The sequence below is a fragment of the Mya arenaria genome, chromosome 10, assembly GCF_026914265.1.
Source record: "Mya arenaria isolate MELC-2E11 chromosome 10, ASM2691426v1".
Classification (NCBI taxonomy): domain Eukaryota; kingdom Metazoa; phylum Mollusca; class Bivalvia; order Myida; family Myidae; genus Mya; species Mya arenaria.
This window is the reverse complement of record NC_069131.1, coordinates 60,687,303-60,759,391: the sequence shown is the minus strand read 5'-3', so window position 1 is coordinate 60,759,391 and position 72,089 is coordinate 60,687,303. Positions and strand designations below refer to the sequence as shown.

General features: G+C 36.4%; 3 protein-coding genes across 4 annotated transcripts in view; all 3 read right to left on the bottom strand.

The window, feature by feature from the left end:
- The window catches only part of LOC128204880 (cadmium metallothionein-like), a 23,387-nt gene extending 3,637 nt beyond the window's left edge, over positions 1-19,750 (bottom strand). Inside the window, exons 1-5 of the mRNA XM_052906282.1 lie at positions 19,724-19,750; positions 14,145-14,313; positions 10,760-10,900; positions 3,236-3,340; positions 1,768-1,896 (exon numbers count right to left, since the gene is read on the bottom strand). Coding sequence (XP_052762242.1) covers positions 1,768-1,896; positions 3,236-3,340; positions 10,760-10,900; positions 14,145-14,313; positions 19,724-19,750 — 571 coding nt within the window. The remainder of the gene's footprint in view (positions 1-1,767; positions 1,897-3,235; positions 3,341-10,759; positions 10,901-14,144; positions 14,314-19,723) is intronic.
- An 8,099-nt stretch (positions 19,751-27,849) lies between these two features.
- On the bottom strand, positions 27,850-45,222 carry LOC128205421 (uncharacterized). Its single transcript, XM_052907025.1, has 7 exons — positions 45,070-45,222; positions 41,794-41,959; positions 37,908-38,048; positions 34,530-34,634; positions 33,083-33,211; positions 30,511-30,654; positions 27,850-29,590 (listed from the first exon to the last, which is right to left on the bottom strand). The coding sequence occupies exons 1-7, from the start codon at positions 45,085-45,087 to the stop codon at positions 29,586-29,588; spliced, it is 708 nt and encodes a 235-aa protein (XP_052762985.1). The 5' UTR covers positions 45,088-45,222; the 3' UTR covers positions 27,850-29,585.
- A 4,611-nt stretch (positions 45,223-49,833) lies between these two features.
- On the bottom strand, positions 49,834-71,625 carry LOC128204158 (uncharacterized). 2 transcript variants are annotated; one of them, XM_052905530.1, is made up of 6 exons: positions 71,471-71,625; positions 66,410-66,572; positions 64,664-64,804; positions 57,021-57,059; positions 53,666-53,755; positions 49,834-52,379 (listed from the first exon to the last, which is right to left on the bottom strand). In XM_052905530.1, the coding sequence occupies exons 1-6, from the start codon at positions 71,612-71,614 to the stop codon at positions 52,219-52,221; spliced, it is 738 nt and encodes a 245-aa protein (XP_052761490.1). In that variant the 5' UTR covers positions 71,615-71,625; the 3' UTR covers positions 49,834-52,218. The 2 variants fall into 2 exon arrangements, with proteins under 2 accessions (XP_052761490.1, XP_052761491.1); XM_052905531.1 differs by lacking the exon at positions 57,021-57,059.
- Between the last annotated feature and the right edge of the window lie 464 nt (positions 71,626-72,089).

The window sequence follows — 72,089 nt, the reverse complement described above, 5'->3', positions numbered from 1 at the left end:
TTAAGCCTCAATGTTATAGACCCGGCTAAACAACGCACGTACGACCAAATATCGCACTTTGGTTAAAGCAGGGATCTCTTCGCTCATCTCCGCATGCAACATACCACTTAAGCCTTACTATTATAGGCCCGGCTCAACAACGCACGTACGACCAAATATCGCACTTTGATTGTAGCAGAGATCTCCTCTCTCATCTCCGCCTGCAACATAACACTAAGGCTTTAATATTATAGGCCCGTCTTAAAAAAACGCACGTACGACCAAATTCCGAAATTTGGTTGAAGTAGAGATCTCCTAGCTCATATTCGCCTGCAAAACATAACACTTAAGCCTCAATGTTATATGCCCGTCTTAATAACGCACGTACGACGAAATATTGAACTTTGCTAGAAGCAAGAATCTCCTAGCTCATCTCCACCTGCAAGATAGCATTAAAGCCTTAATATCATAGGCCCGGCTAAAGAACGCACGTACGACCAAGTATCGCATATTGGTTGAACTAGGGATCTTCTAGATCATCTCCACCTGCAAGATAACACTTAAATCTTAATAGTATTGGCCCGGCTAAACAACGCACATACAACCAAGTATCGCATATTTGTTGAACTAGGGATCTCCTAGATCATCTCCACCTGTAAGATATCACTTAAGTCTTAATAGTATCGGCCATTTTTAACAACGCATCTGCAACACCTAAAGTCTTAATATTATTGACATGTCATATCCAGGGGCGTACCTAGGCATACGGCAGTACGCCGTGGCGTTCAAAACAATTATGGCGCCCATGAAATGGAAAGACATTATATCTCGAAATCAGGAATAACAACCGAAGGTTAAGGGTGTGTGGTTAATGTTTGGTGCAATATAAGTGAATGATGTCGTCTAGGATCTAGAGAACACTTTGCAAAAAAAATTCGTTAGAGTATTCCCCTCCCGCTCAAACCCCCACCCCATATAAAGTATCGAGAACCAACTAATAAAAGACCTTCACATATCGACACCTTGCTCAAACGTCAGGGCGTACAGTTCGAAATGCTTAAGGTACGCCCCTGTTATCAATGCACGTACGACCAAATATAGTAAGATGAGTACCATCTTTGTACGAAAATCTATAACAGCACTGATTTTATAGTACCAGATAATGAATGACTACACTTTCGATGAAAATCTATGACAGCACTGATTTCGAAGTACCAGATAATGAATGACTACACTTTTGATGAAAATCTATAACAGCACTTATTTCGAAGTACCAGAAAATGAAGGACTACACTTTGGATGAGAATCTATAACAGCACTGATTTCGAAGTACCAGATAATGAATGATTACACTTTGGATGAAAATCTATAGCAGCACTGATTCCGAAGTACCAGATAATTAATGACAACACTTTGGATGAAAATCTACAGCAGCACTTATTCCGAAGTACCAGATAATGAATGACTACACTTTGGATGAAAATCTATAGCAGCACTGATTACGAATAACCAGATAATGGATGACTACACTATGGATGAAAATCTATAGCAGCACTGATTCCGAAGTACCAGATAATAAATGATTACACTTTGGATGAAAATCTATAACAGCACTGATTTCGAAGTACCAGATAATGAATGACTACACTTTGGATGAAAGTATGACTACTCGTTCGATACTATACCTTTTAACTATATCTTTTTTTCAAGAATCACTTAGTTATAATACATAAGTGTATGTACCAGAAAAATGAATAAATACACTGTTGCAACGCTATTCTGACTTACAGCATTTCTCCTCAAAGGTGTCATACATCATGCCCGGATTACTACACTCGCAGGTCCCAGCGATACATTTAAGACCATCATGTACACAACAGCTGTCGGGATCGGCTTGGCATACCTCTCCATATCTGACTGTAAGACAAGACAAATACTGATTTTTCAAAATTAATTGTCATCAGTGAAAATGAGTCCTGGTGAGGTTAAAGCGAGATGTTCATGTTTGCAAGATATAGTGCCTTATACGCAGGAAATCGATTAGTGTTGTTTTTTTTTAATATTGTTTGGAAATTAACAAAAAATCAATTTTGAACAGTGTTTAAATTTTGAACATTTTAATCATTTCGCTTGTTCATATTGTTTTTCGGGGTTGATGTAAATATCTCCAAAGGTCTCATTTTCGCAGACACTTAGCCGATTGCTTACAAATATTTTTTAATTTAACTATATTGTTGAAATCATTCTTGTTAAGATTTGAGACAGCTGTTTCAGCTGTACTTGTTTATATTTAAAGATGTGAGCACATCATCAACTATTTAACTATTTCACATTTCAAAGTTAGCAATAATGTCGTTAATCACGTTGTTCACTTTAACAAGGTTCTGAACAATGGGCCATTGTCATAAATGTATTATGTAAGCGTACGTTACCTAAAAATGAAAAAAAAGAAAAATAATGCCATTCCTCAGTCATATTGCGTTTTTAGGCATTTTTTCTTTTATGAAGAAACATCAATTAAGGTACGCGTACAAAAAGGTCAACGTCGTGGTTTTAGTTTGTAAACCGATATCTCTCAAAGAACCCTTATGCAAGACACACTCTACTGCAAGACATTTTACCAACACTTTTCCATCACAAGCAACTTTTTTATATATTCGTCATGTTTAAAAAAAACAAATACAATAATTGAACTACAGGCCGCAAAGATACAATGCAATCTAACGCAGCAGTATATCAGGTGTAAGTTGCTGAAGAAAAGGCGCTGTGTTCCGGTACAACAGTAGAGCGTATTACACAACAACGACCTGAATCAATAAAGCGCGTTCCGGTTTAATAAAGATAAAGTTAACAAATGGAAATGGAGCGAGAAAGTTTAAGCCCCGCTTTTAGAAAATCTTGATATTTTAACACGATTATTTTCAGTGCAACGACCTGAAACCAAAAAGGCGCTTTCCACGAGGCATCAAGTCTAAACACGGGAGCATAAGAGGCGCTTTAAGCTAACTTACCGTTGCATAGAATTTGGTTGTTTTGGTGCTCCATATACAACCGCAAAAGCGAAGCTCACCATAACAGTATTACGAAGTTATTATTAACTATATTGTTTTGCACTATTATCGAGTACAGCAATTACTTTTCGTTTTATGCTATCTTAGGGGCGGACCAAGCAACCAGAATGGAAGCGATATGATATATCTCACCTTATAAAACGTGAACATGTCACTTTATATTAAAAAGGTGACATGACACTTACTGCACGATCCAGGTGTTGTCGTCTCCGGTGTCGGCGTCTGCGGTGTCGTCGTCTGCGGTGTCGTCGGCGTCGTATGTGCCGTTTCCGTAGTTAAGGGTCCATTATCTGGTATAGACAGAGAGGATTTACCGCGAGTCTTTCTTATCCTTTAAGACATACCATTCTTACAAGTTATTGGTTTTAAAGATACATGTAATACCAAATTTCTTAATTACAACTAGTTAAGACTAGAGAAATGAAACCATATCTAATAGTCAGAGCTGTTGGACCACTCTATATGTCATTCATCGCAGGTCTCGCGGCATTTTGGGTATACAATTACTCTTTTGGCGAATATCCCTTCAACCGGCGGGGGTAAAGATCCCCCTTTGGCTACACAATTTTGTTTAAGTCACACTTGGGGATGAGACGGGGTCAAGTCATAATGCAACCATTAAAGGGCGCGGGCTTATCATAATAAACACAACAAAAACAACAACAACAATAGCATTATTTTGACTTTAAAATATTCAATTATTTACTGCGTATTTTACTTTCACTTTTGGTTTATAGTTTCTGCAGTACTGATGTTGAAGGTTCATTGCTTTTGAACTTTAATTTGATTGGCTGTTCGTTTTAGGGGTATAAATAAAGAAAAAGTTCGCGGTTTTTCATTAGAACATTTTTTCTTCGAGTTGCAAGTTTGTATATTTTTTTGCCCTCCCTCCCTACCCTATAATATATTATTAAAAATTTGCATTTTTGCGTGCTTTAATAATTTGTATGTTTTGATGAAGTAGGTGTTTGTTTAAATTGGTAAATGTATGAATGATTGGTATGTCTTGACAAAATATGTATATAAATTATTATAGATAAGGATTGTTTAAGATATATACAGTACACTAATAATCAATATGTTTTGGTCAAAGGATTTTCATATAAATAACTTCAATGTATATTTATAATATATTTGTGATTCTATTACTAGTAATATTGCATAACTGTTTAATTGTTTGGCATAATTTATGATTGGATACATTTATGTATTATTTTGAATTTAAGGTGGTTTGCTTGTGTTGGAATTTTTAATCGCTTGTTGATTTGTCATTGATTGATGGATTTACCGTCAATTTATTTGCAACTCGATCAGGTTCGAATTATCAAACGCATTATTAACTATGACATTTTGTTGTTAATTTAGTGTTCGATAGGAAAATCGATATTTCAAGATCAGAGTTTTGTCAACTGGTTACAATTATTAGATTCATGAGCAGATTATTAATTACTCGACAGTCTTTCTTTCCGGTACTTATTTAACCATTGAGTGCAACGGAAATATCTCGTTATGCGCGTAGGTTTGTTCACAAAGCCGTCTGGCGACAAATCATAAAATTAAATTTACTGGTCAAAGATTATATTTACTGGCAAAAAACACAACACGGACTTAATCGGAGTTGACGTCTTCCTCGTTTTACTATATGATTATATGAATACACGGAAATATAAAAAAATTCAGTGGCGTGATATACGTTGGCATTGCAATCTAAGAGTAGTTAATTATAAATAGATTTTTAGAAAAGTCATTCCTAAAGGAACACATTAAAACAAAATATATGATATTGGTGTATATGCCGTTTAATGTCTCAATGGATATCACTTTCTATGTTATAAGCATTATCTGATGAGAGCACTACGAGTCTGCGTTGTTAACAGCAATCTCCTTCGCATTGATCTCCCTCGACGAAAGGAGCCACGTATGCAAACAGCTGTTGAAGTAGTTATTTGGTGTTTTTTAATTGTTTTTTAACATGTATTTATGCAGTAGTTTATTAACGTTCCAGTTCATAAAGGTAATAATCATTCGCCGCGTTACTCAGATGCTCATGGGAAGAGGATGGGGGATTTGGAAAGGACTTATTTCGCACATAATTAAAAAAGGGATACCCGATCTGTGCTGATTAATTCTTAATTATGAGTATTGTGTGTGTACAACGAGTTTCGAGTTTTATTTACGCTTTACACATATATATGTGAATAGAGGTAGATATACATATTATGATATTACATATTATAATATAAAGAAATTAATAAACTACTGAACCAGGCTTTCGGGGTTAAGAGCTATACACTTATTTTTGTAGTTATGAAAAGACATAATTGCTTAATCAAATTCTATTCATATTTAAAGAGATGCAATATACACATAATTTGCATTAAGTATAACAAATCTTTTATTACAGATGAAAAGATAAGTTAGGTTACATTGCCAGGGGGTACCTTAATAATTTAAGTATAACCGAGATGAATTTGCTGATGTTAATTAGCGTTTGACAATCATTCTCACACATTATCCTTTTAAAACAAAAAATGTTTCTTGCAATAACAAAGTGGGTACATTTCACCCTCCTCTCACATCCCTGAGTCCTGATTACTGCTTAATTTTTGAGCGAGTTATAAATACATCTTAAGTTTTCAAGCTAGTCCTGAATACTTGTTGATACATATAACAAAAGCAGTTGAAGATTTAAAGCAAACTGAGATGTTTATATATGGTAATTCATCGCCAAAAAAGGTAGTACACGAGAGTTTGTGTAATCATGAGGTTAATTTATGTTGATTTTGTTTTGATAATTGGAACTATTTTGTGTTAGAGTCTCTGAGGTGTGATGACAGCGTTATGGTACATTTTGTTAAAGATGCACTATCACTCCCAAATAAGATTTACCATATTTCATACAATTGTTTTAACTTACCATAAAAGATTAATTAATGTCGAAAACAATTGTTCTTATGAGGGATACTGCGTTTAATTTGAAAGAAAGATGCTGAAAACATTTCTGCCTTCTGAGACGATAGTAGATCACAGTAAATATTTTAGCATTCACCAATCATTTAATATTTTTGCGTTTTCAGCTATAAAATACACGGTTATAAACTTGTTATCAGTAATTAATATTTTCCATAATTGCATTATTTAGTAAGTAAGTGATGGTTTATCACTTTAAATTATGTATGTTATACATGTGTATGTATTGATTTTGAATAAGAGTGTCACTTTAAAATTGCGTTTCGCATGTAGTTTTTATGGCTCGTCCTTTTTAAAAAGCCATAAGTCATAGTTTTAGTTTAAGTCATAGCCATTCATGTCGTATTCTATATTTAGGATTTTTCTAGAAAAACTGTGAAATGAAACTAAAGATTAATGTAAATACAACTGTACATCTGGGGCCGTTTTCATGAAGCATCTTAAGTCATTTCCTAACTTTAGTCTATTTCTTAAAACTTTTCATATCAAATGACCAATGAGATACTTAAATTAGGGAAGTGACTTAAGTAAGGAAACGAATTAAGATGATTTACGAATCCCAGTCCTGCTTAAGATTCTTGGGTTTGCATAATGAGTTTTTTAGGTGTAAGTGAGGGCAAAAGGTTTGGAAATATGAACTATTCAGCAGAGGCCATTCCTAACAACATAAAAAAATTATGCATAATTTGATAACATTCAACTCTTCGTCTCAACTCAAGGTGTATGCCAAATGTGTTGAACATGCGTCCTATCATTTCAGACATGAACATGTTTGAAATTTTATATCCTAGAAGCAAGGGACCCTAATTCAGACACAGCCGGATCCAATGGTTTGAAGATATCTTGATGAGAACGCTTTTTAGTCCGTATTCACTGACGTACTGAGTATAAATTTTAGACTCATTCTGAGAAAACTAAATTTTTAAATGTTTCAAAATATCTTGAACATAATGAATTTTGACAACAGATGCCTTTATGCACTATACTATCATTTTTACAACAAAATTTAATTTTTGCTCTTCTGGGTCTGATTGATTCTAAAACTTTTTTACTAACAGTTTCAAACCTGAGTTCAGGCTCAAGACTCAAAAAAGCAAATATTTATTTAATTTTACCTAAAATATCCTAAATTTATTACTATTTGATAAAATTACAATTATTTACACAAGTTGTTTATAAATAAGAAATATAAAATATTTGTTGTATTTAAACGAAGAAATAATATTTTTGTCCTTCTTTATTCAATGTAAAAAATACTGAGTCAATGTATTCCGGATAAAACGAATTTCCGGATGTAAGGAACGATCTTCTTTTGGCCCGAGGAGTTCGTTATATCCGGTGTTTACTATTTATGTTTTTTATACCTTTTACTGGCGCATTTTCTTAGAAAGACTTTGGTCAAAATTCCAAATATACATACACTACAGCAAAAAATGTAACTATGTACAACTCATTTTTTTTAACAATTTTTTTTAAAGTACACTTTTTTAGATATTGACTAAGATTTTTATCAATATATTCTATGAGAAATTACGTTTATAAAAAGAGTAGAAAGATTTTGAATCACACTATGCTTTTATGTGGTAAATTGGCTTGACATTGAGATTCAGACTTGACTGAAGTTTTTTCTGAAGATATTCTGTAGCTATATCTAGCTAATGTCAACGCCGATGTTCTTATAACTGATAACGTCACTTCATATATAAAATTATTTACGCGTTGCAATGCAGTAGAAGATTACAAACACTTTTTATTAAATGTCCGACCTTTAAAAATATTTTGAATGCTATGCTTGAGCTTTTAAAAAGATGTGGAACACACATAGCAATAAAGGATATTAGATATGTAGTTATAGGTAACCAAATTGATCAAAACGAATATAATATTGTAAACATTGTTTTATGTCAGATTGTTTATTGTACTTATAAATCCTACTTTATTTGTGAAAGTAGATCCAAACCGATAAAAAGTATATATCATTTATATAACGATTTGATAGTCTGAAAAATAAACGCTTTTTGGAATGATATTGTTGATGAAACTACTATTAATGTTAAAGCAACTTATTAAAATATTTACTATTTAGCCCAATTGTTAAACTGTTGTGATAAATAATCATTAAGATTTTACTTCATGGCATCGAACTATTACATATTGTAAAATAAACTGGAAATTCCAAACAAAACAAAAAGTTATGTTCATATACATGGACGTGTTTTAGAAAATATAGTAACAATGACCTCAACCGCGTGGCCAACTCCTACCTAAGGAATATCATACGAACAATGTTTAAATTGGACATATTTAGTGACTCAATACCTTAAATTAAAGAAAACTAATAAACAGTGCTGCTGCAAGGTATGATATGTAGATATTTAGATTTTTATCAGTTCTGTTAAGTTCTCGAACATGAGTATCATTTTGTTCTTGAATGTAAACTGTAAATTGATATAAGAAAATCACACATAGATAAGATTTATCATGTACGACCGAATGAGATAAATTTTGTACAATTAATCACCCATCAAAATATCAATGTAAATAGGAAACTAGCGATGTATGTATTAAATATATTTATGAAAGAAAACTATCATAATTATAACAGATAAATAGTTATGCTATAATTGTACTCTCCTCACGCTTTATTTGATGTATTATTAACTTTAAAAATGATTAAAATTCGTACATAAATGATGATATTTGGATGAACATTGACTATAAAATATCACATATATATATGTGTGTGTGTGTGTGTGTGCGTGTGCGTGTTGTGTGTGTGTGTGTGTTTTGCTGCTTGTGCACGTATGTGCATATGCACGACCTTTTACCAGCCTATGTTCGACTTTAAGCTGGTGGGAGCGACACAACTCCCTTTGCAGTAGATATTTAAAGAGTTTTCTATATTTCACTATCGTGACCCTGTACTTCACTTACGAACAACGAATGTTGTTAAAATTACTTGAAAATTACTTAACAAGTAATTAAAAATACTTATTATCTTTTATATATTAAAATTAATAACACGACGATGGGGTAGGACACCCCGCTTATCTCTAAATCTGAAATGGTAGATCGTGTAAATTTAGATTTATAAACGTTTTCAAAGCGCGAAATGGGAGGACAAGTAATTTGTAGGCAGGATTGCGATACTGATAAAGTTGAACATGCGTACCAAACAACAAAATATTTCTGTTCTGCTAAATCCGTGAGTCCCGAGAACTGCGTAATTGGGTCCTGTATCTCGCGTACCAAAACGGGGGGGGGTCAACCCAAGTATTGGTAAAAGATAGGAAATAGCCCAATATGATATTATCAATGTTAGTTTTTTAATGTATATGTAATGTTGGTGCCAATTTATTAGAGTGTCTTTTCAGTGCACACTTTCGTAAAGCTTGCTGTTATCACGTAATCAAGTTATGTGACCCTTGATGTTTAATCTATTACAGCTCTTAACGATCTTGCCGTTGCATACCCACACGGTATGTGAACGATTGTGAAGAAAGTTATGATAACTTATACATCCGGGCCCCTTTTCAATAAAGATCGCAAGGCTCAAGATGGCGATACTCCCATTTTGGTCATTAGTTTAAATATTAAATATTTCACAACGATTGTGAAGAAAGTTATGATAACTTATACTAAGTCACTCTCGTTGGCACAATGTTGCGCGAGAATTTGGTCTTGTGTTGTGGGGGAAACCGGAGAACCCGGAGACACCAACTTGTCCGGCTTGGTAACCACTAACCAAACTCACATTCGCCCAAGCATTCGGAACTCCTCGGCCATTTTTTTCAAAAACAACCTCGGATGTATGCCGGTACACCAGTTGAAGTAGTTCGTATTTGTTTGAATTGTATCGTTAATTAAATTAAGTGTTTTAGAGTTGTATTTATTGATCTAAGTTTAAATTGATTACCAGTGAAGTGTATTATTGCAAACATAAATAAGATTCCCAAGAGTTAAGACATAAAGTTTAAGTGCTAAATAAAATTACTACGCGATCTACTTGCAGCGGACTTAAACGTACCTCTTTTTGAGTATGTAAACCGTCCAAATACATCCGAGGTTGTTTTTGAAAAAAATGGCCGAGGAGTTCCGAATGGCGCCCAAGCCGGGAATCGAACCCGGTCGCCTTGATGAGAAGCGAGTGCGCTAACCACTGCACCGGACAACCTGCGCTTCAGTACAAATATGGTTATCTCGAACCTTTATTGTATAGATCCGTAAATTTACGGATTTCCCCGAGCACTCTTAAGCAGCGTAATGTTTACGGCTACGATATCTTATTGAAACAGGCCCCAGTGCATGTATTTTTCTTATATTATATCTCATTCTTGAATTGTGTTGTTTGTGTGTGTGTTTTCTGTAACACAATGAAAACATTAGTATCTAGTATAGTCTAGATAGTAAACTTATGTTTTTTTATCGATTTTCGTTTATTGTAATTTCATTTGTATGGAAGACTTTATCTTATATCCAAATAAAGTAATTTATGATTCTAATGCATCAATAATTGTTTAAAAATGGAAACCATGAATGCCACAATTCATTAAACCAGGTTTTAGATTCCTACAATCTACCCATCAATTCGAACTAAAGATATTGAGCGGAAACCACCTGTTGACAATCGGCCGCTCGCCCGTTAGCCCGACGAACGACATATATCCCAATCCAATAATTTCGAAATACCTCAGTAATAATTATTAATATGTAATTAAAGTAATGAAAACTAAACTAACCAGGAACGCACTTCTTGCATTTATAGTCGAATATGAAGCCATCTTTGCAGACGCACACTTTACTATATCCGTATGTGTCGCATATGGCATTTTCATCTTTACAGTAATGACAGTCGTCACAACACTGGCCGACTTCGAGCGCTAAAATATAGACAAACACAAACGTCTGGGTTACAGTAACAAATAAACATCAATAAGATATTAAAGGCGTTTCAATTAAACAGCTACGGGAAGAAGGGGGGGGGGCTGAAAAACTGAAGACATATCATATAATGATTAATCAATGTGTATGCCATTTCAACCGACTGAGGTAGAAATTATCATTTTCTCACAATTTCTACTTTGGCCTCCGCTTATTTATACACTAATTAAAATAAATGCTAAAATAATGTCATTCAGAATGTTTTCCATTAAATATTTTAATAGATCACAATCCTACACCCAGAAAACCTATATCGAATGCCTGCAAAACCTTTTCTAAAATGTGGTCTTTTTAGTCTAAATTATACAGAAAATCGTTCCTAGGCGCATCCTCAAATTAAAACTGTCCATGGGGAGCATGTCCCCGTACGCCCCTAGAACGACGGACCTAAATATTATACTTCAGCCGCACCACTCTTTAAATGCCGACGGCGAGCCTACATTAAATAGATTGTAAGAAGAAAGAAAAAGTGTTTATGCGGATGTATGTCAAATGGCATTATAGGTAAGGTAGAGGTGGTGGTTGTTGATGAATGTCTGCATTTAGAATATAACCCTTATTTCAGGCAATGAAGTTGCAGATAGGCATTCATTAAGTACTAGGTTAAATCGTTAAGAATTTCAACTATCGCGGGTGTTTAAAGGTTCGTCTACTGCCACTCATCCGATACACATTTTCTGCGTCAAATTTTGCGTTGACAAAGTGTCAGCCAATGAGGTTGTATTCTGTCTCAATTAGATGGCCTAAAGTATACGCTACGCTCACTCCGCCCATTCTTAATCATTAAGATTGGCTTCATGTCATCTGACTATTATTCAAAACATTATTCTTACTAGATGTTTGTCGGCGAGACGCCAACAATGTCGAGCCCGCAAATGTCACAATTATTCAACAGTTATGATAAAATTAGCTTTTAACCATGAATGTAATTAAACCTTTGACATATATTCATGTTTCTTGTACCAGGTACGCTTTCTTCTCATCGTAACCACCATCATTTTAAAATCCCTAAATGCGTAGCCAAGTTACAGCCCAGACAAGCTTTAATCGGACGGACGTACGAACTCACGCACGCATGGACACCAAACCACCATTGTGGCGATAATAACGAAAGCAGTTGCTATACCATCACATATAGGGGAAACCCAACATTCTTTTTATAAGTTCAAAAAAGAATATATTCAGCGTGACTTTGTGACAAATATTTTTCCAGTCTGTTTAACCTTTTTCTCGTTAAACCTACCGAATAGTACGTTCTTAATACGATTTTGCGTACACGTTCCTATTATACTATTCATTTTTGGGGCAATATTGAGGGAAAAACTTAGGGGAAAACACCCATATGCGGCTGAAAATGTCCGAGATTTCTATCGACGTTCTGTTTACATATGACATAAAATCACTTGGTATGTATACCCTTGAACAAACATCAGTCAATGAAAAATATAAGCCTTTATAAACTTATTTTTATTAATAGCTACGTGGCCACAAATCCCCCAGTTAAAAAAGCGCCAAAATATCGCTAATATTTGATTATCCGGACACAAATCATAATTATGTTGTTTTGTTTTTTGATAATATACCTCAAAAGAGTTTAAAATCATAATGCATTAAAATAAAAAAAATAAAAAATTCTTTGTATAAACCTATATTGTGCCCCTTAAGAATTAAACAAAAATACATCTATCAATTGTACCCTTTGCTGTGCCTCTTTAAAGGCACTCGCTCATGGTTTGTTAAATGCACTTTTCTTTTTAATTACGAAATAAAGTGTGGCAAATCATAAGGAGTGTTAAAACTAAAATACCAAAAGCTGAAACCCTTCAGCAAATGTAGATATTTGCTCAAATATCGTCTTTGAAGACCACAATTTTTAATACCGTTCCCAACGGGTTTCAGCGATTTCAGCGATTTCATTGACGCGTGATTGCTAAGTCGGCTGATTGATTATCACGTGATGTTATCAATGTATTTTTAAAAGGTCCAAATATCAACCACTTTAGTGAAAGTCCTTGTGGCCTAGTGGTGGAGGCGTCCGTTTTATATTTTTTCTAGATTTTCCCGGTGTGTGTTCGAACTCCACTAATTTAAAAACCAAAATCCGTTTTTATACTTAAATTTTATTTTTTTGCAATTTCGATTTCATGGAGTAATATAATGATAAAATAAGTTTTTTAAGATGCATTACAGGGAAAACTCATTTTTGGTCCAAAAAAGTTATCGAGTACCTTTAACTACCAGTTTACACATGTTGCAAAAGACAAGGCACACATGTTAAGAAAGGCTTAATCGATAATCGAATATAGTCATGTTGCATAATTCACAAAATAATGTAGACTAATATTTATTTATGTATATCAAATATAAGAAAACCGCCTACACACAAACTAAATTATTGAGCAATAACGAAATACTCGACAATTGAATAGATAATTTTTGTAATACTTTGCATGCATTATAAGAAACCATATGGCTATTGATGCACGAAGTGTTTGCATTGCCCGGGCACACAGACTGGGACAGAGGCATTCCCGAAGGCAGCCCTAGAACAGGCCAATCATTGCTAATTTCCGAGATTTTGGTAATGTTAATCTTATCATGAGCAACGCTAGGCGTCTGAAAAATACCCCCTTTTCTATTGATTTCGATTTTCCGCGTGAGATTCAGGAAGCTCGGGGGCGTCTGTGGCTTAAGTATAAGGATCTCAAAAATCGGAATCCGCAGTCGAGGGTGCAGATTGTATACCCAGCCAAGCTGATCCATGACGGTACCCTGTTGCACGATGAATTACCAGAATGGGGTCAGTATATAGGAGCCAACAGACTCGCAAAACTAGAGCGTATTAACAATGTAAAACCCACACACAAACAAAACTAATGAGCAATAACGAATAGAGAATTTTTGTAATACTTTGCATGCATTATACAATACAAAGATAACATAAAGCATCAACACAAGATCCAACCTAGACAGAATATGACCTAATAAGTAACAGTAATCACTTATTAAAGACCGGTCAACATGCTGATGTACATGCATAAAGCAATATATAGCATGAGACATGCAAGACCAAAAACTCTGGTTTGAATAGTTGTAACTCTGAAAAAGTCATGCAAACTATTTAAATATTGTCGGGTTATTCCCCTTTTAGACTACAAACATCGGCTTGCTATTGTTACTTACGGGTACACGGGCAAGGTGGGGGTTCGCTCGAGGTTTCACTGGAGGATTCGCTCGAAGATTCGCTGGATTCAGATTTAGATTCAGATTCAGATTCCCCCTCGTAGTAGTAATCAGAATGAAAAAATCCACCTCCAAATCTACATTGAACAGCTGCCAGAAGAGCAAGGGTCTGTTTAAAAATGAAAAAAATGAGGTTAAAAATTGTTCCATATTTAAAGAGAACTGTTTATTTTACAAGAATGTTTTAGGTTTGGTCGAATAACGTTTAACATTAGCTAAACTATTATGATAGCAATGACGAACAGAAGGTTTACATACCACGTGGTTATAAAGTGATGTATACAAAAATATGATGCGAAGATTGCCCATATGCACTAAATAATGAAGATGCTGTTGTCCATATGGAGAAAATCATGAAGGGGCTAATATCCTCTGTTGCAGGGCTATCATCCGCATGTGCAATATCATGAAGAGACTTTTGTCCGTCTTTGCAAATTTCAGCTCAGGGTCTAATGTCCTAAAGGTTAATGTCCTAGGGGTCTTAGGGGCTATATCCTAGGGGCTAATGTCCTAGGGGTCTTAGGGGCTTATTTCATATGGGCTAATGTCCTAGGGGTCTTAGGGGATAATGTCCATGGGGCTAATGTCCTAGGGGTCTTAGGGGCTAATGTCCTAGGGGCTAATGTCCTAGGGGTCTTAGGGGCTTATTTCATACGGGCTAATGTCCTAGGGGTCTTAGGGGATAATGTCCATGGGGCTATTGTCCTAGGGGTCTTAGGGGCTAATGTCCTAGGGGCTAATGTTCTAGGGGTCTTAGGGGATAATGCCCTAGGGGCTAATGTCCTAGGGGTCTTAGGGGCTAATGTCTTAGTTGCTAATGTCCTAGGGGTCTTAGGGGAAATGTCCTAGGGGCTAATGTCCTAGGGATCTTAGGGACTAATGTCCTAGGGACTAATGTCTTAGGGATCTTAGGGGATAATGTTCTAGGGGCTAATGTCCTAGGGGTCTTAGAGGATAATGTCCTAGGGGCTAATGTCCTAAGGGTCTTAGGGGATAATGTCCTAGGGGCTAATGCTCTAGGGGTCTAAGGGGATACTGTCTTAGGGGTCTTAGGGTTTAATGTCCTAGGGGCTATAGTCAGTCTACTATATATAAGTTTACGTGGTCACATACTTATTAAAGACTGTTCAGTATATTAATCGTGACTTTGTGACCAATATGTTCCCAGTCTGTTAAACCCTTTTCTCGTTTAACCAACCGAATATATGGTTAGTTCTTAATAGGATTTTGCGTACACGTACCTATTATGCTAATCAGGTTTTGGGCAGTATTGAAGGGAAAAACACCATATGCGGCTGAAAATGTCCGAAATCTCTATTGCCGTTCTGTGACATCAAATCACACGGTATGTCTTCCCTTGAACAAACATCTGACTATGTTTTATATCGCGACCTGATTGATTAGCGAAAACAGGCTCATTTCAAACCCTCGTAAGAGTTTTGAGCAATCTAAGGCATCTACTGTCCTGAAGAACAGAACAGTTCTTCAGGATTAACTTGGAACGCAATAACCTTCGGATATGTTTCGTTATTGTTTCCGTTATAATTCACAATGGTTTGAGAATAGGTGAACGATTTAGTGCCTTAAAGGTATTCTTTGAAAGTCATAAAAATCATAATTTATATACACTGACATCTACATCAAAACTAGAAATGCATACAGGAGAACCTGTTTTAAGGGGCCACTATAATCGAGTGGCCATTGAATTCAGCCGTGCTTGAAAATTCCATATGGCACCCCATGCGAGATGAGTCTCGCGCTGTGACGTAATATTTTTATTTCTTTAATTATACACTTAATGTGACCATAAATATGAGGTTTCAATAGAGGAGTTCCATAAACATTTACGTTACAAAAATATACATTCAAAACAAAACAAAATATCCCTTAAAAGACGTGATACTGAAGGAACTTCTTGACGTCATTCTCGTTTACCAGAGTTACGTACCTTTCACCTGAGTGACGTACAACTAAATTTTATAACGATCGAACCTCTGATGAATGAGAATGCTTGACGTATGCAGCGATAAAAATTACAGCGCGTCATGACGTTAGTAAACATCATCGCAAAAAAAAGTAAATTAGGTATGCTAGAAGAAATATCAATCATATGAGTCCGGTCCAGAAAGCAAATACCCGACCATCGCGCACGCTGCGTAGCAACGCAGGTGCCCTTCTGTCGGATTTTTTTATCCGCACCGGAAACGCATGACAGATATTATAAGAACTATGTTATTATATAACTAATTCATCATTAGTCTTGATGTTAATATTCAACCACGACTGAATTCCAATTTTCTCAATTTCTTATAAATGCAAAAACGAATTTCACATTTTTCAAATCATGTGATTCAATCTGAGAATTTAGAATACCGTATTTACAATTTTGCAAATGATTTTATATTTAAAATAAATAAAATCAGACTTACGAGAAATATCCTCAACATTTTAAAGAGCATCCGTAAAATCGGAGTACAACACTTTTCTCCCGACACTCGCAATATCCCCAATAATCCTGCTGTCCACCGATATATATACTGAACGTAAAAAAATAATCCTTTGGGCTGGTTTTCATTCAAAGCATCCATTGCACGCTCAGAAAGCTGTCGTTTCCTGATGCGCGCGCATATACAACGTTAAATTTCCGGATGCACACGTAGACAATTGTGCAGTCTGACGCAAATTTGTGCGTAAGAATATTATATATTATGATGAAACTGATAGCGCTCTTTATTTCAATACGGTACCAAATGTTTGATTGTAAACGCCTTGAATATTCAGTCATACAACATATTGTATTATGCATAAGAAATATAACTAAAGATATGCAAATATATAGAAAGTTATGATTTAATAGTGAAGCTTAAAACTGAAAAATAAAAACGTGATGGAATGTAAACTTTTTGCAGAATAATTATAATCGATTCCAAATTCAAACAGAAAATTGCATATCATAATCGTTTTATTTTGCTGTTGTAATTTTTTCCAAGTACATCCGAAACTAGTTATGTCGAAGTCGTTTAGACCTCGGGAAATACTTCTAGATAACGAACATTCGATATTAACGAAATACAGAACATGTCAAACAAAAAAGAAAACTATCGAAAAACAATTAGACGTAACCAGAACAATGAGATAACAGAGTTCGACAAAATAAACGACTGTATTGGCCACAAGCGTGCCATCATTCACTCACCTGAACGGCTGTATTGACCACAAGCGTGCCATGATTCACTCACCTGAACGACTGTATTGGCCACAAGCGTGCCATCATTCACTCACCTGAACGGCTGTATTGACCACAAGCGTGCCATGATTCACTCACCTGTACGACTGTATTGGCCACAAGCGTGCCATCATTCACTCACCTGAACGACTGTATTAGCCACAAGCGTGCCATCATTCACTCACCTGTACGACTGTATTGGCCACAAGCGTGCCATCATTCACTCACCTAAACGACTGTATTGACCACAAGCGTGCCATCATTCACTCACCTGTACGACTGTATTGACCACAAGCGTGCTATCATTCACTCACCTGAACGACTGTATTGGCCACAAGCGTGCCATCATTCACTCACCTGAACGACTGTATTGACCACAAGCGTGCTATCATTCACTCACCTGAACGACTGTATTGGCCACAAGCGTGCCATCATTCACTCACCTAAACGACTGTATTGACCACAAGCGTGCCATCATTCACTCACCTGAACGACTGTATTGACCACAAGCGTGCCATCATTCACTCACCTGAATGACTGTATTGGCCACAAGCGTGCCATCATTCACTCACCTGAACGACTGTATTGGCCACAAGCGTGCCATCATTCACTCACCTAAACGACTGTATTGGCCACAAGCGTGCCATCATTCACTCACCTAAACGACTGTATTGACCACAAGCGTGCCATCATTCACTCACCTGAAAGACTGTATTGGCCACAAGCGTGCCATCATTCACTCACCTGAACGACTGTATTGGCCACAAGCGTGCCACCATTCACTCACCTGAACGACTGTATTGGCCACAAGCGTGCCTTCATTCACTCACCTAAACGACTGTATTGGCCACAAGCGTGCCACCATTCACTCACCTGAACGACTGTATTGGCCACAAGCGTGCCATCATTCACTCACCTAAACGACTGTATTAGCCACAAGCGTGCCATCATTCACTTACCTAAACGACTGTATTGGCCACAAGCGTGCCTTCATTCACTCACCTGAACGACTGTATTGGCCACAAGCGTGCCTTCATTCACTCACCTGAACGACTGTATTGACCACAAGCGTGCCATCATTCACTCACCTAAACGACTGTATTGGCCACAAGCGTGCCACCATTCACTCACCTGAACGACTGTATTGGCCACAAGCGTGCCTTCATTCACTCACCTGAACGACTGTATTGGCCACAAGCGTGCCACCATTCACTCACCTGAACGACTGTATTGGCCACAAGCGTGCCATCATTCACTCACCTAAACGACTGTATTGACCACAAGCGTGCCATCATTCACTCACCTGAACGACTGTATTGACCACAAGCGTGCCATCATTCACTCACCTGAACGACTGTATTGGCCACAAGCGTGCCACCATTCACTCACCTGAACGACTGTATTGGCCACAAGCGTGCCTTCATTCACTCACCTAAACGACTGTATTGACCACAAGCGTGCCATAATTCACTCACCTGTACGACTGTATTGGCCACAAGCGTGCCATCATTCACTCACCTGAACGACTGTATTGACCACAAGCGTACCATCATTCACTCACCTAAACGACTGTATTGACCACAAGCGTGCCATCATTCACTCACCTGTACGACTGTATTGGCCACAAGCGTGCCATCATTCACTCACCTGAACGATTGTATTGACCACAAGCGTGCCATCATTCACTCACCTGAACGACTGTATTGACCACAAGCGTACCATCATTCACTCACCTGAACGACCCCAGTTGGCCACAAGCGTGCCATCATTCACTCACCTGAACGACTGTATTGACCACAAGCGTGCCATCATTCACTCACCAGAACGACTGTATTGACCACAAGCGTGCCATCATTCACTCACCTGTACGGCTGTATTGGCCACAAGCGTGCCATCATTCACTCACCTGTACGACTGTATTGGCCACAAGCGTGCCATCATTCACTCACCTGAACGACTGTATTGACCACAAGCGTGCCATCATTCACTCACCTGAACGACTGTATTGGTCACAAGCGTGCCATCATTCACTCACCTGAACGGCTGTATTGGCCACAAGCGTGCCATCATTCACTCACCTGTACGGCTGTATTGGCCACAAGCGTGCCATTATTCACTCACCTGTACGGCTGTATTGGCCACAAGCGTGCCATCATTCACTCACCTGAACGACTGTATTGGCCACAAGCGTGCCATCATTCACTCACCTGAACGACTGTATTGGCCACAAGCGTGCCATAATTCACTCACCTGAACGACTGTACTGGCCACAAGCGTGCCATCATTCACTCACCTGAACGACTGTACTGGCCACAAACATGCCATCATTCACTCACCTGAACGAATGTACTGGCCACAAGTGTGCCATCATTCACTCACCTGAACGACCCCAGTTGGCCACAAGCGTGCCATCATTCACTCACCTGAACGACTGTATTGGCCACAAGCGTGCCATCATTTACTCACCTGAACGACTGTATTGACCACAAGCGTGCCATCATTCACTCACCTGAACGACTGTATTGGCCACAAGCGTGCCATCATTCACTCACCTGAACGACCCCAGTTGGCCACAAGCGTGCCATCATTCACTCACCTGAACGACTGTATTGACCACAAGCGTGCCATCATTCACTCACCTGAACGACTGTATAGGCCACAAGCGTGCCATCATTCACTCACCTGAACGACTGTATTGACCACAAGCGTGCCATCATTCACTCACCTGAACGACTGTATTGGCCACAAGCGTGCCATCATTCACTCACCTGAACGACTGTATTGGCCACAAGCGTGCCATCATTCACTCACCTGAACGACTGTATTGGCCACAAGCGTGCCATCATTCACTCACCTGAACGACCCCAGTTGGCCACAAGCGTGCCATCATTCACTCACCTGAACGACTGTATTGACCACAAGCGTGCCATCATTCACTCACCTGAACGACTGTATTGGCCACAAGCGTGCCATCATTCACTCACCTGAACGACTGTATTGGCCACAAGCGTGCCATCATTCACTCACCTGAACGACTGTATTGGCCACAAGCGTGCCATCATTCACTCACCTGAACGACTGTATTGGCCACAAGCGTGCCATCATTCACTCACCTGAACGACAGTATTGGCCACAAGCGTGCTATCATTCACTCACCTGAACGACTGTATTGGCCACAAGCGTGCCATCATTCACTCACCTGAACGACTGTATTGGCCACAAGCGTGCCATCATTCACTCACCTGAACGACTGTATTGGCCACAAGCGTGCCATCATTCACTCACCTGAACGACTGTATTGGCCACAAGCGTGCCATCATTCACTCACCTGAACGACTGTATTGGCCACAAGCGTGCCATCATTCACTCACCTGAACGACTGTATTGGCCACAAGCGTGCCATCATTCACTCACCTGAACGACTGTATTGGCCACAAGCGTGCCATCATTCACTCACCTGAACGACTGTATTGGCCACAAGCGTGCCATCATTCACTCACCTGAACGACTGTATTGACCACAAGCGTGCCATCATTCACTCACCTGAACGACTGTATTGGCCACAAGCGTGCCATCATTCACTCACCTGAACGACCCCAGTTTCTCGAAAGTTCTTAAGCTTAACAGGCTTGAGTAGTTAATTTCAATTACCCAAAATACTTAAATAAATTTGATTTGATAAATGAAAAATGGTTAAATGTGATTTTCATTAAGACAATTCCCATTTAAAGTCTAAAACTTATTAAAGAATTTTCCAAGTTTCCAAGTTTTATTTTCAAACAACTCAGTTCATGTAACATGACAGCATGAGCATGTGAAAAAGAAATACATAATAACAACGAGGCTGTTGTAAAAAGTTAACATTCAAAGAGAAGTACAAAGCAAATAAAACAGAGACATATGTTATACAATGCTTTATATGAATATGTCGAGAGTTATAGAGTTAAAGAAGAAACTATTACGCAAACGTAATGAGCTAAACTTAATCCTGTTAAAAGCAATTTAAGGAGTTGGAGAAATTTGGAGCTGCATTGTTTGTTATAGTGAGAGTCCAATGTGAAGACTTTTCTTGAATAACTTGCTTAACAACGATTTTATAATACGGGCGACAGTGACCTCTAACCAGTGTCATGATTGTGATCAAAGATTTAAACCTAATCGTGTTTACAACGGTTCAAAAACACGATATGATTGATATGGGTATAGCATATACCGAAAAGTCAAGACAAAGGTGTATACATGCATAGAATAGTATTCCTTATAACAATGTGTTATGCTGAATTTTGGAAACAGGTCATCACAGAATCATTCTTAGTATTTTGATAATTATGTCCATACATTGGGAGTTATATTGTTAGGTATATCTGGGGGTTTTTGCAGTCAAACTCATTTTTCAAGTAACTGTAATAATAATAATAGTGTTATTAAATCTGGGAGTCCACTAGCCCGTTGCGGTGACGCCGCCCATTCCGATGCGTGCAAGACGTCCCCTCTCCACTAACGGTGACGCCGCCAAGGCCGAGGCATACTTTATGTCCACTCTCCCAGACGGAGGCGAACCAGACGCTCCCTCTCAAGTTACGGTGGCGCCAGCCAGGACGAGGCGTATAAGACGTTCCCTTTACAGTAACAGCGACGCCGCTTAGACCGATGGGGTACTAGTCGTCCCCTCCCCACGACGATGCCACCCAGGCCGAGGCCTACTGTACGTCCTCTCTCCAGTTACGGTGACGCCGCCGAAGCCGAGTCGTACTTGACGTCTCCAAATGATTCTCCGTTCGATGAAAATGGTTCGACCAACTTTCTCAGTGGACGTCGAGAGACGGAGTGTTTTTTCGTTCAGTCATTTTGAATTGAGACCTTGATTTAACCGAAATACATTATATGATTTATCAGACAGTAGGGGTAGCATAGAGGTGAGATATGTGTTATTTTCTCGCCAAAACGTCTAAGAAACTCGTTAAAACAGCTTACTAACTCGTTAAAACTGTTTTGTGTCTCGTTAAGACTACTTACACATCTCGTTTACGCCTCTATAACACCGAAGACGGTACAAAATGCATATTTGAGTGCCGATCCGTGAGTTTTAGTGTGCAACTTCACTTTTTTTACCTTCATGAATGATAAAAAAAAAACACTTAATATCTGATTAGAAAAAAAATTGATTTCTATTTAAATGACGTCTCAATATTCTTTTTCGGTGTTATTTTTCCAGTCGGGAAATTGAAGCTAGTTTACGTCCGACCATGACCAAGGTTTTGACGTTATTTACTAAGCAACTAGGTGCAAAATTGGCAAACGACATTCAGCACAAACCTCAAAACATTACCTATCTCTTTTTTTTCCCCTACTAGGTAAACCTCGCTTTAAACTATTTGGCGCGTAATATAAGCACATCTTCGACTCTGACCAATCGAAATTATATATAATCTTACATATGTATAAACTTATATTTTGATATGAACAGTAAGGCAATTCCCAGTTTCTTCCCTTGAAATCAGTGTATTATCTAATTGAGATGTTGATGTGTGTATCTTGAGTGGTCTCTGATAGGCTCTGCATGATCTGATAAGCTCCGCCTACTAGCTAGTAGTCAGCAAATAACATTATATTTATGCATTTCAAGAACGATAGTTAGTTTTTGTTAAACTGTTGTACAGAATAAACTTGTTATACAAATCCCGTTTCGGGTCTGACTTACCGCTGTACATACACAAGTGTCTATTACTTTATGTTCTTATGCACAGAACATTACAGTAGCTTGCCTAGGTTAAATCTTATACATTATTAGAAACTAACAAGACATGCCTCGTTTTTTCTTTGACATCATCGTGTTATCTTAAAGTGATGTTGATGTATTGATCTTGTTTAATCATATTTTTAAAACAAACTAAGACAACATGCCTTAATATCATTTTGTTATCGTTAAGTCGTGTTGACGGGTGTACCTCGTCAATGCTTTATATTGTTATTCAATTGAAACTAAAAGTAGATCTCCTGTTCCTTCCCTTGATTGAGTTTCTATCGTAAAATGATGGTGATGTGTGTATTTTGTTTGCCTAATTAGTTAATAAAAACAAAAACCACATGCCTCGTTTCTTCCCTTCTTATCTGTTATGCCATGCCTCGTTCCTACCCTTCATAACTTTTACAACATGACTCGCTCCTTCCTTCATTTCTTTTACGCAATACCTCGTTTCTTCCCTTCATATCTTTTACGACATGCCTTCCCTTCATATCTTTTACGACATGCCTCGTTCCTTCCCTTCATATATTTAACGACATGCCTCGTTCCTTCACTTCATATCTTTTACGACATGACTCGCTCCTTCCCTTTTGTTTGTTCATGTCTGAAGCTTGCTTGGACTAAATCTGATATATTGATAGAATGCAAGGACATTTCTGCTTTTCTCCCATCATATCATTGATTTGTAGTATATATATATTAAGAGGACATGCTTTGTTCCTGAAACTACACGGACATGGATATATCCTTCTCTTGATATCAATCTGTTTTCTGTTAGTAGTTCCTAGGTTTAATTTAACATTTCGATAGAAACTTAAAAGATATTCCGATCATTGAAATTCACTAAGAAGGCACAAACATCTACAAAAGTAAAATATCGTGCAGGTCTAGCACAGGGCTACGCGTTGCAGATCCAAAGTCCGTAGGTCCAGTGGTATGACATTTAACTATCAACCAAACACAAACAAACAACTCTTGTATATTATTTCACAGTCTACTGAGTCAGTGCTAAATCTTTTTACCTTCAGTGGCAAATTTGAAATAAGGGAAATCACTCTGAATTAAGTAAAACGTTTAAAACGTCTTATTTCAAAACATCATACAGTAACAAGGCGTTATTTATTTCTCTACCGTTCAATTATGCCTTGACAAATAGTCAAAAGCAGATATTTTGCTCGTTAAGTTGTATTGAAAATGTCCAAAAAATATTCAACATAGAATGTACGCTATATTTCTAGTAAGTAGCTATATCTTATTGTATATTTAAGATCTAAAAGAATAAAACAAACCTTAGCAGCCACAAAACGTCTGCTGTTGATCACACGTCAACCAACTTCACTGACAATGCCAGACACGAACTGGTTGATAGTATCAAGGCCCTTGACACTTCTGAACTCTCCCTTGTGTAAGCACTAGGAGTGACAATTAGGAAATTTATAATATCAATGTACGTGGCGCTTGAAAGTTAACCACATAACAAAATCGTACGGGTCTTGACCGTGAATAACAGTTACTGTGTCCTAATAACGCTGTTTTTCTAAAGCATCTAATCCATCTCGATAGAGAACTACCCCAATACGATCAAGAGACGCATCATTTACTGTCAGTTATTGCTTTTTTCATGTAACAAAATGTTTGTTTTCATATTGGTCGACAGTTTGTACCGGCGCGCCCACTTGTCTACCAAAATGGCGGACACCGAAAACTAGGTCACGTGTCGAAAACGCTCTGTGTACAGGTTATTGTTTGTCATTTCCTTGTGACTTAAGGCTCTTTGAATTATGAAAATGAATCCATGAGAGCTCAAGTTCACTGATTAATCTTACTGTTGGAAGAACTATTTAGAATGTGAATTTCAAATATGCTTTCATGTTTGGACTTTATATACGAAAGGCATACCTGAGTTGCAACTCGCTTTCAATCGACTAATCATCAACAGGCGACATGTCGAGCCCGTGGAAAGAGCCTTGACACAGACAGACACATTTAAACATTTAAACACTAAACGTGACCTGGTCTTGTGCACGACATGCCACCTCATTATGGTGAACCTTCTTGGCATTTGTTAGGGAAATTCATTTTATGCATGGTAAAGATACAGCCAGGACAAGGTTCTGTCCGGATGGACGGACGCACTGACATACACATAACTGCTATTTTGACAGCTTTGGCTTGCTCACCGCACACGGGCTCGAAAAAATCATTTCATGTTTTTTTTGCAAATGCTATATAGCATGGTAAATAAAAAGCCCAGAGTAGGTACAGTGTTATGAACAATAAACATTTCAATATCTATACTCTAAGCATGACGTTGACCCATGGGTACCGACCTGGATCTTGCGCGAAACACCTCATAAAGAGGCACGCACGTCCACAGAACCGTCATTATGACAATGATGTCTCGCTAACCTTAAGCAGGTTCGATAAAAATGAAATGGAATAAAAGAATTACGCCAACATTTAAGAAAAAAATATGTTTTGATATTTTACTAAATCTAAAATTGATTTATAGTACTGTAGAACGGTACAAAATGCCGGTTTGAATGCTTATCCGCAAGTTGAGGTGTTCAATTACACTTTTTTACTTTGAATGTTAAAAAACATTCATATTTCATTGTCTATTTTCAGTATGTTCAGATATATCATAGAACGACATGGTTGTGATTGTTATACCAGTATCATGGAATACAAATGTGATGAAAGGAACTTGTATTTGGTGTTATATTCACTTAATCCTTAATCCACCTGGACATTATTTATACCCGAACCCTACACGTCGACTCTAACTTTTTATTTACCGGAAATGTCGGCCTGTTACACACACATCTGTTTAAAGAATGTATTATTTCGTTTCAAATGCTGTCAAAACATTATTTTTCTGTGTCATTCTTCCTGTTGCTAAACTGGAACTAGTTTATGTCTGTTCATTTCGCAAAAGTGCCAAAGGTCATTCAGCAAAAACTATTTAATATAGCCTTTCCCTGGAAAAGAAAGGCATCTACTATCTACCATCAGCCATCGTGGAAGATACACGTATATAGATGTATCACAGATACACTTATGCTTATACTCATATCATTGACATAGCATAAAAACAGCAACGGTCCAAGTATGCTTCCTTGAGGAACGCCACAAGAGATGTTTATGAATGCAGACGTTGTATTATTTACATTGACAACTTGTTTACGTCCAGATAGATATGATTAAAACCACTCAATTGAATCCACACCAATTTCTTATAACTTCTGACATAGAATTATGTGATCTACGGTTTCGAACGCCTTTTGGCGATCCAACATAATCATTTCTGTATATAGACCTTTGGAATTTTGTATAAAGTTCGTATAGTAATCCTTGTTTAACAAGAACAGATTCTAGTTGGTTACCTTCCTTGATACCATTTTGTTATCTTATAATGATGTTGATGTGTGCGTCTTGCCTATGATAAATCTTGTTTCTTGATAGAAACTAAGAGGACATGCCTGGTTACCTTCCTTGCCTTCATTTCGTTAGCGCATAGTGATATAAATGTGTGTATCTTGCCTAGGTTTAATGTTAGTTCTTGATAGAAACTAAGAGAACATGCCTGGTTACCTTCCATGACATCATTCTGTTAGCGCATGGTGATATAAATGTGTGTATCTTGCCTAAATTAAATGTTATAAATAAATATAAACTAGTGATTTTATGTGTGTATCTTTCTTAATTCTAATCTTATAATAGACATGCATTGTTCCTTCCCTTCATATCATTTTTTTCTAATACTGATATTGTTTTAGTGGTATGAAACTTGACTTTTAACCCAGGGATCGCAGGCTCGATCCGCTGCCTAACCACTGAGTCACTAATCGTCTTCGACGAGGTACGTTAACCTGGGGTCCGTGTGCCAGTGTAATACACAGGTACGCTTTATGGAACATGGTAGCTTTAACAATGGCTATATTATATATGTGCATTATGTCCAACCAATCGGAGCTCCTCGGCCATTTTCCTAGGTAAACAACCTCTGATGTATATGGACGGTTAATAATATCAGAATTCTTAATATTTAATAATGATGCAAGTAGATCGCGTAGTAATTTCAATTTAGCAGTTAAGCCTTAGGACTTTACTCTTAGGAATTTTAATTATTTATGCAATACTACACTATACTGGGAATCAATTTGAACTTAGTAATACATTTTTTTATGTTAAAACACTACAATTAATAACTATTGTCTTATTATTAATTTTACGAACTTCTTTTACTAATGCACCGGCATACATCCGGGGCTCGTCGTTTTGCGGTGATGACCGAGGTGTTCTGACTACATGCCGTTATGTCAAATAAAAGTTCACGCACACAAGACAGCGCACCATTCCACTGAATATCAGGTTCCAATAAGTGTTGAGGTTGTTGCTTCGAAGCAATCAGTGAATTTCAGAGAAAATCACAAGGAGGCCAAATATCCATTTACTGTAAGGTTAATCAAAGGGCAAAGGTTTCCCCAGAACCAAACCATAAATGGTTTAAATGTGCGAAGGGGTGTAATAATTAGCTATATGTGGTCTGAACTGGTGTAATTAAATGTTTCATTTATCTCTGTCAACTCATTGACATACATTGACATACATATAGTTTACTAGGGCAAATTTATGGAGGGGCCTCAAATTACAAGTTCAACACGTTTTATTTATTTCTTAAGTTTATTCTTTTCAATAAGTTTAAGAACGATAAGACACGTCAAATGATTTATTTCAAATTTAAATGTATTTTGGTATATTAAGTTCTCTATAGTCGTTTGGTATTATGAACATTTGTCTCGGAGGACACTCCGAATAAACTACATGATATTTTGACCGTGTTTTCAATAGCATTAATTACACCGCGTAGTTTAACGTAGTTTAACATGCATAAGCTGAAATATCTGCGTAAGAAGAAGACTTGAAATATAATATCGCAATACATATCATCTGCGTGTTAACAACAGTATTCTTAACAGTCCATGTCAAACAATTGATCATTACATACACAATATTGTATCATTGTTCATCATAGATATGCATATCACTATTGAGGGTAGCATCATTATTTATCATAAATATGCCTAGATCTCTTGAAGGTAACATTATTATTCATCATAGATATGCATTGTGTCATTTTAAACTAACAATATTTTCTTGAAAAAAAACAACAAGTCAAACAAATCAACACAACTACCAATCGGAACACCTCGGCCATTATCCAACAGATATGAAGCTTGCTGGAGATGGCCGAGTTGGTAAGATTGCAAAACCACCTCTATAAACATTCAAATTTATTAAACCTACACCGAAGATATCAAAAGAAATGATGCTCAAACTCATACAGTCATTTTGAGAACTAACGCACTTTTACGCTGTAAGTATGCACTATGAATTGTTTATATTCCAAGCCTCATATATGGACAGTGCATAGTAACGGTCAATGCACAAGTGTTCATCCACAATCATGTACTGAGAGAGAGCACGTTTCATACTTAAACACTTTTAAAACACACACACCATACGATCAATTCAAAAAATATAATATTTATTTCTAAAAGTTGTGCGGAATTATCAAATTCGTTAAGGTGGACAAAATAAATGCTTTCAACTAATAATCATTTGATTTCGAAATCCACCTTGTCATACATGTTCATATATTAAAGCAAATGAAATATTTTTAACGAACTCAGAATAATCGATTTACATAACAATTTACACTATAATAACTGGTAGCAGATGACATCGTTATAAAAATTTGAAAACGTAATACCACGCCATATTTTAACAATTTGAAATCTAAAATAGGTCAATTTTTTAATGTCATATCTACACTGAATATAAAGGAAACATTCCTATCTCCAGGTCCTTCAGCCATGGAATCCAATGGGACCTCAATGTACACGAAGTCCAATCCGATGTGAACTGAATGTACACAGACTTCAATCTTATGGGATATCAAAGAACACAGAGCTCAATCCAATGGAACTTCAATGTACACAGACTTCAAACTAATGTGATATCAATGAACATAGAGTTCCATCCTATTGAACGTCAATGTACACAGACTTCAAACTAATGTGATATCAATGAACATAGAGTTCCATCCCATGGAACGTCAATGTACACATACTTTAATCCCATGGAACTTCAATGTACACATACTTTAATCACATCGGACCTCAATGTACACAGAGTTCAATCGTATTGGACCACAATTTACACAGAGTTCAGTCTGATTGGACCTCAATGTACACATAGTTATATCCCTGCTTACATAGCAAATTTATTATTATTAAGTATCATAACGTTAAACTGTGAAATTCAGTATGTGTCGCCAGTGTGATGTCATCAAACCAATTTGTTCACATCATGCGCCTGGCTAGCCTTGCCCGTTTCCGACTGTTTACACTGTAATGAGAATAAAGGCTGGGTTATCGACTTGGCGATGCTGATGATAAAGATCATTAAGGTGAAGCCCGTAACATTTGTTAAAACTTGTCCATCTTCCTTCTAAAAGACGATACCGGGCTTATTAATATATGATGTGTTTCCGGTCCGGATAAAAAAAAACGGACCCGAGGGCACGCGCGTGAGCCGGTTACGAACCATGACGGTCCCGAGGGTCCGATTTTACGATCCGGACCGGAAACACATAATTACATACTTTAATTTATACTTTTTTTGTAAAACATGGTGTAGAAAAACGCATTTTTGTACATTTCATCAAATAGCGCGTGCGACATTGTTTACTAACGTCATAACGGGTACTAATTTACGTTCAATGATGACGTCAAGTAGTTCTTCTTAAATCGCGTTTTGATTACAATTATTATTTATTTCATTTTTTTAATAAATTTCTTGTAGAAATATGTATTCGATCGGGCTCTATTTAAATTCCATACTTTTATTTCCATAAACTATACAGTAAAATAAATTATAAGTGCCGCGCTGTTCGCCATATTCATCTGGCCCCTTTATAACAACAATACTTAAGTCACTTTTCAATTTTTCCACATATAAGCATGGCATGATACAAATTTTTAAATGTTTAACTCTATTTAAAAAAAGGATTCTGTTATATTGGTAAGCATCATTAATCATTTTTTAATAAAAGAACTTCTAGGGCAAATATTGTTTCAGGGCTGTAACCTCAACAGTTATTGATATCGATATTTAAATATTTGTGTACTGTGTCTATTTTGTCTTGTAACCTTATGTGTTTCTTGCGGTGTCCTTTTCTCGAAAACTTAATCTTGATTTAACTAAATATAAGTTTATCGTAATTATCAGAGAAATTTTCTTTTTTTTAAATGTCTTATGTTTCTTACTGCAAAAACCATTTGTTGGAGTTGTGTCAAACGAACAAACACACGTGCTATTGTTCGGGTCGCATATCCTGTTGAAATCTCCGAGCATATTACATTCGTCATAGCCCTTTTTTAAGCAACAAGTTTCGCCCAGCTTATGTCCACCTGCAGCGTAACAACAACAACAGTATAACACTTAACATTCTTGACCCGTCTTGTCAACACACGTACGACCAAATGTTGGATTTCGACCCAAGCAAGGGTCTCCTAGCTCATCTCCACCTGCAAGATAGCATTTAAGCCTTAATATCATAGGCCCGGCTAAACAACGCACGTACGACCAAGTATCGCATTTTACCATGTAAGATGTAATTGTATATTGACCGGTCTAAACATCCCACGTATGACCAAATATCGCATTTTGGTGAAGCAAGATCTCCATCGGAAGCGTAAAGACAATAACATTATAAACTTAACGTTATGGACTCGTCGTATCAACGTACGTACGATCAAATATTACACTTTGGTTAAAGCAAAAATGCCCTAGTTCATCTCCACCTGCAACATATCACTTTCCACTTATTATTATGGACCCGTCGTATTGACGCACGTACGACCAAATGTAGCACTATGTTTGAAGCACCTAGTTCATCTCCGCCTAAAACATACCACTTAAGCCTTGATATTATAGGCCCGGCTAAACAACGCACGTACGACCAAACATTGCACTTCGGTTGAATCAAATATTTCCTAGCTCATCTCTGCCTGAAACATAACACTTAAGCCTTGATATTATAGGCCCGGCTAAACAACACACGCACGACCAAATATCGCACTTTGATTGTAGCAGGGATCTCCTAGCTCATCTCCGCATGCAACATAGCACTTAAGCCTTAATATTATAGGCCCGGCTAAACAACGCACGTACGACCGAACATTGCACTTTGGTTGAAGCAGAAATCTCCTAGCTCATCTCCACCTGCAACATAACACTTAAGCCTTACTATTATAGGCCCGGCTCAACAACGCACGTACGACCAAATATCGCACTTGGATTGTAGCAGAGATCTCCTCTCTCATCTCCGCCTGCAACATACCACTTAAGCCTTAATATTATAGGCCCGTCTTAAAAAACGCACGTACGACCAAATTCCGAAATTTGGTTGAAGTAGAGATCTCCTAGCTCATATTCGCCTGCAAAACATAACACTTAAGCCTCAATGTTATATGCCCGTCTTAATAACGCACGTACGACGAAATATCGAACTTTGCCAGAAGCAAGAATCTCCTAGCTCATCTCCACCTGCAAGATAGCATTAAAGCCTTAATATCATAGGCCCGGCTAAACAACGCACGTACGACCAAGTATCGCATATTGGTTGAACTAGGGATCTCCTAGATCATCTCGACCTGCAAGATAACACTTAAATCTTAATAGTATTGGCCCGGCTAAACAACGCACATACAACCAAGTATCGCATATTTGTTGAACTAGGGATCTCCTAGATCATCTCCACCTGTAAGATATCACTTAAGTCTTAATAGTATCGGCCATTTTTAACAACGCATCTGCAACACCTAAAGTCTTAATATTATTGATATGTCATATCCAGGGGCGTACCTAGGCATACGGCAGTACGCCGTGGCGTTCAAAACAATTATGGCGCCCATGAAATGGAAAGACATTATATCTCGAAATCAGGAATAACAACCGAAGGTTAAGGGTGTGTGGTTAATGTTTGGTGCAATATAAGTGAATGATGTCGTCTAGGATCTAGAGAACACTTTGCAAAAACAAATTCGTTAGTGTATTCCCCTCCCGCTCAAACCCCCACCCCATATAAAGTATCGAGAACCAACTAATAAAAGACCTTCACATATCGACACCTTGCTCAAACGTCAGGGCGTACAGTTCTAAATGCTTAAGGTACGCCCCTGTTATCAATGCACGTACGACCAAATATAGTAAGATGACTACCATCTTTGTACGAAAATCTATAACAGCACTGATTTCATAGTACCAGATAATGAATGACTACACTTTTGATGAAAATCTATGACAGCACTGATTTCGAAGTACCAGATAATGAATGACTACACTTTTGATGAAAATCTATAACAGCACTTATTTCGAAGTACCAGAAAATGAATGACTACACTTTTGATGAAAATCTATAACAGCACTGATTTCGAAGTACCAGATAATGAATGATTACACTTTGGATCAAAATCTATAGCAGCACTGATTCCAAAGTACCAGATAATGAATGACTACACTTTGGATGAAAATCTATAGCAGCACTGATTACGAATAACCAGATAATGGATGACTACACTATGGATGAAAATCTTTAGCAGCACTGATTCCGAAGTACCAGATAATAAATGATTACACTTTGGATGAAAATCTATAACAGCACTGATTTCGAAGTACCAGATAATGAATGACTACACTTTGGATGAAAGTATGACTACTCGTTTGATACTATACCTTTTAACTATATCTTTTTTTCAAGAATCACTTAGTTATAATACATAAGTGTATGTACCAGAAAATGAATAAATACACTGTTGCAACGCTATTCTGACTTACAGCATTTCTCCTCAAAGCTGTCATATATCATGCCCGGATTACTACACTCGCATGTCCCAGCAATACATTTAAGACCGTCATGTACACAACAGCTGTCGGGATCGGCTTGGCATACCTCTCGATATCTGACTGTAAGACAAGACAAATACTGATTTTTCAAAATTAATTGTCATCAGTGAAAATGAGTCCTGGTGAGGTTAAAGCGAGATGTTCATGTTTGCAAGATATAGTGCCTTATACGCAGGAAATCGATTAGTGTTGTTTTTTATAAATATTTTTTGGAAATTAACAAAAAATCAATTTTGAACAGTGTTTAAATTTTGATCATTTCGCTTGTTCATATTGTTTTTCGGAGTTGATGTAAATATCTCCAAAGGTCTCATTTTCGCAGACACTTGGCCGATTGCTTACAAATATTTTTTAATTTAACTATATTGTTGAAATCATTCTTGTTAAGATTTGAGACAGCTGTTTCAGCTGTACTTGTTTATATTTAAATATGTGAGCACATCATCAACTATTTCACATTTCAAAGTTAACAATAATGTCGTTTATCACGTTGTTCACTTTAACAAGGTTCTGAACAATGGGCCATTGTCATAAATGTATTATGTAAGCGTACGTTACCTAAAAATGAAAAAAGAAAAATAATGCCATTCCTCAGTCATATTGCGTTTTTAGGCATTTTTCTTTTATGAAGAAACATCAATTAAGGTACGCGTACAAAAAGGTCAACGTCGTGGTTTTAGTTTGTAAACCGAAATCTCTCAAATAACCCTTCTGCAAGACACACTCTACTGCAAGACATTTTACCAACACTTTTCCATACAAGCAACTTTTTTATATATTCGTCATGTTTAAAAAACAACAAATACAATAATTGAACTACAGGCCGCAAAAATACAATGCAATTTAACGCAGCAGTATATCAGGTGTAAGTTGCTGAAGAAAAGGCGCTGTGTTCCGGTACAACAGTAGAGCGTATTACACAACAACGACCTGAATCAATAAAGCACGTTCCGATTTAATAAAGATAAAGTTAACAAATGGAAATGGAGCGAGAAAGTTTAAGCCCCGCATTAAGAAAATCTTGATATTTTAACACGATTATTTTCAGTGCAACGACCTGAAACCAAAAAGGCGCTTTCCACGAGGCATCAAGTCTAAACACGGGAGCATAAGAGGCGCTTTAAGCTAACTTACCGTTGCATAGAATTTGGTTGTTTTGGTGCTCCATAAACAACCGCAAAAGCAAAGCTCACCATAACAGTATTACGAGTTATTATTAACTATATTGTTTTGCACTATTATCGAGTACAGCAATTACTTTTCGTTTTATGCTATCTTAGGGGCGGACCAAGCAACCAGAATGGAAGCGATATGATATATCTCACCTTATAAAACGTGAACATGTCACTTTATATTAAAAAGGTGACATGACACTTACTGCACGATCCAGGTGTTGTCGTCTCCGGTGTCGGCGTCTGCGGTGTCGTCGTCTGCGGTGTCGTCGGCGTCGTATGTGCCGTTTCCGTAGTTAAGGGTCCATTATCTGGTATAGACAGAGAGGATTTACCGCGAGTCCTTCTTACCCTTTAAGACATACCATTCTTACAAGTTATTGGTTTTTAAGATACATGTAATACCAAATTTCTTAATTACAACTAGTTAAGACTAGAGAAATGAAATCATATCTAATAGTCAGAGCTGTTGGACCACTCTATATGTCATTAATCGCAGGTCTCGCGGCATTTTGGGTACACAATTACTCTTTTGGCGAATATCCCTTCAACCGGCGGGGGTAAAGATCCCCCTTTGGCTACACAATTTTGTTTAAGTCACACTTGGGGATGAGACGGGGTCAAGTCATAATGCAACCATTAAAGGGCGCGGGCACATCATAATAAACACAACAAAAACAACAACAACAATAGCATTATTTTGACTTTAAAATATTCAATTATTTACTGCGTATTTTACTTTCACTTTTGGTTTATAGTATATTAATGACAATAATTATGGTTATTATGAAGGATACTGAGCTTAATTTGATAGAAAGGTACAGAAAACCCAATACGACGATAGTAAATCACTGTAAGACTTTTAGCATTCACCAATTATTTTATATTTTTGCGTTTTCAGCTATGAAATACATGGTTACAATCTTGTTATCAGAAATTAATATTTTCCATAAATGCAATATTTAGTAATTAGTTAAAGGTTTAACACTCAAAATTGATGTTTGTTTTACATGTGTATGTATTGATTTTAAATAAGAGTGTCACTTTAATCATAACGGAAACATCGACGTCCGAACTTTTCACTATATCTCTATATAAATCTTTGAAAATATTCTTCTCAAAATCCGTTGGTTTGAGTTTTAACATAATTGAACAGAATGTTCCTCTATCAAGTTTTTCACCTCATGGTGATTCGTATTCATGGCCGCCAGGGGCGTGACTCTTTTTCATTATATGTCTATATGAACACTTTGAAAATCTTTTCCCCGGAATCCGCTGCCCTGATATTAAAACTATCACACTGAAATGATCCTCTATTAAACTCTTACCCCCATATTGAATTGTTAAAAAGCATGGGCGCTGGGGACAGGGTTACTTTGCACTATATGTTCATATAATACATTTTCTCTGCAGAAACAAAATTCACGATTTCAAAATATTTTCACAGTAGTGTTCATAAGGTGACACTGGCAAATTACTTCACGCCAGTTTGATTCTCGATTGCATGAATGCGAGGGACGGGGCTTGTTATCACTATATGTCTTTACAGACAATTTTGAAAATAATGTCTTCAGAAAAGACCATTGACTATGAATTAACAATAATATATGACATGTTTTATTGCTTTCGTACGCATGCGCATATGCATGCCATACTACCAGCTTAAAGTGTTCTCAAGATTGACTTAGGCTGGCTGAAGGGACAAATCTCCCATTGCAGTAAATATTTAACGAGTATCCTGTATTTCACTCTATAAACTCTGTTCTTCATATATGTGACGCTAGTTAAACTTTCTTGAGAATCACCGGATAAGTAATTAATTCATTTATACTTATTATATGTATGCTAAAAATGGTAGCACTATCATGAGGTACGACACCAAGCTTATCTCTTAAACAGGCTTGGGCTTTAGCTCAGGTCTTTTGTTATAGACCACAAAAAATAAACTGAGTCCATGTGGAGTTCAACATCCTACTCGAAAGTACAATATTTCAATGAAAATCAGACTGTGAAACATACCTGTAATAATGCTTGTTTTACAAAATAAGTTCATGTAAGTGTATGAAAGACTTTGCGTATAATAGCAGTTAAACACACGTATAAAACGCGCATATAAAAGGGAGAACTCCTATAAACTGGTAAATTCCTTGCAGTTCTGGGTTTGACCTCAATGGAGCAATATGATATAATAGTTCTATAAAAAATATACCACAGGGAGTGAATTTAGATATAAAATACATAAGTGCGGTTTTCTCCCTTATGCCTGCACTGCTCTAGCAGTGAACTTAGTTAAATGGTCGAAATATACCAAGTATGTTATATGAAAGAACATATGTATGTCTTATTTCCATAAAGTACTGTTACGGAAAATGTTTTCATTATCAGTGACCTTGACCTTGACCTTGTCCCTATGGGACCCAAACGCAAACTCATTAAATAAATCCATAAGCTATAAACAAAGTATGGTCGAAAAATATGTCAACCCTAATTAAAGTTATTCAGTACCAACGATTTTTCATTTTTAGTAGCAGTGACATTGACCTTCACCATGACTCTAGGAGTCCCAAACACAGTCCTATGACAGGTCCCTGTAATATTTTCCTATATACCAAGTTTGGTTGCAGTATGTCAACACTAACTAAAGTTATTCAGTAAAAAACACTTTTATGTTTTTGTAACAGTGTCCTTGACCTTGATCCCATGAAAGGTATACAAAAACATTTCCTTTAGTTTGGTCACCAATTTCCAAACCTAACTAAATTTATATTATACAATAGGTCAGTTTGATTGCACCCTGACGCGGGCCTGTCCACACTTCGGCATACATCAGTCTAATAACCAGGTTTCATCTGGGCCCTTATAAAAAGAAATGAAACACAATAAAAAATCAATCAAGGGCCATAATTCGTTTAAAATGAAGTTATATAACTTTATAGTGCGGTGGCCCTTAAAGACTGTGCGAAAAATTAGATCCGTTGAAAGAAAGGTAAAGAAGTAAAAAGTAAAATGTTCAACTTGCCCTTCAACATTAACCCAAGTTCCTTCATCAATCAGGAGCTATTATTTGTATTTAGGATAATATGGAGTTTTATAAACTCATTTTGTGATTGTCCTCAAGAATTGTGTGAAGATTCAAGTAAATTGTATGAAGGGTACTGGAGTAATGAATGAAAATACCAACTTTCCCTTAAACGTTAACCGGACGCCTACGCCGACGCCGGGGCGAGTAACATATCCTCCTTATTCTTTGAATAGTCTTGCTAAAAATTAAATCAAATATATTGCTATGTTTTGTTGAACTAATTTTATATCGATTTTCGTTTAATGTTATTTCATTTGTATCGGGAACTTAATGTGCGTTATGTCCAAAAAAGCCTTTTCTGGTACCGATACATGATTAGATTGTTAAAAATGGAAAGGAAATTATAATGCCACAAGTAGATATGTATAATATACTCATGGATTTGAACTAAATGCATTTAGCGGAAACCACCACCAACTACCTATATCCAAATCCAATAACTTCGAAATACCTCAGTAATAATTATGAATATGTAATTTAAGCAATGAAAACATTAACTAACCAGGAACACACTTCATGCATCCGTAGTCGAATATGAAGTCATCCTTGCAGATGCACATTTTAGCATGTCCGTATATGTCACATACGGCATTTTCATCTTTACAGTATGGGCAGTCGTCACAACACTTGCCGACGTCAACCGCTAAAATATAGGCAAATACAAACGTCATGGTTACAGTAATAAATAAATACCACAACATTAGGATTGATAAAATGCGTTTAAATAAAACAGATACGTAGTAAGGGCGGGGGGGGGGGGTGCCGGGGTCACTGAAAGTCTAAAGACGTATCATATATAAATTATCATTTGTATAACATAATCTATTTTCACAATTGCTAACGTGGCCTCCGCTTTACTTTAAGCAAAATTAATTCACTGATTAGGTAACGTAACGGTTGTTTTTTTTTAATTTGCATTTAAGAACTTGAAATTTATTTACAAATTAAAATGTAATTATTTTATGCACATCTCTGCTGTTGAAACATATCTAAAATATTGTTGCAAATATGTCTATAACGTTATGTGTTGAACACGCAATTTAATATGTACATCAATTTGTCTGTCTGTTGTTGTATGATGTTAATAAATTAAAATGTTTCCTTTCAGTAAATCAATGGTACAAGTATAAAAAAGATATTCAAAAAAGAGGCCACCATTCTACTTCTGGAATGCCAAGAATGAAGGCTTGAAAATTATTTTTTAAATGTGATCTCTTTAGCCTGAATTTTGCAGGAAAGCGTTCCTAGGCGCATCCTCTAATTAAAATTTTCGAGGGGAGCATGCCCCCGTACGCCCCTAGAACGACAGACCCTAATATTTAATATTTCGGCCACGCCTCTCTTTTAGTGCCGACGACGAGTCTACATTAAATGGATAATTAAAAACGGAAAGAGTGTTAATGCGGTAGTTTGTCTAACACATTATAGTTACAGATGAATGTGGTTGTTGTTGTTTTCTGTCTGCATTAAGAACACAACATACATTTTCCGTCAATAAAATTTCAGATAGTCAGTCATAACTAACTAGGCTTAATCATATAGAATTCAACTTTCGCGAGAGTTTAACGACCCCACTACTACCATTTATTATCCGATACACATTCCCTGCATCCGATTTTGTATGGAAAAAAATGTCAGCCAACGTTGTTGTATTCTAATACAGTTAGATTACCTAATGTATGCCATACGCTCGATCCGCACATTGCACTCATTTTGATTTTGATGTCTTCTGATTTATACTCCAAACATTATTGGTACGAGATGTTCGTCGGCGAGACTCCAACAATGTTGGTTTAAACATATTTTATTGAGCAACATTTCAATACAAATACATAATCAAATTTTAGGATTGGAACGGTAGAAATAAACTAATAGAGTTCCTTTCCCTGTTATGATAAATTACAATTAGCATTTGTGGCGGATACTAGTGATGAAGTTATAATCATAGAACAGTCAAGCTCATATTAAATAATGTTGAAAATTTAGGCAATTGAATGAGAGACTTTAAATGCAATAACCTTTATTGTAGAAAAAACAACAACTTTATTCTAAATTAATCAACTGTATTGAAGTAGAAAAATATAGTATGAGAAAGAACGAATAAGAAAAGAAGGAGATGCAAAGTAAAAGATGTGTGAGTGTTGGTGGTTTGAGTCGATCACTGGCTTTCAAATCTTTTTGATAAATAAATAAAACGATGAACTGCATCAAACAGAGTACTATTTTGCTCTTCAGTCAGTGTGTCATCACCATATATTAAGCAACGGAGGGTAACCTCAGTTAGAGATTGAACAGTATTAAACATATTTTGCCTTTGTTCAGTAAAGAGAGGACAAATAAAGAGATAGTGGTATGTAGTCTCCTGTCTTCCACACATGCAAAATGGTGAGGGAACAATATTTTTAACATAGAGATGGTGATTCAGGGAACTACACTCGTTGCGTAGGCGAGTGTGCAGGACTTGAAGCCGGCGTTTCTCGTTTCCTGTTTTGGGCTTATCAGAATAGAGGTATGATTTAAAACCAACGATATTGTTTATAGCCTTTGCGTCAACTGGAAGAGAATTCCATGCAGATATTGTAGAAGGAAGGAATGAATTCATATATATTCCAACAATGTCAATGGCACGCTTATGCAACAGAAATGTACAAATTTGCTCCTATACATGAGAGGTACGCTTTCTTCCGTTGGTGCAAACCAAAATCCCACAAAAGTTACAGGTGGGACAATATTTTTTCAGAAGGACGCAGGAACTCACGCACGCATGGATACCAAATCGCCATAGTTGACAACATAACAAAAGCAATTTCTAAACCATTACATATAGGGGAAACCCAACACTCTTTTATACAGTTAAAAACTTTAGTCTTTTATAAGTATTTTAATAATTATGATTTGTCCACAAATTCCCCCCTTAAAATGCGCCATAATATTATTGTTGTTTTCTTTTATCTGGACAAAAATCATTATTATGTTGTTTATTTTATCTGGACACAAATCATCATTATGTTGTTTTTTTATCTGGACACAAATCATCATTATGTTGTTTATTTTATCTGGACACAAGTCATCATTATGTTGTTTTTTTATCTGAACACAAATCATCATTATGTTGTTGTTTTTATCTGGACACAAATCATCATTATGTTGTTTTTTTATCTGAACACAAATCATCATTATGTTGTTGTTTTTATCTGGACACAAATCATCATTATGTTTTTTATCTGGACACAAATCATCATTATGTTGTTTTTTATCTGGACACAAATCATTATTATGTTGTTGTTTTTTCTGGACACAAATCATCATTATGTTGCTTATTTTTATCTGGACACAAGTCATCATTATGTTGTTGTTTTATCTGGACACAAATCATTATTATGTTGTTTTTTTTTATCTGGACACAAATCATTATTACGTTGTTTTGTTTTTTCACCATATACGTCCAATGAGTAAAACATCTAAATGAATTAAAGTTAAAAATCAACAACAAATATTTGCATCAAGTATTTTGTGCCCCTTTACAAATACAGATGCATTATTGAATTGTTACCCCTTTAACTCTTATTGGTACACATGTGTCCAAAGACAATACGCACATGCTAAGCATGTCTTTATCGATAATCGAATTCAGTTAAGTTATTCACAAGAAAATGTAGACAAATATTTAATTATGCATATCAAATATAAAAAACAGCTCACTAGCGGGTCCCAGGGGTGGTGCGTTTTTTGTTGTTGTTGTTTTTTTTGTGTTTTTTTTTGGGGGGGGGTGGCATCCGGCGTCCGCGCTGTTTTAAATTATCCAAACAAAAAATTATTTCAATATAGAAGAAAAATGTAATAAAATACGCAAAAATGCACCATTTCGAACAAGAAATTGTTAAAATGGTCTTGGGGAACTCATCACAGATCCACATTTTAAACAAAATAAATATCGGTTCGGAACACTTCCTCCCCTGAGATACGCACGCTCTAACATCAAATTCAGGAACCGCCCGTTCTGGCTACACACAGAAAACACTTATAAGCAATAACGAAATACTCGGCAATTAAAAAGATACTATTCGTTATACTTTGCATGCATTATACAATACAAAGATAGTATGATATAACCTAGAATAAATATAACATGATAGATAACTTTTATCACTAATCAAAGGCCGGTCAACATGCTTGTACATGTATAAAGCAATATGAAAAACATGCCATTGCAATTAATATATATATTATTTTATATGTATATGCAGTGTAGATATGTGTATTTTTACTTGACATGAATAATGCAAGGCAGAAAACTCTGACTTCAATAATTGAAAGTCTGAAAAAGTCATGCGAAATTCCCCTTTTCGACTACAACAAATAGACGACCGTTGACTATTTCTACTTACGGGTACACGAGCAGGATGAAGAGGTTTCACTAGAGGTCTCACTGGAGGATTCGCTTGAAGGTTCGCTTGAAGATTCGCTAGATTCAGATTCTCCTTCGTAGTAGTAATCAGTATGAAAAATTCCACCCCCAATTCTACATCGAACAACTGCCAGGAGAGCAAGGACCTGTTGTTTAAACATAAAACATCGTGTTCAAACTTGTTCCAATAGAATACTGTAATTTTCGAGAAAGTGTTTGGTTTTGTCGATTTAGGTTTAAAACACTTTATATAATTATGATAACAATGACGAAACGTTAAAACGTGATGTGCACAGAAACGTGATGCCTAGTTAGTCCATATGCGCTAAATAATGGAGAGACTTTTGTCCATCTGTGCCAAATCGTGAAGGAGCTAATATCATATGTTTAAAAAGCTATCGAGCGCAAGTGCAATATCATGAAAGTACTCTTACCGGCTATGTAAATATGAGCTCACGGACAAGTCCGGATAGTTAATGTTCTAGAGGGTTTAGGGGCAAATGACTTAGGGACTAACCATATATCAGATGTTCGGTGGCACATCTTTACTAAACACTGTCTAGTATATGAAGTGTGTCCTTGTAACAAATACTTACAAGTAACATCTACATATATGGCAAACATTTCCCTTTCACTCCTAAAATGATTTACCTAATTATTGAGTAATCTTCAACCATTTTAATATATGTCATGTGTTTTCGTTCCGGATCGACAAATCCGACCCGAGGGCACCTGCGTCTCTAGGTAACCAGGCTTGCCGAGTTACCGGCTACGCAGCGTGCGCGAGGGTCGAATTTTTCGATCCGAAACGGACACACATGATAGATATTTTTTTCTAGCACACCTTGTATTACATTTTTTTTTTAAATGCATAGAAAAGCACAGTTTTGTAAATTTCACCAAAAAGCACGTGCGATGATGTTAGCTGACCTCATGACGCGCAGTAATTTTATATTCAACGCATACGTCAAGAAGTTCATTCAGTATCACGTCTTTTAAGGGTTATTTTGTTTTGTTTTGAAGGTGTGTTTTTGTAAAGTAAATAGTTATGGAACTCATCTATTGAAATCTCATAATTATGGTTACATAAAATGTAACATAAAATAATTGAAAAGTATTACGTCACAGCGCGTGACTCATCTGGCATGGGGGGATGCCAGATGGAGTTTTCCAGCACGGCTGAATTCTCCGGAAATGCCTATCCGGTGTTCTAGAATAACGTGTCCGTCAACAAAATGAAGTCCGTAGAGTCATTGCCTTAGTTCATATTGCGATTTTGCGTACTTATTAGGCTTGTCATTTATGGGCAATATTGAATATGGAAAAACCACAGATATGCGGCTGAAAATGTCCGAAATTTCTATCGACGTTCTGTTTTCATATTGCATCAAATCACTTCTTGTGTACACTGAAACACATCAGTTATAGCAATGTATACTATATGTTATATTGCGACCTGATTGGTCGGCGAAAGCGGGCCTATTTCAAACCCAGGTAAGAGTTTTGAGCAATCTACGGAAACTACTGTCCTTAAAGGGGCTATACACCGTATGATGAAAAAGCGAAAAAGGGAAGAAAATTGTCGAAAACTGACATGAACTTGGTATCAATTTGTACAATGCATTGAAACTAACTAATACCACATAGTTTACAGATATTTTTTCGCAGATTTTTCGTATTTTTACATTAACAAAGACTACTAGGTATGTCTACCTAGTAGAATTTATTCTTATGTTCGATTGGCTAGTCGATATTCTCACGAGATAAGTAAGCAAGTAAGTAAGGTATATATATTAAATATTCCAACGATTAAGGCTAAGCCTTCGAACCACAGTGGATACATCACACTCTTTTTAAGAACATAACAGATCAGAACAGATCAGTCCTTAAAGGGACTGTACACCAGATTGGCACCAAAAAAGTTTTTCTGTAACGAATCTCAGGACAATTATTTGATAAAATGGTTTACTCTTTGATATCATAATTGTAAAACAAATACCAAAATGTAAAAAATAAACAAATCGAGTCGTAGACCGGGTTCGAACCGGGGTCGCCAAAAGTGCAGTCCATTGTTGCATTCACTGTGCTACGAAGGTTTACTCTTAAAGGTTGGAATATTTCACCTATACACCTAACTTGGTTATATCACGTGATAACATCGACTAGCCAATCACGCGTAAGGAATGAATTTTACTAGGTAGACATACCTAGTATCTTTTTTTATGGAGAAATATCAAAGAAACTGCGAAAAATAAATTAATTGTAAATTATGCGGTACTTCAGTCAGTAGGTTCCAATGTATTTTACACAACGATAACAAGTTTATTTCAGTTTTCGACAATTTTCTTCTTTTTTTTTTCGCTATTTCATCATACGTAGTATAGCCCCTTTAAGGTTTAACTTGGAACTCAATAACATTCGGATATGTTTCGTTATTTTTTCCTTTATAATTCAAAATGGTTTGCGAATAGTTGAGCGATTTAGGGCCTTAATGGCATTCTTTGAACGTCCTAAAATAATAATTTCCATCTACATCTAAACTAGAAATGTATACAAGAAAACCTCTTTTAAGTGGTGACTATTATGAGATTTCAATAGATGAGTACCAGAAACATTTACTTTACAAAAATATACCCTGAAAAACGTGATACTGAAGTGTGCGAATTAAAATTACAGTCACAGTCAGTGAAAACCCTCGCTCAAGCTTTTTGGGTGAAATGATATAATACACTTTTCTTTGTTTATTTTTACACAAAAAAGTAAATTAAGGTATGTTAGATATTAATCAAGTATGTCCGGTCCAAATAGAACTATCCGATCCTCGCGCACGCTGCGTAGCAGCGCAGTTGACATCCTGTCGGATTTTTCTATCCGTTCCGGAAACGCATGGCATATAGTATTAGTACTATGTATTATGTAAGTCGAAAAAATATATTAATATATTTGCCACAATCGAACTAAAAGAAATTAGATAAACTAAAAACTTTTATTTGCACTTAATGTTTTATATAAAAAAAATGTTTTTAAATACTAGCTTTGTAGTCGAAATGGACTGGCTACAGGTTAAGTCCTTACAAATAATATTTTTATGCTAAGTCTTGATGTTAATATTTAACCACAACTTAATTCCATTTTCCTCGAAAACTTATATATACGACAACGAATATTACATTGTGATTCAATCTGAGGATTTAGAACACCGTATTTACAATTTAGTAAATGATTTTATTTATATAATAAATTAATTCAGACTTACGAGAAATATCCTCAACATTTTAAAGAGCCTACGTTAAATCCGAGTACAACACTTTTCTCCCGCCAAACGAAATATCCAAAATGATCTTGCTGTCCAACGTTATATACTGAACATAAAAAAATAATCCTTTGGGCTGGTTGGCATTCAAAGCATCCAATGCACGCTCAAAAATCTGTCGTTTCCTGATGCGCGCGCATATACAACATTGAATTTCCGGATGCACACGTAGGCCATTGTGCAGTGTGAAGCAGATTTGTGCGTAGGAATATTATATAATATGATGAAACTGATAGCGATTTTTTATTGCAATACGGTACCATGTGTTTGAATATTCAGACATACAACATATTGCATTATGCATAAGAAAAATAGCCAATACTTTGCAAATGTATGGAAAGTTATGACTAAATAGTGAAGCTTAAAACTGATAATCATAAACGTGATGGAATATAAACCCTTTGGAGAAAAAATATGACTGATTCCAAATTCATTTAAATTCGTTTTATTTGTTGTTGTTTATTTTTTTCCAAGTTCATCCGAAACTAGTTATATCTAAGTCGTCTAGACCTCGAGACTTCGAGATAACGAACATTCGATATAACCATAATACAGAACATGTCAAGCTAGTAAGAAACTTTGGATAAATATATATATAACCACAACAAAGAGATAACATAATCTGATAAAATAAACGACCATATTGGCAACAAGCGTCCCATTATCACTCCCCTGAAAGACCCAGGTTTCTCGAAATGTCTTTGTCTTAAAGCTGCAACCTCACATATCGATCGTTTTGACAACTTTTTTTGTCTTGGAACGAGCCAATTTATGCGAAAGTCCATTGAACCCAGTTATATAAGATTGCTGTCAAAAATTAGATTGCAGATATTTATATTTAAGTTATAAATTTGATGTTTTATGCATTTTTCTTAAACGGTTTAAGCAATAAAACATTAATTTTCGAACGGAAATATGAAAATCTACGATCGGATTTTTTGTCGACAATCTTATATCATTGGTTTGCAGATATTTACGCAAAAAAATGCTCTTTCCAATACAAAAAAATACAAAATTTGTAAAAATTGTAAATATGTGAGAGTGTAGCTTTAACACGATTGAGTAGCGTATACCACTTATCCAAAATACTTAAATAATTTTTATTTGCTAAATAAAAAAAAGTTAAAAGTGATTTTCATACTGATAATTCATATTTAAAGTCTTTAAACTATTAATGAGGTAGGTTTCATGCAATCGAAACAGTTTAAGGAGATTCGACGAATTGGGACATGTACGGTATGTAATAGTGAGTGACCAAAGAGGAGACATTGCTTGGATAACAATTTTATAATGTGGGTGAATAACTGGTAGGGGTGACAGTGGTGCCCAACTAGTGTCATGATTGTGATCAAAGTTTAATCCTAATCGTGATTACAACGGTTATAAAAAGGTATTATTAGTATGTGTATGGTATTTTTTAGAAAGATCAAGAAAACGGTTTACTATACACGTATAGTAACGTGTTCCTTATAACAATATGTTATGCTGAATTTTGGCAACAGGTTATTATTTTATAAATATATTGAAATTATGTTCATGCACTGGGAGTTCAATTGTTTGGTCTATCTGGTTTTCTGCAGTCACACTCATTTTTCAAATAACGGCAATACTGTTGTTGACAATGTGGTGGTGTCAGAGGGTTTATTTCCCTTATTTAATTTTCAATCCGAGGGGTGAAAGCGAAAAGGTTCTATCTGCTTCTTTATTTAATGTCACTTAGAACCTTTTCGCATTCACCCCTCGAATCACACTGTACACCAGAAAAAAGATAGTCTTGTTACAAGCAGTTTTCCATCTTCAACTTCCACGCATTTAACAAATCAATACTGTACACATTAGATCTGAGTGTCCCTTCGCCAGTTTCACGGACGCCGCTCTTTCTGTTGCAGGCAAGACTTGATCGCTCCAGTAACGGTGTCGCCACCAAGGCCGAGGCGTACTTTACGTCCCCACTCCAGCGATGGTGATACCGCCCAGACGGAGGCGCTCCCTCTTAAATAACGGTGGTGCCAACCAGGACGAAGCGTGCTGTACGTCCCCTCTCCAGTCACGGTGACGCCGCCGAAGCCGAGTCGTACTTGATACCCCAACTTTTTCAGTGAGCGTCGAGAAAAGGAGTGTTTTTTCGTTCAGTCATTTTGAATGAGACCTTGATTTAACCGAAATACATTACATGATTTATCTGACACTAGGGCATGGAGGTGTGATATGTATTATTTTCTCGTAAACACGTCTTAGAAACTCGTTAAAACTGCTTTGTGTCTCGCTAAAAAAACATATCTCGTTAAGACTACTAACGCATCTAGTTTACGCCTCTATAACACCGAAGACGGAACAAAATACCTATTTGAGTGCCAATCCGCGAGTTTTAGTACGCAACTTTACTTTTTTACTTTCATGAATGATAAAAACCACTTAATATTTGATTAGAAAAAAGTTTTATTTCTATTCAAATAACGTCTGAATAATTTTTGTCGGTGTAATTCTTCCAGTTGGAAACTTGGAGCTAGTTGACGTCCGACCAAGGTTTGGACGTTATTTATTACTACGTGCAATATTGACAAACGACATTCAGCACAAACTTTAAAACATCACCTATTTCTTCTTTTTTTAAGTTTTCCCCTACTAGGTAAAACCCGCTTTAAACTATTTGGCGCGTGGTATTAGCACATCTTCGCCTCTGACCAATCGAAATAACATTTAATTTTACCTATGTATAAACTTATATCTTCATGTAAACTGTAGGGCGATTCTCAGTTCCTTCCTTTGAAATAAGTGAGTTATCTATTTGAGGTGTTGATATGTGTTTCTTTAGTGGTCTCGCATAGGCTGTGCATAATCTGATAAGCTCCGCCTACCAGCTAGTAGTCAGCGAATAATATTCACGCGTTATACTTATGCATTTCAAGAACGATGTTAGTTGTTGTTAAACTGTTGTACAGAATAAAACTGTTATACAAATCCCGTTTCGGGTCTGACTTACCGCGTTATATACACAAGGGTATATTACTTTATATTCTTATTATACATAGCACAGAACATTACAGTAGCTTGCCTAAGTCAAATCTAATACATTATTAGTAACTAATAAGACATGCCTCGTTCCGTCCTTGACATCATCGTGTTATCTTTTAGTGATGTTATTGTATTGATCTTGCTATGGTTTAATCATATTTTTAGAACAAACTAAGACGACATGCCTTAAAATAATTTTGTTATCGTATAGTCGTGTTGCCGGGTGTACCTCGCGAAGACTTTATATTGTTATTCAATTGAAACAGTAGATCTCTTGTTCCTTCCCTTGATTGAGTTCCTATCGTAAATTGATGGTGGTGTATGTATGTTGTCTAGTTAGTTAATAAAAACAAAAACCACATGCCTCGAGTCTTCCCTTCATATCTATTTTGACATGCCTCGTTCCTTCCCTACATTCCTGTAACGCCATGCCTCGTTCCTTCCCTATTTTGGTAGAATGCAAGGACAGTATTGCTTCTTTCCCATCATATCATTGAGTTATAGTATATAAAGAGGACATGCCTTGTTCCTGAAACAACAAGACATGCTCATATCCCTTTCTTGATATCAATATCTAGGTTTAATTTAACATATCGATCGAAATTTAAAAGGTATTCCCATCATTCAAATTTACTAAGAAATTTTTTCAGAGGCACGAACATCTACAAAAGAACAATATCGCGCAGGTCTTGCACAGGGCTACGCGTTGCAGTTCCGTAGTCCGTAAGTCCAGTGGTATGACAACCAAGGAAGTGCAGGTTCGAATCACCCCCTCAAAACTAAAATCACGAATTGTCTTCCAAACGGGACGTTAAACGGAGGTTCGTGTTTAGTGATCTATTGAAGTGTGTTTTGAAGAACAATGGCTATATATGTACATTGTGCCCCACCAATTGGAGCGCCTTGGCAATTTTCCTCTAAATATAACCTCGGATGTATTTGGACGGTTTAAATGTCAGAATTCATAACATTTAACTGAGCTGCAAGTAGATCGCGTTGCGATTTCAATTTAAGAGTTACGCCCACGTTCTTGACTCTTAGGAATCTGCCACAGTCGTCCAATAAAAGTTCACAAGCACACACACAGTCTACTGAATATCAGTTTGTGATTGGTCGAAGGTTCCGAACAATTGCATCCAAAAAGGTATTAACGTGGTCGCCTCCGAAAGATTACTGAATTTCAGAGAAAAAAAACTAGAGAAAAACGGTTATGCCTGTGTGTGTGTGTGTGTGTGTGTGTGTGTGTGTGTGTGTGCGTGTGTGCGCGTGCGTGTGTGCGTGTGTGCGTGTGTGTGTCGGTGTGTGCGTGTGTGTGCGCCACGTGCGTGCGTGCGTGCGTGCGTGCGTGTGTGTGTGCTTGCAATAAAAATTTACAAGGATATAAAACACAAGTACAGCTACATTTGTAACCATACAATATGGGGTCATATAGATAGAAAGGTAGCTACTTTGGGATTTTCCAGTATTTGAGGTTAAATGTCGCGTTGCATTGAGCGCGCAACTTCCTCAGAAGCGAACTATAGATGGTTTAAATGTGTGAGAAAGGGTATGGGGTGGCTAAATAATTAGCTATTTGTAGTCTGAAGAGGTGCATGTTAATGTATTATGCTTATCTCCGTCTACTTCAGAAACATAAATGTAGTTCACTTGGACAACTTTAAGGAGGGGGCCTCAAATTAAATGTAAAACACATTCTATTCTTATATTTATTCTTTTAAATAAGTTAAAGTACGATAAGACACGTCAAATGATTTATTTCAACGTTAAATGTATATTGGTGTATTTATTTCTTTATAGTCGTTTTGTATCATAAACATTTGCCTCGGAGGACACTCAGAACAAACAACGCCATCTTTGACTGTGTTTTCTATAGAACTAAATACACCGCTATACGTAGTTCAACGTAGTTCAACATGTATTAGCTTAAATATCGGCGTAAGAAGAAGACTTGAAAAATAATATTGCAATACATATCATCTGCGTGTTAACAACAGTATTCTTAACAGTCCATGTTAAACAATTGATCATAACGTACACAATCTTATCATTATTTATCATTGATATGCAAATCACTATTGATGGTGGCATCATTATATATCATAAATATGCATAGTTGTTTTGAAAGTAACGTTATTATTTATCATAGGTGTGCATAGTATTATTGAGGGTAGCATCATTTTATCATAAATATGCATAGTTATTTTGAAAGTAACGTAATTATTCATCATAGATACATAGTACTATTGAGGGTAACTAGTTACATATAGATCTAAATATTTCCATATTTTTCTCTTATTTTTCGAATGTAGTTCACTTCCTTACATAATGAATTGACTGTAGAGTGTTTGTAATTTTGACAATGTGGTCGTGTGATCAAACAACTGTGTCATTTTAACATAATAAAATTGTATTGAAGAAAACAGCAAGTCAAGCAAGTCAAATAAATCAACAAAACTACCAATCGGAACACTTCGGCCATAATCCAACATGAAGCTTGCCTGAGATGGTCGAGTTGGAACGATTGCAAAATTACCTCTATTTATATTCACATTAATTAAACCTGCACCGAAGATATAAAAAGAAATGCTTCTCAATCTCATACAGACGTTTTGATAGATTAGAGACCTTATACACATTTACGCTGTTAGTATGCACTATGAATTGTTTATATTCCAAGCCTCATATGTGGACAGTGCATAGTTACGGTCAATGCAGTGTATTCATCCACAATCATGTACTGAGAGAGAGCACGTTTCGTTCTAAAACACACACATACAAAATAACCATAACAAAAAAAACAACAACACACAATCTCATGGGATATCAATGTACACAGAGTTCATTCAGATAAAACCTCAATGTACAGTGATTTCAATCTCATGGGATATCAATGTTCACAAACTTCAATAGCATGTGATGTCAATGTACACAAAGTTCAATCCCATTGGACATAAATGTACAATCCCATTGGACTTCAATATACAGAGAGTTCAATCCCATTGGACCTCATTGTACACAGAGTTCAATCCCATTGGACCTCAATGTACACATAGTTCAATCCCATTGGACTTCAATGTAAACAGAGTTCAATCTCATTGGACTTCAATATACACAGAGTTCAATCCCATTGGACCTCAATGTACACAGAGTTCAATCCCATTGGACTTCATTGTACACAGAGTTAAATCCCATTGGACGTCAATGTACAAAGAGTTCAATCCCATTGGACCTAAATGTACACAGAGTTCAATCCTATTAGACTTCAATGTACACAGAGTTCAGTCCCATTCGACTTCAATGTACACAGAGTTCAATCCCATTGGACCTCAATGTACACAGAGTTCAATCCCAATGGACCTCAATGTACACAGAGTTCAATCCCAATGGACTTCAATGTACACAGAGTTCAATCCCAATGGACCTCAATGTACACAGAGTTCAATCCCAATGGACCTCAATGTACACAGAGTTCAATCCCATTGGACATCAATGTACACAGAGTTCAATCCCAATGGACCTCAATGTACACAAAGTTCAATCCCAATGGACCTAAATGTACACAGAGTTCAATCCCAATGGACCTCAATGTACACAGAGTTCAATCCCAATGGACCTCAATGTACACAGAGTTCAATCCCATTGGACGTCAATGTACACAGAGTTCAGTCCCATTGGACCTCAATGTACACAGAGTTCAATCCCAATGGACCTCAATGTACACAGAGTTCAGTCCCATTCGACTTCAATGTACACAGAGTTCAGTCCCATTCGACTTCAATGTACACAGAGATCAATTCCGTTGAACTCCAATGTACACAGAGTTCCGGAATAAGACTCTGACTTATCAAGGTGCGACTCGCATAATCGATTATTCGAATCTTTTTTGTAGTTATCCTTTTTTTAAATAGAGCAAATGACAGAAGAGCTTATGGAAAATTAATTGAAATTGAAAGTACAATTTCCGAAGCAATTGGTGACACTAACAATGCATTTAATTGAGTGCAAGGTCGTTTATAAGAGAGCAAATTAAGGCTTTTGTCTGGCATAATGTAACTAGATATAACTGTAGGTTATCGCTTATCCCAAATTTGCCATTTCTCCAGCGGAGTTATTGCAGTCTTTGCTTAGTTCGTGTTGGTTTTCACCAGTGTAATTGCAACCCCCTAAGGCATCATCATATTTATAGCCCTTTGCAGTCTCACACACACAGAACTTCTCACTACAAGCTGGCCAACCATCTGAAATGAGAGTAGTTTTATACATTTTGTAACTTTATGAAATTGAAATTGGCCAAGAATATTATAGTTTAAAATGTTAACAATATTGGAGCAACATTATGCAATCGATTCTTATCCAATTATTACGATTAGGACAATAACTATGGTTCCGCCTTAACAAATAGGGATCGATCCTGGTTTTTAAGAGAATCATTTCGAAAAATTTGGTATAATGAATTAAATATTTGGGTATGAAAGTGTGTTACTTAGAACAAGAAGTGTCAAAAACAATAGTTTCCAGACATTAACGCAAAAACTGGCTAATTTAAAGACAAAAACTAAAACCGTTTTCAAAACGATCATTCTGTCAGAGTGCTGCTTAAGAATATTCAGCAACATGTTTATTCTTGTTTTAAGACTTTTCCCTAACTGCAGCAAACCGAAATTTAATCGTAACTCAAAGGAAAGTTTTGGCTTATGGAAGACGAGCTGAATAGAAAACCATTTTATTAAGACTTGTACTATGTACATCATCTATAATGCATACACTGTTCATATGTAATATTAACGTTTATCTACAATATGTGCATGTATTCTTAATTGTAAGAGATTCTTTAACATATAAAAAGGTTTATCACTCCATTCTTGTCATCATATTTTTAAAATTGTAAATATTTGTACACAGAGGAATGTGTTTAATAACAAGGTTTTAAGGGTTTGTTTTCTTTCTATGATCAATATAACATTGATATATAGACATAAAACGGCAGTCATCATCAAAATCAGTAGTTTGACACATTAAACAATTTAGATCTGTCTTTGCTCTGAATTGAAACTTAAAATTTAGGCAATATTCTCTCCTTAAAGATACTATTTTTGTATCATTTATATCAAACAACGAGAATCAGTGAAAGTGAAAATAGAAGCTTGTGTGAATTGAAATTGTGCTTTTAGTCAAAGTGTACCATTCCTGTACCTATTTTAGCTATTTTATTCCGCTTCTAATATTTCCCTCACTTAAGATTCCGCAAAAATAAATTACGTTTGACCGCCTGCAGTGCATGCGCCTTTAACAACACTTGCTAATGCTACATAAAACTATCTAGTTTCTAGCGTATTCCGTATAGTCGGCGTTAGAATTATACATAATTTATAAATTGTCGAATATAGCGATTATTAAAGCCTCAAAGTATGGCTAAGAGGATTTAATAAAAAAAATACCGACTTATTGGAGATAAGTGCTCGCCTTATCAAATTCTTGACGAAATGCCATTATCAGATACATGCAACATATGCTTTTCACTTACTATCATTACAGCAAATGACGTTCTCGCACTTTATTCCTGCTGATCTAATACAGTCGTTGGCAGACCGACCACATGGCCCGCCTATTGGCACTGTAATTAGAATAAATGCTCTGAAATAGACTTAACGATGCTAATGGTGATGATGATAAGGACGATATACATAGTGAACTAATCGTTTCGTCACAACCTAAGGGCATGTTCACACGGTATGTTTTAACATACATGTACATGCGTTGAGGGGTCAAACTATACACTAAGGCCATATCAAATTGGTGTTTCGTTCCGAGGATTTACCGCACCTTTTTTTTGAAAATGTAGAAAACTATATAAAAAAGGTGAGACCGCACCTATATTTTCATCGCCAACCGGAATCTTGTGATAATTAGCGTTTTTGAAAGCAGAAATAGAATCAATTATAATCTTCATACGCAGTTTTAGTGTGTTTTTTGTGAAGGGAAATAACCGATGCGTGGAGTTTTATAATGAATATCGAACGGTTTAGCATTGGTTCATTCAATCAAAATGGCGACTTACGGAAAAAAACATCGTCGCTCGAATTGTGGATATTTAATGGTATGTTAACTGTGTTGTGATAATGCTCGAAGTCATCGTTCATCATTCCATGAAAAACATAATCATTAGTTACGCAATATAATATGTGTACCGGATACTGGTAGCTATAATATTGCGTAATTAACGATTGTTTTTGTTGATGGAAATTGGAGTGAAAAATCACTCTCTTATTAAATTCAAGTAATGATACTCGTTATAAGAATTTGACCGTATGATGTCGATGCTGTAGAAAACAGCTTAACTCAACATGAGCATGTTTCATTGTTTGGTCCAAAATGGTTTTCAATGTCAGTTTGTATCAAATACTGACAAAAACAACAATTGCAAACAAGTATATGGGCACAAATAGCGATCAGTATTGAATGATACACTGGTCCGTATAGACTAACTTCTAAATTGTTTGATGCTGCCTGTATGAAACATGTTTTTTTAAACATACAAAATCAATCTTAAAAAAATGTCTTAATACAGTTGCAAATAATTCAGATAGATAAGTTGTTTCAAACCTTTTGTGAAAAGCAGAGTTATTATTATTATTTTTGTGAGTAAGTTTAGTGTAGAAATATATATATATATGATCGAAATCTATTAAAATGCCATATTTTTTCTTTTAATAAACAATTAAAAAAGTAAATTATTTATACGCGTGGTTCGCCTGATTCATCTGGGCCCAATATAACAAGTAAATTCTCATTCTCAATTTTAAAGAGACACTCGTATTCAAAATCAATACATACACATGTATAGCAAACATAATTATTGATTGAAAAACCTTTAACTATTTATGAAATAATGCATTTATGGAAAATATTCATTACTGATAACAAGATTGTAACCGTGTATTTAATGGCTGAAAACGCAAAAATATTAAATGATTGGTGAGTGCTAAAAGATTTATAGTGATCAACTTTCGTCTCATAAGGTAGAAATACCATGTTTTATGCACCTTTCTTTCAAATTAAACACAGTTTCTTTCATTAGAACCACTGTTTTCGATATTTATTCATCCTTTTGGGGGGAAATTAAAACAATTGTATTGATTGTGGTACATCTTATTTAGGAGAAAGAGTGCATCTTTAAGAAAATAATTCAATTAGGTATTAGGTTGATACACATCAGTAATAAGTATTTTACGAAAAGTAGTTTAAGACAAAAAAAAAATGCACTTGAGTGATACATATGAGAAATTGAAATTTATGAGAAATTACGTTTATAAAAAGAGTAGAAACATACAAGATATTGAATCATACTATGCTATTAAGAGGTAAATTGGGTTGATATTGATATTAAGACTTGACTGAAGGTTGTTGTGGAATTGGGGCTGGTTTCAAAATTCAGACAAGGATATTTTTTTCTGATATAAGTCTATTAAAATTAAACTGAGGTCGGGACCAATTTTGAAGCCTGGGGCAAGATATTGTATAGAACATCTAAACAAAATTCCAAACAAAAAACCAGTATCATTTTGTTCTTGAATAAAAACTGTAAACTGATATTAGAAAAACCACACATAGATAAGATTTATTACGACAAAACAAGATAATTTTGTACAATAATTCACTCATCAAAATATCAATGTAAATAGGAAACTAGCTATGTATGTATTAAATAGATTTAAAAAAGAAACCTGTCATAATTATTACAGATAAATATGTATGCTATAATTGTACTCTCCTTACGTTTTATTTGATGATTTTATTGCATTATTAACTTTAAAAATTGTTAGAATTCTTACTTAAATAACTTTATTTGGATGAACATTGACTTTATATATATGGGGGGGGGGGGGTGCTGTTTGTGTACGTATGCGCATATGCACGACCTTTGACCAGCCTCTGTTCTCATGTTCGACTTTAAGCTGGTGGAAGGGACACAACTCCCTTTGAAGTAGATATTTAAAGAGTTTCCTATAATCCACTCTCGTGACCTTGTTCTTCACTAAAGCGAAGGTTGTTTAACTAGCTTGAGAATTACTTAAGAAGTGATTAAAAATTAAAAATACTTATTATGCTTTATATATTATAAATAATAACACGATGATGGGGTAAGAAACCTCGCTCATCTCTCTGAAATGGTAATTCGTGTAAATTTAGGTTTATACACGTTTTCAATGGGATGGCAAGTAACTTTTTGGCAGGATTCCGATACAAATTAAGTCTAACATGCGTACCCAACACCAAAATAATTATTTTCTGTTAACTCCGTGAGTCCCAAGAACTGCGTAATTGGGCCCTGTACCTCGCGTACCAAAACGTGTGTGTGTGAGGGGGGAGAGAGAGTTCACCCCAACTATTGGTAAATAAGGTGAACAATATCCGATAGGAAACAGTGCAATATATCAATGTTCGTTGTTTTAATGTCGATGTTATGTTGGTGCCAATCTATTAGAGAGTCCTTTCAGTGCAGACTTTTGTTAAGCTTGCCGTTATCACAGAGCTTTCCCAGAGCTTTCCCAGAGGCTTCAAAATTCTCAACACGGGGGAATAGGGATAGTTGCATAGAATTTGGTTGTTCAGCGCTCCGTATAAAACCGCATAAGCGAAATACACCAGGACAATTTCAATTCAAATTTTACTAATATTAATTACAGGTTTTACCAAAATAATCATTTTCTGTCGTATTTTGAAATGTTTGTTAATAATAGAGCTCTTTTCACACTTTTGTGGATGTATTGTCGTTGTTACAAGCGTCACATTACACATGCACATTTACTTATTAATATCTCAACCTATAAAACATGAAGGAGTCCTTTTCAAATTTAATAATGTTGCATGACACTTACCATTTGGCGGTGGCGTCGTCGTCGTAGTCATGTTCGTTTCTGTAGTAGAGGATATATAAATAACACACAACATGTTTTATAAGATTGAAAGAACATGGATCTTGCTGTGATTAACATCGATTTTAAACGCAGATGTATCTAATTTTGAACATCTGGTATAAAAAGAGTATTTCTGTAATAGCTCAACAGACATTATTTGTGGTACTAATCATTGAGCGAAACGGAAACATCAGCGTCCGTACTTTTTACCATATCTTTAAATGGAAATCTTTGAAAATCTTCTTCTCAAATCCGCTAACTTTACACTTAATTCTCACTATATGGAAAAAAATATCTTTAGAAACAAAATACCATATTTCAAAATATGTTCATCGTAGTGTTCCTAAGGTTCCTAAGGTGACCCTCAAATTCATTCATGCCATTTTGATTAATAAATAACATGGTTGCGAGGGGCGGGGTTAGTTACCACTCTATGTCTATATTGAAAATTTTGAAAATCTTCAATTCAGAAACCATTGACCTGATTTCAAAATAATTTCACAGAAATGTTTTTTAAGCGACCATATATCAAATTCCTTTGTACCATTGATATTCATATCAAAACATGTCCGCCAGAAGCGGGGATAGTTTTCATTATATGTCATTGTGGAAAATCTTTTATTCAGAAACAAAATGCCCGATTTTTAAAGTATTTTTACAGAAATGTTCCTAAGGTGAAATTTTGATCAATTTATTACTTTTTATTTTATGTCTTTTTTATTATTATTATATTATTGTTTTACAATCACTGAAGATATCAACGTCAACCTTCATGAAATTCTTCACAGTAACAACGTGCTCTTTTGCGACTAGGTATATAAATCCAACTTTAATATTGTAAGAGATATTGTTTTATACGAGTGGGCATTTGGGCGAGTGGCACTCAGTATGTTTCCGATCAATAACTTACGAGCCCTTTGTAATGATTCGACGTGTTACTCAGATGCTCACGGGAAGAGAGAAGGGATTTGGGAAGGTCTTATTTCGCACATAAACAAAAAGAGAATTCCCGATCTGCGCCGCTTACTTCCGGAAGTATTCTGTGTGTAACGAGTTTTGAACTTTATTTACGCTCTATACATATACATGTGGATTGGGATAGTTATACATATTTTCATATTACATATCATAATATAAAGAAACGAATAAAAGAATGAATGGGGTAAAGATCTAACTAATTATTGTTACTATGAAAAGACATATTTCCTTAAACAAATTATATATATAACCCAAAATACACTTAATTGGTATTTAGTATGCTTTGCCATTTTTGTCGATTTATTTATTTATTTATTTTTATTTTTTTTGATAATTGGATTTTTTTGTGAGAGAGTCTCTGAGGTTTGATGTTATGGTACATTTTGTTTAAACGCGATTAACATGTAGGTTTTTGATTTGTCTTTTTTTGAAAAGCCATAAAACATAGTTTTAGTCACAGCTATTTGTGTCGAATTCTATACTAAGGATTTTTAGAGAAAAAAATCTGTAAAACTAAACTAAATATTAATGTAACCACATCTGTACGTCTGGGGACGTACTCATAAAGCATCTTAAGTCATTTTATGAATACCAGCCCTGGTCAAGATATTGCTTTGAAGCCGTACCTGCACCAAGTCAATTATTCTTACTAACTTTGGGTTTGAATGAGTTTTTGTAAGACGTGTACGTGAGCGGAAAAGGTTTTGAAATATGTAATCTTCAGCAGAGGCCATGCCTTACAACAGATGCCTAATTTAATTACATTAAACTCCACATCTCAACTCAGTGCTGTATGCAAAATATATTGAGTATGCGTCCTATCATTTTAGACATAAACATGTTTGCAATTTTATATCATAGAAACAATGGACTCTATTTCAGACACAGCCCGATTCGAGGGTTCGAGGATATCTTAATGAGTTCGCTTTGTGAGTCTATATTTACTGACTTATTGACTGAGACAACTGAATACTTAAAAGTTTTAAAATATCTTAAACATAATGAATTTTGATATAAAAACTGTATTTTTTTAAAAAAAATCATTTTAACAAAAACATGCTTTTCTGAGTCTGATTGATTCTAAAATTTAGACTGAAGACATTAGTGAATACCTGTCCTGGGGCAATGATTACGAATAGTTTAAAACCTGAGTTCAGACTCGAGACGTTAGTGAATACATGTCCTGGGGACATGATTACGAACAGTTTCAAACCTGAGTTCAGACTCGAGACGTTAGTGAATACATGTCCTGGGGCAATGATTACGAACAGTTTCAGACCTGCGTTCAGACACGAGACCTTAGTGAATACATGTCCTTTGGCCATGAATACGAACAGTTTCAGTTCTGAGTTCAGACTCGAGACGTTAGTGAATACATGTCCTTTGGCCATGAATACGAACAGTTTCAGACCCGAGTTCAGACTCGAGACGTTAGTGAAAACATGTCCTTTGGCTATGACTACGAACAGTTTCAAACCTGAGTTCACACTCGAGACGTTTGTGAATACATGTCCTTTGGCCATGACTACAAACAGTTTCAAACTTGAGTTCAGACTCAAGACGCTAGTGAATACATGTCTTGGGGCCATTATAACGAACCGTTTCAATTCTGAGTTCAGACTCGAGACGTTAGAGATACATGTCCTGGGGCCGTAAATACGAAGAATTTCAAACCTGAGTTCAGACTCGAGACGTTAGTGAATACATGTCCTGTGGCCATGATTATGAACAGTTTCAAGTCTGAGTTAAGCCTTGAGAAGTTAGTGAATACATGTCCTTTGGCCATGATAACGAACAGTTTCAAATCTGAGTTCAGACTCGAGACGTTAGTGAATACATGTCCTGGGGCCATGAATACGAACAGTTTCAAACCTGAGTTCTGACCCGAGACGTTAGTGAATACATGTCCTGGGGCCATGATTACGAACAGTTTCAAACCTGAGTTCAGACCCGAGACGTTAGTGAATACATGTCCTGGGGCCATGATTACGAACAGTTTCAAACCTGTGTTCAGACACGAGACTTTAGTGAATACGTGTCCTTTGGCCATGAATACGAACAGTTTCAAACCTGAGTTTAGACTCGAGACGTTAGTGAATACATGTCCTTTGTCCATGACTACGAACAGTTTCAAACCTGAGTGTAGACTCGAGACGTTAGTGAATACATGTCCTGGGGCCATGATTATGAAAAGTTTCAAGCCTGAGTTAAGACTCGAGACGTTAGTGAATACATGTCCTGGGGCCATGACTACGAACAGTTTCAAACCTGAGTTCGGACTCGAGACGTTAGTGAATACATGTCCTGTGGCCATGAATACGAACAGTTTCAAACCTGAGTTCAGACACGAGACGTTAATGAATACATGTCCTTTGGCCATGATAACGAACAGTTTCAAACCTGAGTTCAGACTCGAGACGTTAGTGAATACATGTCCTTTGGCCAAGATAACGAACAGTTTCAAACCTGAGTTCAGACTCGAGACGTTAGTGAATACATGTCCTTTGGCCATGATAACGAACAGTTTCAAACCTGAGTTCAGACTCGAGACGTTAGTGAATACATGTCCTTTGGCCATGATAACGAACAGTTTCAAACCTGAGTTCAGACTCGAGACGTTAGTGAATACATGTCCTGGGGCCATGAATACGAACAGTTTCAAACCTGAGTTCAGACTCGAGACGTTAGTGAATACATGTCCTTTGGCCATGACTACGAACAGTTTCAAATCTGAGTTCAGACTCGAGACGTTAGTGAATACATGTCCTTTGGCCATGAATACAAACAGTTTCAAACCTGAGTTCAGACTCGAGACGTTAGTGAATACATGTCCTTTGGCCATGACTACGAACAGTTTCAAATCTGAGTTCAGACTCGAGACGTTAGTGAATACATGTCCTTTGGCCATGAATACAAACAGTTTCAAACCTGAGTGTAGACTCGAGACGTTAGTGAATACATGTCCTGGGGCCATGAATACGAACAGTTTCAAACCTGAGTTCAGACTCGAGACGTTAGTGAATACATGTCCTTTGGCCATGACTACGAACAGTTTCAAATCTGAGTTCAGACTCGAGACGTTAGTGAATACATGTCCTTTGGCCATGAATACAAACAGTTTCAAACCTGAGTGTAGACTCGAGACGTTAGTGAATACATGTCCTGGGGCCATGAATACGAACAGTTTCAAACCTGAGTTCAGACTCGAGACGTTAGTGAATACATGTCCTGGGGACATGACTACGAACAGTTTCAAACCTGAGTTCAGACTCGAGACGTTAGTGAATACATGTCCTTTGGCCATGACTACGAACAGTTTCAAACCTGAGTTCAGACTCGAGACGTTAGTGAATACATGTCCTTTGGCCATGACTACGAACAGTTTCAAACCTGAGTTCAGACTCGAGACGTTAGTGAATACATGTCCTTTGGCCATGAATACGAACAGTTTCCAACCTGAGTTCAGACTCTGTTGTTTAAGCAACTTATCAAAATATTTTCCATTTAGCCCTATGGTAAAACTGTTGTGATAATTAATTAGATATCTAGAGTTTTATCATTTGTTTTATTTTCTTAAATGTAAACTGTATACTAATATTAGAAAAGCACAAATGCTTGCATACAATTTAGTATATACGACCAAACTGTGTTCGTACGCATGTGCATATCCACGTCATTTTAGCAGCCTAAAGTGTTCTCATGTTCGACTTAGGCTGGTGGAAGAGACATAACTCAAATTGCAGCAGATATTTTAAGAGTTTCCTATATTTCACTCTAGTGACACTGTTCTTCACTTATGCGAAGGTAATTAAAGTTACTTGAGAATTACCTGATAAGTTATTTTAAATACTTATTATGTTATACATATTATAATTAATAACACTACGATGGGGTAAGACAACAAGCTCATGTCTTAATCTGAAATGAATGTTCGTGTCAATTTAAGTTAATACACGTTTTCAAAGAGCACAATGGGATGAAGAGTAATTTAAAGCAGCATTGTGATACAAATAAATTCCAACATGCGTAATCAACACAAAAATAGTTATTTTCTGCGTACCCCGTATCGACACAGTGAGTCCCGTGACCAGCGAAATTGGGTCCTGTATCTCGCGTAACAAAACGGGTGGAGGGGGCCACCCCCAGTTTTGGTATGAGATCAACAATATCCGACACCGATAGAGAACAGCCCAATATGTCATTGCTCAATGGTTTAATGTCGATGTAATGTTGGAGTTAATTTATGATAGAGAATCGAACCTGGTCGCCTTGGCGAGAAGCGAGTGTGCTGACAACTGCACCGGACAACCTGCGCTTCAATATGAATATCGTTATGTTGAACAGTTATTGTATAGATTCTGCCCGTAAATTTACGGATTTCTCCGAGCACTCTTAAGCAGCGTAATGTACGATATCTTATTGAAACAGGCCCCAGTGCATTGTATTGAATACTACTAATAAAATTGAAATAAATAGTCCTATGTTTTGTTAAACTTATTTTTATCTACTTTCGTTTATTGTTTTTGAATGTCCAAAGTCAAATGTCCTGCAAGCACGGCATTCCATTTTTGGAATGATTGGGCAGGGACAGGTTTGGCAGTGACAGGTTTGGTAGTGACTGGTTTGGTAGTGACTGGTTTGGCAGTGACAGGTTTGGTAGTGACTGGTTTGGTAGTGACTGGTTTGGCAGTGACAGGTTTGGTAGTGACTGGTTTGGCAGTGACTGGTTTGGCAGTGACAGGTTTGGTAGTGACTGGTTTGGCAGTGACAGGTTTGGTAGTGACTGGTTTGGTAGTGACTGGTTTGGCAGTGACAGGTTTGGTAGTGACTGGTTTGGCAGTGACTGGTTTGGTAGTGACTGGTTTGGCAGTGACTGGTTTGGCAGTGACAGGTTTGGTAGTGACTGGTTTGGCAGTGACTGGTTTGGCAGTGACTGGTTTGGCAGTGACTGGTTTGGCAGTGACTGGTTTGGCAGTGACTGGTTTGGCAGTGACAGGTTTGGCAGTGACTGGTTTGGTAGTGACTGGTTTGGCAGTGACTAGTTTGGTAGTGACAGGTTTGGTAGTGACTGGTTTGGCAGTGACAGGTTTGGTAGTGACTGGTTTGGCAGTGACAGGTTTGGTAGTGACTGGTTTGGTAGTGACAGGTTTGGTAGTGACTGGTTTGGTAGTGACTGGTTTGGCAGTGACAGGTTTGGTAGTGACTGGTTTGGCAGTGACTGGTTTGGTAGTGACTGGTTTGGCAGTGACTGGTTTGGCAGTGACAGGTTTGGTAGTGACTTGTATGGTAGTGACTAGTTTGGTAGAGTTTGTCAGGGACTGGTTTGGTAGTGACTGGTTTGGCAGTGACAGGTTTGGTAGTGACTGGTTTGGTAGTGACTGGTTTGGCAGTGACTGGTTTGGTAGTGACTGGTTTGGTAGTGACTGGTTGGGCAGTGACAGGTTTGGTAGTGACTGGTTTGGTAGTGACTGGTTTGGCAGTGACAGGTTTGGCAGTGACAGGTTTGGCAGTGACAGGTTTGGTAGTGACTGGTTTGGTAGTGACTGGTTTGGTAGTGACTGGTTTGGTAGTGACTGGTTTGGCAGTGACTGGTTTGGTAGTGACTGGTTTGGTAGTGACTGGTTGGGCAGTGACAGGTTTGGTAGTGACTGGTTTGGCAGTGACAGGTTTGGTAGTGACTGGTTTGGTAGTGACTGGTTGGGCAGTGACAGGTTTGGCAGTGACAGGTTTGGCAGTGACAGGTTTGGTAGTGACTGGTTTGGTAGTGACTGGTTTGGTAGTGACTGGTTTGGTAGTGACAGGTTTGGCAGTGACTGGTTTGGTAGTGACTGGTTTGGTAGTGACTGGTTGGGCAGTGACAGGTTTGGTAGTGACTGGTTGGGCAGTGACAGGTTTGGTAGTGACTGGTTTGGCAGTGACAGGTTTGGTAGTGACTGGTTGGGCAGTGACAGGTTTGGTAGTGACTGGTTGAGCAGTGACAGGTTTGGTAGTGACTGGTTGGGCAGTGACAGGTTTGGTAGTGACTGGTTTGGCAGTGACAGGTTTGGTAGTGACTGGTTTGGTAGTGACTGGTTTGGCAGTGACTGGTTTGGTAGTGACTGGTTTGGTAGTGACTGGTTTGGTAGTGCCTGCTTTGGTAGGGTATGGTTGTGAGTTGTTCGGTAGTGAATGGTTCGGTAGTTACTTGTTTGGTAGTGACTGGTTTGGTAGAGTTTGACAGTGACTGGTTTGGTAGTGACTGGTTTGGTAGTGACTGGTTTGGTAGTGACAGGTTTGGCAGTGACAGGTTTGGTAGTGATTGGTTTGTTAGTGACTTTTATTATTTCATTTGTATGGATGACTTTATGTTATGTCCAAATAAAGTACTTTTTTGAATCTGATGCATGAATAGATTGTTTAAAAATGGAAACCATTAATGCCATAATTCATTTAACCAGTTTATAGTTTTCTACAATATATCCATCAATTCGAACTAAAGTTATTGAGCGGAAACCACCTGTTTGACAGACGGCCGCCCTCCCGCTCGATCGTTCGCCCCACCAACGACATATATCCCAATCCAATAATTTCGAAATACCTGGATGATAACTATTAATATGTAATAAAGTAATGAAAACTAAACTAACCAGTAACGCACTTCTTGCATTCATAGTCGAATATGAAGCCATATTTGCAGATGCACACTTTACTATATCCGTATGTGTCGCATATGGCATTTTCATCTTTACAGTAATGACAGTCGTCACAACACTGGCCGACTTCGAGCGCTAAAATATAGACAAACACAAACGTCATGGTTACAGTAATAAATAAACATCACTAAGATAGGATTTATTAAATGCGTTTCAATAAAACAGTTACGGGGATGACGGGGGCACTGAAAAGCTGAAGACATATCATATAATGGTTTATCAATGTTTATGCCATTCTGACCGACTGAGGTTATCATTTTCTCACAATTTCTAACTTGGCCTCCGCTTAAACTTCAGTCACGCTCGGGCAAAATGAAATTAAACAATAGCCGTCGTAAGACAGCGCGCTCGACTACGCCGCTTTGACTTAGAATACAGTAACGTATAAAAATACCAAGTTTGGTCTCTTTATGTCGAACCTAACTAAAATTATTCGTCAATCGAATGAAGGATATAGAAGTTATTAATAAATATTCCAATTTGCCCTAAAACTTTAACTCAAGTTCCATAGTCAATCAGGAACCATAATCTGTGTAAAGAATAATATGGAGTTATCTAACCTCATCATGTGATGGCCCTGAACTACTGTGTGAAGTATGAATTCAATTTAATGTAGGGTATTGGACTTATAAGTGATAGCCCAACTATTCTTCGAATAGTCGAGCTAAAAATTATAAATGAGTTCATTTCATCTAGGAAAATATGTCGTTGAGTGTTTGAATAAGCTTTTCAGAACGCTTGCCCGTACTCAGAATTTCTGTATATATATATCTCTGATTAGGTAACGTAACGTTTGTTTTTGAATCTGCATTTATGTTCTTGAAATTTATTTAGTACAACTGTTACTTTTTCTCAAATATCTGCTGTTGAAAAAAACTTATTTAAAATAGTGTTGCAAATATGTATTTAACGTTAATATGTGTGATGACATTATCGCGTGATGTTATTAATGTATTGTTAAAAGGTCCAAATATATATCACTTTGGTGAAAGTCAATGTGGCCTAGTGGTGAAGGGCTCCGTTTTATATGTTTTCTTTATTTCCACACGTGGGTTCGAACCCCACTAAGACCAAAATATTTTTATACTATAATTGTATTTTTTCAGCATTTTTGATATCATGGAGTAAAATAATAATAAAGTGAGTGTTTTCATATGCATTACCAGAAAAACTTGTTTTCGGTCCAAAAACACGACCGAGTACCTTTAACTCTCATTTTACACATGTTGCCAAAAACAAGGCGCATATATGTTAAGCAAGGCTTAATCAATAATCGAATATAGTCAAGTTGCATAATTCACAATATGTAGACAAATATTTATTTATGCATATCAAATATAAGAAAAGCGCCTACACACAAACAAAACTAATGAGCAATAGCGAATAGATACTTTTTGTAATACTTTGCATGCATTATACAATACAAATATAACATAAAACATCAACTAAAGATCTAACCTGGAAAGAATAGTCCCTGGCTAATAAGTAACAATAATCACTTATTAAAGACCGGTCAACATGCTGATGTACATGCATAAAGCAATATATAGGATGAGACATAAAAGATCCTCAACTCTGGTTTGAATAGTTGTAACTCTGAAAAAGTCACGCAAACTATTTAAATATTGTCGGGTTAGTCCCTTTTTCGACTGCAAAAATCGGCTTGCTATTGATACTTACGGGTACACGGGCATGGTGGGTGTTTGCTCGAGGTGTCACTGGAGGATTCGCTTGAAGATTCGCTGGATTCAGATTCAGATTCAGATTCCCCCTCGTAGTAGTATTCAGGATGAAAAAATCCACCTCCAAATTTACATTGAACAGCTGCCAGGAGAGCAAGGGTCTGTTTATAAATGAAAAAAATGAGGTTCCATAAGAGAACTGTTCAATTTTCAATATTTTTTTATTTGGTCGATTAAAGTTAGAAATGGCTATACCATTATGATAACAATGACAAACAAATGGTTTACATACCACGTGGTTAAAAGGTATTTTACACAGAAATGTGATGCGTATATTGACCATATGTGCTAAATAATGAAGAGGCTGTTGTCCATATGTACAAAATCATGAAGGGGCTAGTATCCTATGTTGAAGGGCTATCGTCCGCATGTGCAATATCATGAAGGTACTTTTGTCCGCCTATGCAAATTAAAGCTCAGGGGCTAATGCCCTACGGGTCTTAGGGGTAAATGTCCTAGGGGCTAATATCAGTCTACCATATATCAGTTGCATGTGGGCAAATCCTTACTCAAAACTGTCCAGTATATTAAGCGTGACTTTGTGACAAATATGTTCCCAGTCTGTTTGACCCTCTTTCTCTTTCAACCTACCACATAGTTAGTTCTTAATAGGATCTTCCGTACACGTACCTATTATGGTAATCAATTTTGGGGCAATATTGACTAAGGGAAAACTCCTAAATGCGGCTGAAAATGTCTGAATTTCTATCGACGTTCTGTTTACATATGACATCAAACCACATGGTATGTTTACCCTTAATCAAACATCAGTTAATGCAATGTATACTATGTTTTATATCGCGACCTGATTGATTGGCACAAAAGGTTCATTTCAAACCCTCTTAAGAGTCCTTTGGTTATAGCACTGATGTCACAACAGGGGTTTTATAACCTGTGTATTTGTTTAATGGCTCTGGTCTAATTAGAGTTGACACTGTTTAGAGTAAATAAATTGTCTCACTAATACATATACACAAAATGCAGAGCCAATGCATTAATTTGACAGATAGGAAATAACAAACAAACAAAGAGAAATAAGTTTTAAAAAAGTTATTAGATAATTTATACTAGTATATTTCAATCCACTTAAACACATGGTCATTATTGTTATATCCAAATTGTGAAGCAACATGGTTAAATCATATTAATGCGCTATTATATTTAACATACAAGGTTACTCTTGTCCATATTTTAAAGCATTGTAAAAATAATGTTATTATTATATATTTACATTAACACTTCATTCCTTAACGATGGTTGTTGTTTATCAATTTCACATTATTTCTGTATAAAGTGCAATGAAATCGCGTGCGTTTGTTTGATAATTCTGTCCTGTCATTGGGCGCAATAATACTAATGGGCGGGGCATATTTACTATTTATTTCAATGAAATCGTAGTAAATATTGGCAACATGCAAAACTGTAATCTGCAGTGAATCAGTTAAAGCAAAATAAGCAACGATAATTTAATTGATTTTAATGTAGATGATTTCATGACGGATGGAACAGTTGAAGAAATATTAAATTATAATGATGACGACTTATTTCGGAATTTGGAATTGACATTTGGTAAAATTAAAGCATCTGACAAAACATGAAATCGAGGAAATGAAACAATAACATAATGTAGTGCACACAACAGAAGAAAGGGCTCAGTTCATCACTTAAGTCTATTCGCGTCCTCTGGCTTTTCTTCCGCGAAAGTTCACGTTACCCCACCCACCGACACTGTCGTTTCCACAGAGATGTTTCATCCTCATTAAATGTTTACTTCCAAAGAAATCACAATGCACTTGCTGATTTGTCCAACACCGTATTCCAACATGATTCATACACCAACTGATTCTTCAAAATAACGCTCCACAAGTAAATTGACTTGAATTTCTCTCCAGTTTGGAAACTCGATCGTGACTTAACAAATGCTAGTATTAGGTATTATCGCGAGATATAATGAGAACTTTGTAGGTGGCGATATTTTTGTTGTATTCTTGTTATTGATAATTTTTCATATCTCAAGTTGTATTTTTCTAGTTGTAATGCAGTTGTAATAGGTATTTATAATATACTTGACCTTGAAAATATAGAAAATAAACATATAAATAAGGAAATATTTTATTTGCTCATTCATTGTTGCATAAAATTAGGTTACGATAGCTATTCTAATTTACCCACCGTTGAGAACAACGAGAGAAAGAAAAAGAGAAAATGCTCTTGAATAATCTATTAATTTTAGCATAAATTTAAATTTAAATGTAAATATAAGTATTAAAATTCGACATGTTGCAATTTATTGGGGTATGGTAACAACCCCATTGCATACCATACCCCAAATAAAATGCAACGTGTCGAATTTTAATCCTTAAATGAAAAAGTAAACTTTAATCCTTAAATGAAAAAGTAAACAAAACAAAAAGCAATTGGACAAGATGTTTTGTTCATTCCCATAATTAATCCTCTAGTACTGCACAGCAAGACACTCAGATATGAGATAAATATACATGTCGAGAGAACTATATTTGGCTGCCCGGTAAGAGCTGTGGTTAGCGCATTCGCTTCTCACTCAGGTGTCCTAGGTTCGATTCCCGGCATGGGCGCACTTGAGTTTGGTTTGTGGTCACCAAGCCGGACAAGTGGGTTTCCTCTGGGTACTCCGGTTTCCCAAACAACACAAGACCACACTCTCGCGTAAATTCGTACCAATGAGAGTAACTGATATCATGTTGTAATAACTTGTTTCACAATCGTTGTAAAATAAATAAGTTTAAACTAGCCTAACTATAGAGATTTACGTTAAAAATATTGTAAGTCCTATTATTGTAGATGGCTTTCCTTACACAATTTAATTTTTTTTTATTAATATCAAGATGCTATCGCTATATATATAGTAAACATTTTATGCGAAATAAACTACTTTTATATTGTTGTTGTTTTTTTGTACAAAAAGATGTGTACCTACTATACTGAAAGTATACACTACGAGCGCGAATCGCAAGTTACGCATAATGCTGGGTTCACATCTGTTTTGTACCGTATTGTCAAGCTTACCGTTCAAAGTACCGTGCGTATATCGGATTATCACTGTTACTGAGCCACAGTCTGCTAATACCGCTACCTGCAGCCAATTGTATAAACGTGGATAACTCCTAACCAGCGGTTATCTTTTGGTTATCTCCCTGGTTTGGTCAAGCTATCCGAAAACCGACTGTATAAAAATTAAGTTATCCTAACCAGCGCGTGATTCGGCTAACATTTGGACAAAATTTAACCGACCATATTGATCAGTGCATTGTGGGTATTTTTAGGAAGTTTTGGTTAGGTTAAAGTTGTCCAAGTTGGTTAACATAGCCGCCTCATTTTCTGCCTTTATACAAACGGATAAACGGTTTGGATAAAATGGCCAACTTGGTTAAAGTTAACCGCTGGACAACTTTAACCAGCGGTTAAATCTAACCAACTTTTATACAATTGGCTGCTGTTGGTTACCGTTTGGTTATATGAGAATTGATATATACACAAACACAAAGAAAACATTCCCGTATTCGATAACCTTATTAGCTATATTACCGAACCGTTTTGCAATCTAGAACAAGGCAACTGCAACATGGGAAGTAAATTATATCAGCATCTAAAATGTCAGTCCTCAGATCCGTTTAGAAACATTTTAAATATTTTTATTTGTACACCGTTCTTTTATTTTTTTTATTTCATTGAACTGAATAAATACGCTTTAACCAATACGGTACAACCATATTTTTTATTCTAGCACACCGGATAGGCATTTTTGGTGAATTCAGCCGTGCTGGAAAATTCCATCTGGCACCCACCATTCCAGATGAGTCACGCGCTGTCACGTAATACTTTTTAGTTCTTTAATCATACACTTTATTTAACCATAACAATGAGATTTCAATAGATGGGTTCCTTAAACATTTACTTTACTAAAATATACCTTCAAAACAAAACAAAATAACCCTTAAAAGACGTGATACTGAAGAAACTTTTTGACGTATGCAGCGAATAAAAATTACAGCGCGTCATGACGTCAGTAAACATCATCGCACGCGCTTTTTGGTGAAATTTACAAAAAGCGATTGTTATGTATTCTTTTCACAAAAAAGTAAATTAAGGTATGATAGAAGAAATGTCAAGCATGTGTGTCCGGTCCAGATAGAAATATCCGACCCTCGGGCACGCTGCGTAGCAACGCAGGTGCCCTCCTGTCGGATTTTTCTATCCGCACCGGAAACACATGACAAATATTATTATTACTATGTTAGTGGACAAATTTTATAACTAATTCATCATTCGTCTTAATTTTAATATTTAACCACGACTGAATTCCATTTTTCTCAATTTCTTATAAATGCGACAACGAATTTCACATTTTTCAAATCATGTGGTTCAATCTGAGAATTTAGAATACCGTATATACTAATAATACGTTCCGAATAGAAAAATCCGACCCGAGGGCACCTGCGTTGCCAGGTAACGAGGCTTGCCGAGTTACCGGCTACGCAGCGTGCCCGAGGGTCGGATTTTTCTATCCGGAACGGACACACATGATAGATATTTTTTCTAGCATACCTTAAATAACATTTTTTGTGAAGAAAATACATAAGAAAGCGCGTTTTTGTACATTTCACCAAAAAGCGCGTGCGATGATGTTTACTGACGTCATGACGCGCAGTAATTTGTATTCACTGCATACGTCAATAAGTTCCTTTGCTATGACGTCTTTTAAGGGTTATATTTTTTTAAGGAATATTTTTGTAAAGTTAATGTTAATGGAACTCATCTATTAAAATCGCATAACTATGGTTACATTTAGTGTTTAATAATAGAAATTGAAAGTATTACGTCACAGCGCGTGACTCATCTGGCATGGGGGGATGCCAGATGGAGTATTCCAGCACGGCTGAAATCACCGGAAATGCCTATCCGGTGTGCTAGAAAATTTTGTAAATGATTTTATATTTATAATAAATAAAATCAGACTTACGAGAAATATCCTCAACATTTTAAAGAGCATCCGTAAAATCGGAGTACAACACTTTTCTCCCGACACTCGCAATATCCCCAATAATCCTGCTGTCCACCGATATATACTGAACGTAAAAAAATAATCCTTTGGGCTGGTTTTCATTCAAAGCATCCATTGCACGCTCAGAAAGCTGTCGTTTCCTGATGCGCGCGCATATACAACGTTGAATTTCCGGATGCACACGTAGACAATTGTGCGGTCTGACGCAAGTGTAGGAATATTAATGTCCTTGAGAAATTATTATGCAATATAATGATGAAACTGATAGCGATTTTTATTTCAATACGGTACCATCTGTTTGATTGTTAACGCCTTGAATATTCAGTCATACAAGATAGTGTATTATGCATAAGAAATATAACCAAAACTATGCAAATATATGACAAAATATGATTTATAACTTAAAATTGAAAAGTATAAACATGATGGAATGTAAACATTTCGGAAAATAATTATAATCGATTCCAAATTCGAACAGAAAATTGCATGTTATAATCGTTTTATTTTGCTGTTGTAGTTTTTTCCAAGTACATCCGACACTAGTTATGTCGAAGTCGTTTAGACCTCATGATATACT

Bases quoted from the DNA above. Each gene is read 5' to 3' on its own strand.
- LOC128204158 (XM_052905530.1), bottom strand. From the start codon at position 71,614: ATGAAAACCAGCCCAAAGGATTATTTTTTTACGTTCAGTATATATCGG. The intron at 57,060-64,663 runs GTTAGTTTAGTT...CCTCTACTACAG, and splicing joins ATGCAAGAAGTGCGTTACTG to AAACGAACATGACTACGACG. The intron at 53,756-57,020 runs GTAAGTGTCATG...TTCTAATTACAG, and splicing joins GACGACGCCACCGCCAAATG to TGCCAATAGGCGGGCCATGT.
- LOC128205421 (XM_052907025.1), bottom strand. The intron at 38,049-41,793 runs GTAAGTAGAAAT...CCTATATTTTAG, and splicing joins TTCATCCTGCTCGTGTACCC to CGGTTGACGTCGGCAAGTGT. The intron at 33,212-34,529 runs GTAAGTGTCATG...CTTGTCTTACAG, and splicing joins GACAACACCTGGATCGTGCA to TCAGATATCGAGAGGTATGC.